The sequence below is a fragment of the Polypterus senegalus genome, chromosome 4, assembly GCF_016835505.1.
Source record: "Polypterus senegalus isolate Bchr_013 chromosome 4, ASM1683550v1, whole genome shotgun sequence".
NCBI lineage: Eukaryota > Metazoa > Chordata > Cladistia > Polypteriformes > Polypteridae > Polypterus > Polypterus senegalus.
This window is the reverse complement of record NC_053157.1, coordinates 71,935,152-72,007,240: the sequence shown is the minus strand read 5'-3', so window position 1 is coordinate 72,007,240 and position 72,089 is coordinate 71,935,152.

Below are 72,089 nucleotides of genomic sequence, written 5' to 3'. Positions count from 1 at the left end.
GTTATGAGTTTATGCTCAATGCGCTATACCTTTTTTGGAACAGCATCTCAGTATGTATGTGCTTTTAAGAATGATTTATGTACTAAACTACACCACTAATATTCAGGATGCTTGATGTTGCTTCATGATGTGTTTTTCTGAAGGTATATTTGTTCTTGCTTCTGCCTCAGGCTTGTCTTTTCTTTTCTAGTTGTCTCATGTTTTTGTTGTAAGCACATCCTTCTTAGGCTTTTCATGGATGAATTTATTTTTTCCTTATCTTATTTAAATTTATTGTAATTTAAATCATTTATCTTTGTTTGTTTTGGATATATAACATTTATGATAAATATCTCTATTATAAAAAAAATCTTGGTGGAAGGGAGACCAGGGAGACGAGACATGATCTTCTCAGAAGACACTTTAAAGACCCGTGAGATGAAAGAGATTGGCCACGGAGCGTCTCACGGGGACCTTAAACATGAGACTTGGTACCAAGAGATTGATCCCGCAAGAGACACTTTAACGTCACACAAGACAACATTTAATACATGTTCATGGACATCTAACCGAGCAGTTGTTGGAATGCTTTTGGCAGACAGACATCATGTGTTCCCAGCTCTTAAAACAACGACAAGCGACAAGCAGAACATGCAGCTTGCAAGCAGCAGCAGCAGGAAACCAGCAGATTATCCAACCACTTCTTCTTAGCGTGCGATCAGCCAAACAACCCCCCACCCCCATTCACAATGCGAGCGGCAGAGACACAAAGTGGCAAAAGGACAGCTGCTGTGCAGGCTTTGAAATGATCGACGCAAAGTGCAGAAAGCAGAAAACGCAGCTCGCCAGCTGCAGGAAGCCAGCAGATGATCCGACTGCAACTCATTAGAGTACTTCAGCCCCTCCACAATGCGAGCAGCGTTACACGTCCTGCGAGAAAGAGATTTAACCACACCTATGGCCGGAAATAAAGGACAAGTATTATTTTTACAAAAGTTTTAAAGTAAAAATGAAAATAATGCATATGTAACAATTACAATGAAAATAACAATCTCTTTAAATTGTACGTATATCCGGTAAACCAAACCCGGGGGTGGGCGAGCGAAGCGAGCATGGGGGATAAGCCCCCTAGTGTGTAAAAAAAAAGTTTATAACATTGTGCACTTAAATTTTAAAACAAAATATTTCAAAACTGATTTAATAAACTTGCAAAACTTTATATTGTCAAGATTCTCCATTACTTATGGTTGTAGCGAAAAAGTATTTTTTCTACTTTTGGCTAAAATCAATCTATAGCATACTGCAATTAAACTTTTTATATAATATAAGTGAGTGAACTTTACTAAGAAAATGCTTACAAAAGAAAAAGTACTCATTTAAATCACAGAAAATTTAAATGTATCTCCGTCAAATGGCAAGTGACAAACACGTTAGCAAGCAAATTAGGGGTAAAATAGGAAACAGATGGCAGTCTGTTCATGGAAAAGTCATGAAATAAACAACCTTAAACTACCAGAAAAATGTAACAGGGGGAAAGGGTTTGCTATACTGCAGTCAAATTTAGCTTTAATTACTGCAATATAGCCAAGGAAAACCTGATAGGTAGTGGCTGTACGGAAAGGTACGGTTCCATGAAAAAACACAAACAGTATATTACTAAGTACTGACTAGGTAAAAACCTTAGACTTTTTCAAATGACACATTTACATTTATTATTTTCAACTTTTTTTTTGTAAGTTCATGGCATAAATCATAATTATACATTAACATTTGTATTAAAAACACAATTGTTTTAGTTTGTTTGCTGTCCTAAGTTGTATTTACTATTTTTTTTACTTCAGAAGTCAAAAAATTGTGTAATTTGGCCAAGGGTGTCCAAACTTTTGCATAGCCCTGTATACAATTATCTTCTTCTGATTTTCATTTAATTTTATTCAAAATAGAATAACAGGTAGATGGAAAAACAACAGAGGAACAAACTTGGTTAATTTAAAAGAACATCTAATTAATTGCCAGACAACTTTATAAACAAATCTCCTCAGTGGACCAGAAAGAAAAAAATTGCTGAAAAAATGGCAGATCATTTAATTTCATCTGTGAAAGTGACAGTAACAGTCAGTAATTCAGCGATTACAATAAATGTTCACTCATTCACAAAATCTGACCTTGCCATCTCAGTATCACTTTCTAAAATCTGCTTTTGTGTTGCGCAGGCAGCAGCCAGTGCAAGCTAAACTGTGACTACAGAGCATGATGAGGTGGCAGGGAAGAAGAAATAATATATATTCATTTAAAGTGAAGAAAAACATGGAAAAAGGTAAAAAATATGGTGAAAGTATACAAAACATAAGGCAAGTACAGGTGACTACACAAAGAACCAGCATTATAAATCTATACAGTGTCAGAGTGTAAGACGCTTTTTTCCAATTTCTCTGAATTTTGCAAATTCCTTTGATGTTGTCATTGGATTTTGCGATGAAACATTAGTTACCTTGTACTGGGTGAGCATATCCTGCAATGGACCGGTAACCTTCTTAGTGTAGAATCCTACCTTTAATGTGTAGCTGACAGGACAAAGCAAGTTGCTTTTTCATTTCAGGGCAAATGATGGGTAAATGAATTAACATTTGGCGTAAGGCAGGAATCAGCCCTGGACAAGCCACAGGTCCATTCTAGGCTATAGGGTGTAAAGACATTTTAGAGTCGCTGATCACTATAATCTAAGAAGAAAAGAAGAAAAACCCATGGCCACCATCATAAGTGAAATAGGTATTTGTAATACTTTGTATTTCATATAATATATAGTTCAGCTATCGCACCCCCGCTATATCGCAGATTTTTCTGTGGAACATATCTAATTTTCTATCACGGAAATTCCTCTATATATCACAGAAATCTGCAGTTTTATAGTGATCATTTTTATGGGGTTTTGACAACTTTTTACGTTGAAATAAGCATTTTTCTATGCTAAACTATTAATAACAACAATGTGTTACTATAATTATAACATATTTATACCTGTACTGTATATAAATAAACATAGAGTAAAAATTCAATAAGTACATCCTACCTGCAGTGTACTTTGCAGCCAATTCATAACAAAGCATACGGTTTTCAGCAGTCATTATGTATTCTAGACAAAAGCTTGTTAGAACAATATTGTAATGTATAATAACTAATGTATACATAACATTTAAGCAATACACTAGTAAATAATAAAACATACTGCTACGTACAGGAATAGGTAGACAGAGTCTCAATGCATAACGAAATGTACATACGCTTTTCATTTGTCACTACGTGAGCTAAACAAGAGTTTGCTAGAACAATATGTATTATAATTTATAATAACTATAACATAACTGTAAATATTGACTAAAATGCAGCAAAAAGTCAATATGTATATAAAATAATGAACATTTAAGCAATAAAGTAAATCATTAAATATATGTACATTGTAAACTACAGTAGACAAAGAGTTTCATGTTACAGTACCCAAATGATTTCTTACAAGGCCAATTTTATAGATTATAGTTGTTCTATAATCCAGTCTATCAAGAACACAACTGAGGCTTAACAGCATCCATTCATTTTATAAAACTGCTTTGTTTAATTACTCTGTCCTAGGTGGTAAGCCATAATTCTAAGGTCTTTTAAGGTTAGAATACATATAATATTTTGTTTGAACTGCAATAATCTAAAAAAATATAGTGTTTGCTCAATATTGTATGATGGCACACTCGTTAGTAGGGTTGCCTTAGAACTCAAGGAGAGTGTGCTTAAGTCCTGGCCCAGTCACTGTCTTTGTGAAGCTGTCCTCCTGTCTGTGTGGAGTTTCATTCCAGGGACACACACACTGGGTTACCTGGATACTCTAATTTGGTCTTACATAAATTTGTGTATTAGTGAGGTCTACAACAGACTGATTCCATCAATGTATTAACGGGTTCAATAATGGATGGATTAATGAATGTTTTTGTGAATATGCCGTGTAATGAACCCTCCAAATTATCTGCACTCAGTGCTGCCATGGCTCCAGTTATACACCGTGAAGCAGTAAATAAAGGTTAAGTAAGCTTGGAAAATGCATGTATTACTATCTTATTTAGTCATATACAGTACAGTATTTAATTTTGATCATCAGATATATTTCTAGATGTCAGCTTATAACAACAGTGCTTTTCAAAAACCACGATGAAACTTTAGTGAGCTCAGTTAGGTGTTTTATATTTTTATATGTACTTCAAGTGCACAAAACATTTATTTTGAGACGGTTAAGACTATAACGGCACCAGAGTTTCGTTAAGTTTCAAGTCCTTTAATCTGCATGCTGATGTTAAGTCTTCCTCATATAATATTATGAAAGCAAACTGCTTCTGCTTTCAAAGTGTCTCTGTTTCAGCAAGAAAATAATGCAGGTGCTGAACTGTATTTTTTTTTATTAAAAATCACTTTCTTTCTTTCTTACAAATTCTGCTGCTATGATGTGTACTCCTGTATTTACCAAGACTGCAAACACTCTCTGTGTGAAGAGTTCTTTACAGGAAAGAAATCTTCTTCATTCATCTGTTCATCTTCCATACCCCACATCTTCACTGTCCCAAGGTTTGAATCACAGCCCTGGGGACTGCCCGCGGATGTCTGCACAAAATTTTACAGGAGGGACAAATTGTTTGTGAACCACAAAATTATGGAACATTTATAAGTAAATATATTTGTTTGTAATTGAATGGTAATATTAGAAAATGAACCCCAAATAAAATATAATTTATAGATTCAAAATGTATTTTTAAAATAACATATCAGTTATTGATATTGTCTAACAATAAACTGATCAAGTTAAAATTGTGAGGTTGAATAGAGAAGACGACTTATATGAGTCAAATTACTACTGCTTGAATAGCAGTAGTAGTCTGCACTCATTTAGTTCAAACTTATTTATAACTTCATTAGTACAGTACACTCAAAAATCTTTTTTCAGGTGAACATTCATCATGCATGCCTAGATACACATGAATTTAACATACTTGTCCTCAGCCAAGTTTCCATATTTCTCATTGTACTAAATGACTTTTCAGTTCTACAAACTGTTACTTGTAATGTTATATTAATAAAAATGGCTTTTCAGATATCAAGTAAAAAAACTTTGTACTTCAGCAAGTTCACAGTCTGTCTGTCATTTATATGTCAGAAAATTGTTAAAATGTCATTTGGGGAGGATTAACTTTGGGAAAGTTCAGTGGCCACAGAAATCATTTATTGACTGGGCTAATAAACTTACATGGACAAGAAAGAAGCTGCTGCCCTTTTGAAAGATAAGTTTGGTATTTTTAAAGTTAAAATTATTTTTTCACAATAATAGTATCAATGTTGAATTACTTTGCCACATAAAATAGTATTCTAAAGTGAAGTTTTATAAATTTACATAAAACACCTAGTCTGTTCTTGCATTTTACAATGGAAATGAAGAGCCCAGGGTCCAAACATTAAAACAAAAGCCTTAAAAATTACAAATATGTCCATTTTGAAGCAGACAAGTTTTCAGTTTATGAAATGCTGCCTTCCATGTTTCTGAGGCATGCTTGTGACAACAAAAGTAAACTGGAAGCAATAAATTTCATCACAGATTCTTGGTACTATTTTCTTGAGGTAAGAATAGGTTTCCTGCTTGCTTGTTGACTCACAGCCACCATCATCATGGAGTTTTAACATTTTGCATTGGTGCAACCAAGAGCGGCATTTGGGGGTGGAAAGTGGGGCAACTCGAGTGGATTTATCAAGTTATATTCTCCAGTATATATACTTAGCAAAAAAAGAAATGTCCTCTGACTTTCAACTGTTTTTACTTTCAGTAAACTTAATGTGTAAATATTTGTATGAACACTAAAAGAGTCAACACCATAAGACATAAACTAAAAATGTTTCACCCCTGAATGAAGGGAGGCTCAAAATCAAAAGTACCAGTCAGTATCTGGTGTGGCCACCAGCTGCTTGAAGTACTGCAGTGCATCTCCTCCTCATGGACTGGACCAGATTTGTCAGTTCTTGCTGTGAGATGTTACCCCACTCTTCCACCAAGGCACCTGCAAGTTCCTGGACATTTCTGGGGGGAATGGCCTTAGCCCTCACCCTGCGATCCAACAGGTCCCAGACATGCTCAATTGGATTGAGAACTGGGCTCTTCCACTGCGAGGATGATCAGCTGTCCTTCCTGTCTCCCTGTAGCGCTGTCTTAGGCGTCTCACAGTGCGGACATGGCAATTTGCATTAGCCACATCAGCAGTCCTCATGCCTCCCTGCAGCATGCCTGATGCACATTCACGCAGATGAGCAGGGACCCTGGGCATCTTTCTTTGGGTGTTTTTCACAGTCGGTAGACAAGTCTCTTTAGTGTCCTGCGTTTTTAGAACTGTGACCTTAAATGCCTACTTTCTGTAAGCTGTAAACGTCTTAACGACCATTCCACAGGTGCATGTTAATTAATTGATTATGGTTAATTGAACATGCATGGAAAACATTGTTTAAACCCTTTACAATGAAGATCTGTAAAGTTATTTGGATTTTTAAAACATTACTGTTGAAATACACAGTCCTGAAAAAGGGACGTTTCTTTTTTTGCTGATTATATATATTTCAGATGCTTCTAAGAAGAACCCTTTTAAAATTCCTCTTCAAGGTCAAATTCCATGTATGTCTTTGAAAACATTCCATAGTCCACCTTCATCGCTCGAAAAGGGTCGCCAGTATAATCCCTTCCTAAAATAGGTATAGCCCATTAGTTGCTGGGTTGGCTTCTGTTTTGACTTGGGAACAACTGATGGCTTGTTGCTTAATACTCATTCATGTCCAGAAAGCCTACCATCGTTTCTTAGTCGAGTCTTTGCTTCAGTTGCTACAGTAGGTCTAGTTGAAATAGTGCAGGAAGTGTTTGGCAGTGGAACGTGCAACATTTTATTATTTGGTTTAGCCATATCGCAGTTGACATCATAAGTGGAAGAGATCGTGGCACACTTTTTTAGTAGATTATATTGTTATATTTTGAAAAAGTTTGCATATTATCTTGCAAAAATGTAGCTGAATAGTGTAATGAGAAAATCCGGAGTATGTTAACATTATTTTTATTAAATTTTTGCAAGTTTATACAGTCCATAGATACCAGTAACAGTGATTGACACATGGGGTTGGTCCACACACCCCTAAGGCCACATCTGGGTGCAACCCCAATTCACCAAATTTCTGTAGCTTAAAGCTACATTTCAACATACTTTTGTCTCTGTAGTCCTGTTTCTTCATCTTTTATATACTGTCATATGTTGTAATAAACAATGCTCTGATCAAAGTGTGCCAATTGTCTGATATAGCGGCAGATCTGTCAGTATACCCTGAAATCATCTTATTTAAGTAGACATCTGCCGTGATTCAAAATATGCACCAGCACCAATGACACATATGCACTCAACTCATATTATTTTCTTATGCCATGTATGCTCAAATTCTAAAGATTTAATAGGCGATGCTGGCACACATACTGAATCATATGAAGACATAGTGCTTTAATGACAGATGCATGGTCAAATCATATGATGATTTTTTTTCTAAGTGGCTCCTAATTTTCATCCATTAAAATTCTGTATTGTTATGCATACAGAGCAATATTTGGTACCACTTGTCAAGCTTGGGTCACAGATTTGCACAGAAACACAGGAGATTGAAGAGACAGGAACTTTATTCCAACACTTCAAACAAACATATCTCTCTTTCAAAAGGGGTTCGCGTCAGGAGCGGGACTCCCAACAGGAGCAGTGGATGTCTGGAGGAGGAGAGAGAGGCAAGCAATCAGCCAAAAAGGACAGGTGCTGTTCAGGCTTTTAAGTATGCAAAGCACCGTGCGAGAAGCATATCACGCAACAGAGCAGCTGCACCAGTCCAGCAAGTAAGGGAACAAAGACGAGGAAGACTGTTTTTTAATCCCCATTGTATCAGCGTTTAAGAGGGGATTTTGGCGGAGCGTCCGTGTCTTCCAGGGGTGCTTTCAGCCACCCTGTTCACAATACTTATTGTGATGTGTGGGGGTACCCAAACAATGAAAAATACTGAGAAAATAAATAAGGCAATTTTAAAAGCACATGCTGAGTCCCTCTTACTGAAGATATGGAAATAAAAGACCTGAAGACAACATTTTTCAGTAATTTTAATTATTAAGTTTCACCGTTTCTTCCTGGTACATACACAGGCCCATAATATGATAAGGTAATATTGATTCATATCAATTTTAATTCAACTTTTAATTATTTTTATCACATATAGTGAAGGACTTTGAATAATCATGTCATTTTTGTCATTGATTATTCTCAAGTTATCTATAGAATAGAAATAAAAATTCACATGTGATCATCAACAATCAGTAATGTCAAAAACAGTATTTGAAAATGAATTTCTGTTGGGAAACTGCACCTCTAGGACTGAAAGATTGGCACGAAGGGAGATGATCAGCAAGGTAAAGTGCACAATCTGTTAACATGGAACAGAAATTTTTAGATAGAGAGATTACAAATATCAAAAGAATGGTGTATAGTTAAGTAGTAAAAGCCAGCAATGCAACTGGTGTATGAATATGCACAGTTTAAAATATCTGCAAAACAACAGATTTGAAAACACAACGTAATTAATAGTTTTGCATGAATAATTTCAGTGCAAATCAATTAATACTAATAGAGAGCAATGCTGAAAAAAAAACAAAAAAACCTTGCATTCCTTCTGATACACCCATGATTGTCTGTATGATGTTTGCTTTTTCCCATGTCCACATCTGGATTCTCCCAAACACATCCGTGTTAGATTTAAATTGACATGTTATGAGTGAGTGTCGGTAAGTGTAAATATGTGTCCGATAATGGATGGGAATCCAAACCAGGAATGGTTTATACCTTGTGCCACCTGATACTGCCAAAATAAGATCTAGTCCCCTGAAATATTGTACTGGAATAAACTGATTCAGAAAGTAAATAAATAGAATGACATCATTCACATTTAACAGTAATATCTTAAGAAATAGATACGGGGCAGGAGATCCTGAGAAGTGTTAAATGGACTATGACCACAAACAACCAAAGATATTTATGATGTTTATCATGTCTTTTATTATTCCTGGCAGCTGCTTAACAATTTCCTCATAGACTTGTAATGACAATAGTATTCTTATTTCTGAGTTAGTCAAATAGCAGGCATTTTTTTAAAAACAGCTCACCTTGCAAAAATACCAGACTTCCTGGAACATCTTTAAAAAACCTTAAGTAATTTGTAGACATATACACATCATTATCAAAGTGTCTTAATATTGATTTGCAAATATTAACATCAGCATGTTTTATATTAGACTGCTATAATGTAGGGATTGTAATATGATTACAGTTTCCACCTCACAGATTCACAGACTTGTATCTGGTCTTTGTCTGCACTATTATCTTAATATCCTGTGCTAAATCCTATCGGGGTGGAAATCTTGAGACAGGTTGTGACCTGTGGACTCAACAGTAGGTGGCCTGTCTTTGTTAAGCATTCTAGTGGTAATTATTGCTAGGTGCACTTGTTAAACAAGTTTAGTAAGCTAAGGAACATTATAAGGGCATGTCTGCTTGTCCACCAATAAAAAAGAAAGAAACATGATCATACACGCAAGGTCATGCTACATAGTTTGTTTAGTGCCTAGAAACGCTGCAACTGATAGCGCTCCACACCATGCTGCCTGGTATGGGCATTATATGCTGCCGGCATATATGTACATGATGGCTATATCTACTCACCAGCGGCCTCATGTATAAACAGTGCATACACACAAAGATGTTGTGTACTCCTGTTTCCACACTCAAATCACGATGTATAAAACCTAAACTTGGTGTAAAGCCACACACATTTTCACACCAGCTAAATGCTTGGTGTATGCAAGTTCTCCACTTAGTTTTGCAAACTGGCGGCACCCAGCATCAAAGCAGTGGTTTTGTTCCAGTGTGGTTTCCCTTTCTTTTTTACATCCACATTCCTGACGCGGCTTTATCAAATACACTGGAATTAACTGCATATTGTTTATTAGTTTAAGGCATCCGATTGTAATTAACCTGTAACAATATAGTGGTCCACGAAATGGCCAAACTATTCCAAATATCATAGCTGCTTTAGCATTGCTCCTCTCAATGCACCACTCAGAGTATTTATCCCACTGTATCTGAGTAAGGAATCACACCTCTACAGCAGCTGATTGGAAAGAGAATTATCGGTATACAGCATCAAGCACATGCTGCCTCAGCCATGCGCTATTTGAACTGCTCTGATACGACAAACACTTCAGAGCCTTTCCTGTATGGACCTCACGGTTCAGAAACAGTTTCATGCCAAGAACTATAACCGCACTTAATCAGTCCATCAAGCGCTCCTTGTAGAACTGTTTGTACTTATTAGTACAATTAGCTCACTGTAAACTTGCGATACAGTTATAATATTACACAACCCGAGCCACTTTATAAAACTCGTATATACATATGATGACGATATCATTTTTAAAATGAGATGCAACAAAAAATGTTTATTACATTATACAGATAAAATGTTAAAATCATTTAAATAATCTACATTGCTAATAATTAAACATGTGAGGAGACAGTGTTGCAGTGCTAGCTAGTTCAGGGATTGTTCCTGCCTCGCGCTGTATGCTTGCTGGGGATGGCGCGACACTGGAAGGCTAGATGGATAGAATAATTAAAAATGTACTATGAGGATATTTCAATGTTCTTTATAAGTTTTGAAGAATCGGTGTTCTAAGCTTACTGATAGCTTAACATCTATTACAGAGGTGATTGTGTGGCAATTGGTTACTAGGAGAAAGAAAAGGAAGGACAGGAATTGGAGGTTAGTACATTTAAAAGAGACATTACTGCTGCAATAAATTATTTCATCGAAGGTCGTGCACGGTGCAGCAAGCATCTTGCGGGAAGCAGGAACAATCTTTGGACAGGGTGTCAGTTCGTCACTATCACTGCACCATCGTGTTCCCATGTTTAATAACATGCTTTAATTCCTATCATCATGAAAATGATATTAAGTATACATCCCAGTATTTTAATTATTCAGAGAGCTATAATATCACAAATGTAATGGATTCTGTGTCGTGTCGGAGGAAGAGAAAGCCTATTTAAGAAGCACGTAGTGATTCACACACATAGAGCACATAGAAGAACACATACAAAGCAATGCATTTAACATGTTACTTTAGTTACGACGGTATTTGAGAAACTAGTAAATTAAACGATTTAAAGATGAAGTTTATGATTTTAATGACAGAATAAACTACGCAAGTAAAGTGGAAATTTTGAGATTAAATTTGACATTTCAAGCTTTTTTTCTCACTGTGTCCCTATTTTTTTTTCTTTTCTGTGTACCCAAATAAATTTTCATATGACACTCAGACGGTGGGCTATGACTCGCCTTTTCACAGCAACTTTGATATCTGACAACTTCTTTTTTATGTTGAGCACTGTGCGACTTTGTAAACTCGAGTTTCTCAGACACTCTGTGTCACTCAATCAACTTCCTTTTGTTATTTATACCAGTAATACTTTAGGGACTTTCAAAACTCGACTTGATGTTTTTTTGGAAGAAATAAGTGGATAGGACTGGCAAGCTTTGTTGGGCCGAATGGCCTGTTCTCATCTAGAGTGTTCTAATGTTCTAATGTTTAAACCAACAAATAGTACGTTTTTCCTTGCCTCCACTTGGTATTCGCTGAAATTCTTCTGTTTTCCCCCGTGCTTTTGCCATTGCCTTTTCACAGAACGCTGAGCTTAAGGGCTATTTATATTGATTTGCATATTCAAAGAGGTGTAATTCTGGGAGGAGTTGGGGTGGGGCAGCAGGCGCGTGCACGTGCGTTACTTTTCACGTTGACCGGGATTTATGGAGCGGAAGAACGTGGAAGATGGCATTCGTACAGATTTATGCATCTGGATTCTTTCGTGCATACGCACATTTCCACTTTTGTCTGTATGCCATGTTTTAGTGTGAATTCTACGCACGGCGTTATGCATGAGGCCCCAGGTCACTGTTAGACATGTACGCAACCATTATCTTCTAATCCTCTGGACAACACCTCCCATCCAGTTTGCTCCAGATAAGGCCTAAGGCCAGGTTTTTACTCCAGATGATGCCTAAGGCCAGGTTTATACTTCACGTGACGTGACACATGCTCAAGTGGACACTACTGCTACGCAAATGTTGTACTGTTTATACTTGCGCGCATACTGTGATTCCCTGCGAGACAGCAGCACTACCGCTCCGCCACCATGTCACCCCTATGTGTATAATTATTAAGAGTATTCATTATTTAAACGAACTTAAATGATTTGTAATGAAAATCTAACATATATACTTTAATGCATTTCATCATGACAGTGATCTTCTTCTTCTTTCGGCTGCTCCCATTAGGGGTTGCCACAGCAGATCATCTTTTTCCATATCTTCCTGTCTTCTGCATCTTGCTCTGTTACACCCACCACCTACATGTCCTCTCTCACCACATACATAAACCTTCTCTTAGGCTTTCCTCTTTTCCTCTTACCTGGCAGCTCTATCCTTAACATCCTTCTTCCAATATACTCAATATCTCTCCTCTGCACATGTCCAAACCAACGCAATCTTGTCTCTCTGACTTTGTCTCCAAACCGTCCAACCTGAGCTGACCCTCTAATGTACTCATTTTCTAATCCTATCCATCCTCGTCACGCCTAATGCTAATCTTATAAATCTAAGGATTCTGAATGTGCAGCGTTGGAATATCATACATTTAATGTGTTCTGTGTGGTGATCTATTGCTGCTTGTAGCTGCTGTCGGGCCGGAGTAAGCCCCAGAAGCTTGTAGTTTTTAATAACTGGGTTGGTTTCAATATGACGTTTGCAACGAGATGAGAAAGTAAACTACGACGTTCAAGTGGACATTTCGAGATTAAAGCCAACAAAATACACCTTTTCACCATGTCCTTAATTTTTTTTCTCTGTGGCTCAAATACAGCACTGTATGTTGCTGTTGTGAAGTTGAAAAAAAAAAAAGATGACGCAGAAGACGTTACGTGAGACTTTTAAAATGTATCATGTCATTACGATGGGGAATATGCGACGCTTGAATATAAAAGCACCACAAATGCATTTCTATGTTGGCATTTTGCTTCACCACATCGAACCATTCATCAAACATCAAAGCAGGCACATCAATGCTGTAGGATCCTCAAAGAAGCTTTCTGTCACATGTATATAGTAAACAACTTTTATCACACTGCACCCCCCGACTTTTTGCTGGTACTGCAACTCACGTATGTGTCGCATTAATTTCTGAGGACATGCTCAGATGAACACTGGGAACACGTGGCAGCCAAGATGCGTGCGCATATGCATTCTGAGTGTGAAGTATAAACTAGCCCTAGCCCTAACCAGTGTGGTATAAAGCTTAAGCACTCTACTCATTGTGCTATTTAACCTAAAATTGTGTTAGCCTCCTCAATGGTTTTTAAACACTGGAAGGTGAAAACGACAAATCCAGTACGATTCCTAAATCATCTACATAAGCAGGACTTTTGACTTTCAGACATCTATGTATTCATATCTAACAATTTTACTTTCTACATTTAATACTTTACATTTACTTACATTGAATTTCATCTGCCACAAATCTGCCCAAGCCTATAAGCTGTCCAAGTCCCTCTGTAATGATTCAACAGATTCTAGATTATCTGACAGTCCACCTAGTTTGGTATCTGCAAACTTAATTAGCTTGTATTTCATATTCCTGCCTAAATCATCTATACATATATATTAAAAATGGCATCGACCCTAGCACTGACCCCTGTAGCACACCACTCTTAACATCACCCAATTCTAATAGTGCTCCTTGCATCATTACCCTCTGCTTCCTGTGTCTGAGCCTGTCTACACACTACACCCTGAACTCCCACTTCTATTAGTTTGATGCCCAACCTCTCATGTGGTATCTTATAAAATGCTTGGTTACAGTAAGGATAAATAATATCATATGCTCCACTTTGATAATATCCTTTTGTTGCTTCCTCATAAAATTCCAGCATTTAGTAAAGCATGTCCTCCCTCTTCTGAACCCAAGCTGTTTAGTAAACCTGTTCTTGCTATGTGTTGCTAAATCTTTTCCTTAGTAATTCCTTCTGTTAATTTACCTGTGAGGCATATTAAGCTTACTGGCCTATAGTTGGTTGGATCTGCTCGATCACCCTTTTATGTAACAGGATAATACTTGCCATTTTCCAGTCCTTTAAAATTTTCCCAGTGCACAGGGAACTCCCAAAAGGCTTTCTATATGTACTCACTAACCTCCTTAACAAATTGAGGATAAATATTATATGTACCTGGTGATTTTTTTTGTTTTAGCCTATTTAATCAATGCAGTACTTTTCCCACAACAATTTCCAAATTACTCACTACTCATATCTAAGAAAATATTATAAGTTTGTAATGAGTATCAGAGATCAATGCTTCACATTTTGAATTTTAGCATCCAACCTGGCTGGGAGGCTATAGTGGATGGACAGGGGCAGATTGTCTATCTGGAATAAGTGGTCGCATGTGGCATAGTTGGCAGGATTCCTGGCTGTGTGCTTGAAAGAAATCTGCATTTCATTAGTTACTTGTGACCATTAGGGGGCATTGCAGCACCTCAAACCCCAGATACAACTGCACAGACACAAGTTCTGGGTTTAAATAATAAGTAATTTTGTAAACAAAAACATCTGCAGCAGGTTTTTCAACATTTGCACAAGCACAATATACTTTCTTCATTTCCTTTCCTTCACTCCTCCAGGCAAACGTTGTCCGTGGCTTTGATATAATTACTTCAAGAGTAAAGACATAAGGGAGAGTTCTGTGGGGACTTGTGAAATGGTAGCTAAACATATTATGATGGCAGGAAAAAAATAATGTGGAATTTGATGGCTAAGAATTAAATTCCATTTGCTTCGACTGCTGACTGAGCTCAAAGTCCAGAGCTGAAACTCAGAAGGAATGAAGGCAGTGTAGCTAGATTTCAAAGCAAGAAATTAGAGATTCTAGTTTAGTGTTAGGAATCGACAGGCATGAAAAAAATAAACTTGAGCTACTATAGCTTATTTACTTGTAATGACAGGGAAAGCTGAATAGTCTGTGGTTTAGGTTAAGAGCAGACTGAAAAAAATATATTTTAAAATGTTAGATCATGAAAAGAAAAGAGATGTCTCTATTTAGGGAAGACAAGTTTGTGATCTAAGCACAGGCAAAAGTTTGGTGACAAAATATCAATATACCCAGTAAACAAGGCCAGAGGGCTAAGATTAAATCATAATACTATAGACCAAGCTGGGATCAAATGGCAAACTAATAACCAAAATATATATGAGCTCATGCAAAAGTAGTGTGTTAAGATTATGTAAAAGCTAAAATAACACAATCTTAAAAAGTTGCCACATGATAATGTTGTGCATTGCAACCAGCATAACAACAAGTAAAAAACAAAGATGTGATTCTCAGAAAGTAATGGTGATGTGAGAACTCTCATAATGGAGGCAAGGTGAGATCATCATTATAACAATAAAAATTAGGTAAAGGATATGTTCAGTATTTTTCAAGTCAAAGTTATTTCTTCATGAACATAGTATCTGTGAAACTGTGCTCTAAAATTAAGTGTGTGAAAGAATAAGTCTCAACACACTGGAAAAGTTTGGGGCAGCCACCTTATTGTCCCTTGCTGCAAAACGGGTTTTAAGTAAGCACTGATGTGCATAGATTGAGCTCCAGGCTGACCTGGTGGTGGAGAAGATGGCTGTTTTCAAGGGTGGGACTGGAAATTATGTCATCTGAGGCCGTATATCAGAAGTGATGCATTTCTTGGCACCAGAGCCAGAAGTGACATCTTTCTTGGCGCTTGTCACCAGAAGTGACATTGTTGTTAAATCAGGCAGGTTTTCCCATATTTGGCCTGCAGAGATAACAGAACAAGGTTTAGCGCACCCCACCACACCCTGGCCTGGCAGGTAATTACCTCCACTTGGTCCATTCAGTTCCCTCCAAGTTGTATGTGTATGACAAGTATTTTTTATAAATTTAAAAAATAATTGGTGCTTTACAACTGAGGCTAATGGGGCAATCTGTGGAAAATAAAAGCTTAAAAACTTACTGTCTTGCAAGTTCACACACATTGTAAAATAATTTATATCATTTTTGAACAAAAAAACACCAATATTATGAGATTCAGCCATATTTAAAGAAGACCAGTCATGTGTGATAGCTTATCAGTTAGTCTTCTTCTGCAAAAATATTTCACTCCCTACAAAGTAGTTTCCTTTTACAAGACCAAATCGCAGTATATATTTCATGCCACGTGGCTGTTTTTATTTTGATTTACTTCCATATTCACTATGAGAAAAATAGTACTGGAATATGCAATAAAATATTTATTTCCAGATCCCATTTGTTGTCACAGTCATGTGTTGGAAACACAGAAGGCAGGTTTTCTTAAATCAAATCTTTTGCCTCTACATCTGTAACTTTTTAGTCTTTTATTTTCTGGTTGTGTACCATGCTCCATTAGCCTCCATTGTGGAGTGCCAGTGAGGGAAAGGTATTTTTAAAAATGTATAGAAAACGCTTAACATTAGAATACAATTTTGCATGGCAAATGCATAGATACCAAGTTCGTGAAGAAATAATTTTGTCTTGAAAGATGCTAACCTTATATTTTAATAATACAAAAATTAAATAAAAGCACAAACATGCTGTTTGGGATTTCCACAAGTGACAAAGGTAATACATGTAAATTGCATCATAAGCAGAAAAATAAAGGTTTACAACGATAAATTCTAATAAGCCCTGACTTAAAGCCTACCCAAAACAAAATTAACACACACCTTAGATACCTCGCAAGATTTTATTCCACCTCAGCAGCTTTACGAATTTAGCACTGCCCCTCATGCTAACTTGCTGCAAGAACCAGACAAAACACCAAGTGTAAAAAATCAAGACACAAAATAGAAGAAGTAAAGGAAAATTAAACATGCATTTTCTAGAAATGAGTTATTAATTCATCTATGGAGTTTGATTGTTGTTTTAACATAGTATTCATTTTTATTTTCTGTTTATATATTTTTATCTGTTTTCCTGGTGGCATCATTACTATGCTGTTTTTAATGTTTATTATCATGGGTACTGTTATTTTGTGTGTGTGTTTGCAGCAGTGCCACCATTTGGGGTTTGTGAATTTCATGGGCACAGCCATTTGTGTGTTTGGTCAATGTGATGCTCTGTGCTTGCTACACATGTGATGCACCTGCCAGTGACTCAGTATACTGACTAAAACAATCAAGTCAATAAAAATGTTACAAGGACAGAAATGCAGAAACAAGAATATAACGTTCTGTCATTAAAGCCACAAACACTAATCCAAAAGTTTAAGTTCTATTCTTAAGCAAAATTTCTTATGTGGGCAGTAGTGTTGATTAGCAAAATTCGCCAAAACCAGAATATGCCAGGAATATTTTCCTGAAAATTAGCTATGCAGCTGGCTTAGGCAAATTTTTTTTCTAAGTACAGTATGATACTTTGCAAGCCCAGAATGACATCACAGAGCTGGAACAGCCATATGCAGAACTTTCACATATGCTTACTGTAAGACTGGCTGCCCAATCTGCTTCAGACATGCACAATATCATAACCCTATCCAGCCAGATTTGCACCTACAGTGTTTAAAGAAAAACAGAAACTTACAGTATTTTAATAGTACAATGGTGTTTTTGTCCCTAAGGACTAGAGAAGCATCTGCTATCTAAGCTGGATTGGTTATTATGGATTATTCCACAGACAGAATGATAATGACACAAGATACAAAAAATGGTCACAAACTAGAAATAAGTAAAAACAAATATGTTGTTGCACTCATAATTTCAATTATATTTAGAGTTCCAAGATTATCTCATTTCATTAGTTGTTGCACCTGATGCAGCTCTGTGCAAGTGCTTTGCACTGTTTTCTTCTATGAAAAAGATCACCTTGTAAACATTAATATTTTTGTTATTATTATTTTGTTTCTTTCTTGGGGAGGACTACTTTAATAAGGCTTGTTTTGAATTGTAGCTCCAGCACATGGCTAGTTATGCATGGTTAAATATGCCTTGAAATCACAGAAATGTTCAGAAAGTCTGGTGAACTCCATGAAGTGCACTGAAGTAAATGAAGAAGAAAATGAACTACTGTAATTTTGAGTGGATTATAATGGTACATTGATTGCTTAAAAATGTGATCTGAGCTGTGCGGCTACAGTGCTAATAAATGCACCACTGTACCTCAAACAACAAAAGATGCAGAAAGAAGGATAACCACAAAAAATGCAACAAATCACTACAGACTAGCAATAAACTAAAGAAAATTATATATATATATATATATATATATATATATATATATATATATATATATATATATATATATATTTATATGTACACAGGGGAGGGCCAAAGTAGGTTTACAGTTGTGAGTTCGCTGGAATAATCATAACCTGCATGTTTTTTTCCATATGAACAACTGTAAACCTACTTTTCCCCAACTCGCAGAGGTAATCTGAACTCAGAGGAAGAGGGTCATGTAGCCAGGACAGGTGGGCAAAAGTAGGTTTACATCTGCCTCACATCCTACATGACCTTCTGCCTCTGAGCGTGCATGACCCTCTGCTCCTAAAAGGACTTAGAAAATTTTCCAGCCCCTGTTACAAACTACATGACCCTCTGCTTGCCTCAGCTACCTGACCCTCTGCCTCCCAGTTGGCATGACCATTTGCCCACCCCAGTTACATAACTTCTGTTACTCCATCGAGCCCCATACCACTCCTGTCTTTTTTAAGTTACATGACCCCCTGCCTTTTTGACTATTAAGCCCAAACATTACCTTTAAATCAGAGTTCAGTTTCTTCACAGCCCTGGGCCAGAGGCAAATGGACATCTTGTCATGTACCCTGTAGGCCAGTCGCGTGTACAAAGTCCCCGGGCTGTCTTCTGGGCATGTAGGTAGTGTGGGGGGAAGGGGCAAGGAACAAAAGCTTGGCTCAGGGGCTGACTTTCAATAGATTTCAGTGAGGAAGCTGCTCTTCTAAGCATGACTCCCAAACCAAGAATCAGGTCATCTACAAATGATTTAGAACCGGGTTCCCCATGAACATGCAGTGTAGAAGAGGAAGAGGGAGCGGCCCCGTCTTGTACGGCCCTCTGCGCCATTCCACCCCCGCGGCATGAAGCGACCTTCTGCTATCCCTGGCCAATCAAGGCTCTGCTGTGCTAGGGTATCGTCACATTAGGAGGCATTCAGTCATAATCCCGCAGATGGTAGCTTTGCACCATTAACTCCTCAGCCAAGCACACACATCGAAGATCTGATTGATATTGCTCTCATAGAGAAATAGGGACGCCCCCTGGCACAGGCCCCACTCTTTGGCTGGGCTGGAGGATGGAAACCCAGAGGCCCACATGACTTCATCAGAAGGGAGGGAGAAACCGTGGGGCCTGAAGCACCGACCTGAGCCGGTCATCCCGAGGTTCTCTCTCGTCGAACTCTATGCGCAGATCGATCTTCTCGGTGGGTTGGTCATAGTCTCACTGCCACCGTCTCCTGCAAAAATTCCCTTCTAGCCTGCACCCAGAAGATCCCTGCCTGCCCAACAACTTTGTCCCCACCCAGGAAGAGTCGGGCAGTAGGAGGAGAGGTCCAGGAAATGAGAAAATCAAAAAAAGATGATAAGTCCCCCCATGCTGAAACTTGGCGAGAAGCTTAGACCTTCCTCTAGCCATCCCCCAGTCTCAGTACATGGGGGACGCCGGTGTACGCAGGGAGACATGCCCGAGGGTGACCTGGGATCTTCCATCTATGGGATTTCCCATTCATTTGGGACTTAGTAATTTTTTGAGGTCTTAAAAAGCTTGTCACTGAAAATCTCCATGAGGGTATCAGGTTGGACCTTAACCCCGGGAGCGGTGGTCCCTCTCCGGAAGGTTGGCTATTGCGAAGGGCAATGGTGGAATCTCCCTGCCCACAGGGGTCAGTCTCATACCCTTGGCAGCCTCTGGGATGGGCTCAAGGGGGAGAGGGTCATCCTATGAGTCACTTGGGAAGGGCACCAGGCCCAAGGGGGGTGCTCATGTCCCTCTGTGCCTCCACAGAGTTGCCCTTTGGACAGGGGGTCAGTGTTTTCGGGATTGTCCAAGAAGTTTTCTAAGTCCTGACCCCATAGGAGACTTTGGGAGGGCTGCCGGGGTGATCCCAGTTCGCCCCAGGCTGCTTGGTTCTCCCCCGGTCATGGCCAGCCTGACCTCGGCCCCTTCAGAGCCCCGAAAGTCCTGAACACAAAAAATTGCCTTCTGGAGGGGTGCATGGCTCGTCACAGCCTTGGCCCATATGGAGCTCCAGCAGCTGTCTGAAGGAAGGATAGAAAATTTTTCTAAGGACCGAAAAAGCCTTTGGGATGGGTACCAGCCCGAGCACGATTTTGCCCAGGGTTCCTGGTTGTCCACCCGGCATGGCTGGGCTGTCCGCATTCCCTTAAGACTTCTGCTCCGCATGACAGGACGCCTGATGGCAGCCAAACTAATAATATACAGAAACACATCAGCTGTGATCAGATTTACGAGAAGGGTACTGAGGTAACCAATCAGTGAAGCCTTATTCTGTGTGAGCGAGATGTGTGGACTGTGCTATGCAAAATTTGTGGTTTAACCAATCAGTGAAGCCTTATTCTGTGTGAGCAAGGTGCCTTGAATGCAAATCCGTTATGAAAGACCACTGTATAAATAAGGGTGAGTGAGTATGCTTTCTGCTAATCCAGTAGCTGTGGGAATCTCAATTTTTACAAACAGAAATAAAAAGAGATGACAAGCTTCCTAATGCCTTGTACTTTGAGGTGAGTATTTCTTCTTTTTCTTCTTTTTTTTGTTATTATTTTGTATCCTTACTTATGATTTTTCTTTTAGGTGATGATGGCTGGTGATTTAACCAATGACCAATTAAAATGGGTATTTAAACAAAACTGGAAGACTGAATGCCAAATAGGTTCAACGGAAATGGGCAGAACAATTTGATACACCTCCACCAAGCAGACAAACAATTTAAAGAATACACGGTAAATTCGGTAAAACTGGGTCCATCTGTAATGCTCAAAAAAATTTGTGGCCGACCGGTGAGTATTAACAACCAGGAAAATGACTTGTTAGTGATTCTGGCATTTGCAGAATGTCCAGAAATTAAAAAAAAGAGCTTTGTTTGAGTTGGGCATTTCCTGTATATCTTTGAGTCGTCTAATGTGACATTTATGTTTGAAAATGTATTGGCCAAGATTGATTCATGGGTTATTAGAAAATGATCTGGATTGTTGTTTACAGTTCTGCAAAGTGGTTATAAATGAAGAAAGACAAGGCAATGGCATCATTGATAAAATTACATGGTTCAACAAAGTTCAATTTAAACTTTCAGGTGCTGTAAATCACCTGAACTGTGTCTACTATTGCACAGAAAATTTCCCATGTAATGAGAGAACAACAGTTGAATCATCCGGGGGGTTACAGTGTGGGCGGGTCTTTCATGTAAAGGGGTACTTGGACCTGTTATTTTCCATACAACTCTTGCACATGACCTGTATCTTAACATGCTGAGGGACACTGTTTTACTACAGTTACAGAGAAAGCATGATAATGAAGACTTCTTTCAACAAGACAAGATCCTCCACACTATGCCATGAAAGTGTGTGAGTTTCTTGATGAACAATTATCCAACAGGTAGATAGGCTGATTACACCTCACTCCTATGGACTTCTTCTTTGGAGTGTCAAAGATAACATCTTTTCACTACAACCATGTTCTGTGGATGAAATTATCTGCTACATAAGAGAAGCATGTCAAGAAATTGATGACAAAAAGAACTCAGTGTGCTTGAGTGTAGCAAATAAACTACAAGAATGAATAAACAATGAAGGCCAACAATTTGAGCACCAAGATTTAATCTAAGAGCACTGTGCCATTGTGACATTGTTTTGTATTAAAAAAATCAATAAATCTATTGTGTCAATAAAGCTATTGTAATAGTCATAACCTGCTTGTCTTTTTCATTATGAACAACTGTAAACCTACTTTTGCCCACCCCAGCAAAATGAATAAAGCTATGGTTTTAGTAAAGCTATTGGAATAATCATAACCTGAATAACTATTAACCAACTTTTGCCCACCCTATATATATATATATATATATATATATATATATATATATATATATATATATATATATATATATATATATATATATATATATATATATATATATATACAGTCATATGGAAAAGCAATCAGCCTGCATAATAATTTACTCTACTTTATAAAAGATAACAGTTGTATGTTTTTCATTTCCTAGGAACATCTGAGTACTGGGGTGTTTTCAGAACAAAGATGTTTAGTGAAGCAGTATTTAGTTGTATGAAATTAAATCAAATGTGAAAAATTGGCTGTGCAAAAATTTTGGAACAAAGTGCTTTGGACTGATGAGACAAAAATTGAGTTATTTGGTCCTAACAAAAAGGGCTTTGCATGGAGGAAGAAGAACACTGCATTCCAAGAAAAACACCTGCTACCTGCTGTCAAATTTGGTGGTGGTTCCATAATGCTGTAGGGCTGTGTGGCAAGTTCAGGGACTGGGGCCCTTGTTAAAGTCAAGAGTCAGATGAATTCAACCCAATATCAACAAATTCTTCAGGATAATGTTCAAGCATCAGTCACAAAGTTGGAGTTACACAGGGGCTGGATATTCCAACAAGAAAATGACCCAAAACACAGTTTGAAATCTACAAAGGCATTCATGCAGAGGAAGAAGTACATTGTTCTGGAATGGCTGCCACAGTCCCCTGACTTGAATATTATTGAAAATCTATTGGATGATTTGAAGCAGGCTGTCCATGCTTGTCATCTGTCCATCTGTCAAATTTAACTGAACTGGAGAGATTTTGTATGGAAGAATGGTCAAAAATACCTCCATCCAGAATCCAGACACTCATCAAAAGCTAAAGGTGGTGTCTAAAGGCTGTTATATTTGCAAAAGGAGGCTCAACTAAGTATTGATATAATATCTCTGTTGGGGTGCCCAAATTTATGTACCTCTCTAATTTTGTTATGATGCATATTGCATATTTTCTGTTAATCTAATAAACTTAATGTCACTGCTGAAATACTACTGTTTCCCTGAGGCATGTCATATATTAAAAGGAAGTTTCTACTTTGAAAGCAAAGCCAATGATAAACAAAAATCCAAAGAATTAAGAGGGGTTCCCAAACTTTTTCATATGACTATTGTAGCCGCTGATGCATAAGGTGAAGTTAGGCATGAGTAAAACGCGTGTCAAAGAAATCTCACAGTCCAAAAGTTTGTTTTAAAATATTTAGTGTAAATTAAAGGCAAATAATCCACACAAGAATAAAAGGAAAAATAGTTACACACGTAGAATAAAGGCAAAAAAATGTATCTTCTACAGGTATAAACTTAGCTTTTCTTGAGAAACTTTAGTTATTTTTATACTTAAACGTTCTTTAGTTCTTTCTATACTTAAAGGTTCTTAATTTCTTCTTCTGTATGCCTTAAGCATACGGTTCAGCACTTAAATAAAAATGCTATTTTGCGAGTTACTTCACACTCAAAAGGCCCGTAGGCCAGTTGGCACATAGGCATGTGCCCAGGCACGGTCACATGCGCAAGCACAATCACGAGCACGAACACGGTTAAAAACTGTATGCCTCTATACTTTACGCAAGGCAAGGCTAGACACTAACTGGAGAACATTGTTCACTCATAGCTGTTAGAAAATGACAGGAAAATACCAATACAATTCTATTCATGGGGTTTATTATTATTATGCATGGTCACCTAGTAAAATATTTATGAATCTTATAGAACTAGGAAAATGGCTATATATATATATACAGTATATTGTCACAGATGACCGGGGACACTGCCCGGCGGGGATGCCTGAATAGTCCCCAAGTTGGGCAATACTTCTCCTCGGCTACGAGAGGGCAGCCACCTGGGTATATTTGGGGGCCACGAGGATAGAGCTGGAATACATATTTGGAGAGAACGTGGCCACCGCCAGAGGGCGCTCGGACAATTAGAGAAGCCGGGATGGCAGCACTTCCGCCACACAAGGAAGTGCTGCCAGAAGTAATTCCAAGGTCACCTGGAGTGCTTCCAGGTGCTTTCCTGACACTTCCGCCACACCAGGAAATGACGTCAAGGGGAGCACCTGGGGCGCATCCAGGTCATAATAAAAGGGGAAACCTCCCTCCAGTAGACGAGCCAGAGTTGGGAGGAAGGAGACGAAGCTTGTGAGGAGGACAGGAGGTCAAGGAAAGAGAAAGAGAAAGAGGAAGAAGAAGAAGAAGAAGAGAAAGGAAGAGGGTTGGTGATTGAAGGCATTGTGGTGAGGAAAATATAAATAAAGAAGTGTGTTTTGGACATTCTGGTGTCGGTCTGTCTGTGTCTGGGGGTACGCTTTCCAAAATATATATATCTATATTAATAAAAGGCAAAGCCCTCACTGACTCACTCACTCACTCACTCACTCACTCACTCACTGACTGACTCATCACTAATTCTCCAACTTCAGGTAGAAGGCTGAAATTTGGCAGGCTCATTCCTTACAGCTTCCTTACAAAAGTTGGGCTGGTTTCATTTCGAAATTCTACCTGTAATGGTCATAACTGGAAGCTATTTTTCTCCATATACTGTAATGGAGTTGAGCTCGAAAGCCGTGGGGGGCGGAGATTCGTGTGACATCATCACGCCTCCCACGTAATCACGTGAACTGACTGTCAACGCAGTGCGTAGAAAACCAGGAAGACCTCCAAAAAGCGCTGAAGAAAACATGCATTATATAATTGAGAAGGCAGCGAAACAATAAGAAGCGAGCGAGTGACATATACAACCATATTCATGAGTGCTGCTACTTCGGAAACAAAGCACGGTGTAAACCTAAAGTTTAAATTAAGGTCATAGACAGGCTGCCGCTGGCGTTTGTCATGCCCACGGGTAATGCGGGATACAAGTTTAATGAGAGGACGCAGGATATAAACGAGAGTTTTGATCACTTTGAACTAAGTTAAAATTGCAGGTGAGGGGCTGTGCTTATGCAAATTCCAAGAAACTGTGTTTCTGGGGGATTGACAGTTGAGGCGGGTGGGGGAGTCACGTCATCATCTCCCCTCCCATTCACCTCATTTCGCTCTGAGCTGAGCTCCGCAGCTAACGCAGTGTTACAGAAGCGACTTTGTGACGCTGCCACCAAATACTCACAGAAAAATCCACAAGTTAATACACACGCTGTCTCTACAGTTTCTCCACACTGAATCCTCCAGGCACTACTTACAAAAGGTTACATTGACAATCGTGTTACGTTATTTTAAAAATGTTTTCTTTTCTTAGCACAAGCACAGCTGAGAAGCTCCAATGCATGTGCTCCATAACGCGTTAAAAAATCACGCATTTAATCACACTTTGCATTACAAGCAAAGGGGAACTTCTGTCAATGCATGATTTCCTGGTACACCGATTACATTGATCAGCGCTTCCCGATTCATTTTACCCTTGCACCCCCTTGGTTTGAGAAGTATGAAAAAATATGAGGTTAACACAGAAAAACAGATCACCATTTCAAGCTTTATGAATAATCGATTCACCATCAATAATTGTTTTGGTAAAGCCATACTCAGTGTAATCCTCCTTCCATTTTATAATTTTTCCGCCACTAGCCATGATTAAATGAACGGTAAACAAGTAAGGGCGAAGCGAGTGTGATCTTATTCAGGCAGGCAGGCGACAGCTCAGTAGCTCGAATTTGGATATAAGTAGGTTCTATTTAGTCGCCAGAAATATCTTTGGTAGGAATGGAAGTTGAATTTAGTCTTTAAATTTCTATGGTAAAGAAAAAGTTATGCAATGATGACTAAATTTAACTATATAAAGTCAAAACTTGTATATATAAAGTCATTCCCGAATATATAAAGTCAAAACTTGAATATATAAAGTCAGCGCTGGAATATATAAAGTCAAAACTTAAATATATACAGTCATTCCCAAATATATAAAGTCAAAACCTGAGTATATAAAGACGGCGTTGGAATATTTTGGAATATATAAAGTCAGCGCTGGAATATATAAAGTCAAATCTTGAATATATACGCTGACTTTATATATTCAGGTTTTGACTTTATACAGTATATTCCAGCGCTGACTTTATATATACCGACGCTGACTTTATATATTCAAGTTTTGACTTTATATATTCAGAAAAAAGTTTTGACTTTATGTATACTGATGCTGACTTTATATATTCAAGTTTTGACTTTATATATTCGGGAATGACTTTATATATTCAAGTTTTGACTTTATATATTCGGGAATGACTTTATATATTCAAGTTTTGACTTTATATATTCTGACCTTACGACTTTATATATTCACAAAATCAATGTATTTGCCTGTTTGGCACCCCATAGTATATGTGTGTGTGTATATATGTACACATGTATATATATATATATATATATATATATATATATATATATATATATGTATATATATATATATATATATATATATATGCCAGCAACACTCATGACATTGACAAAACAATTACATTGTCAATCATGTTACGTTATTTTTAAAATGTTTCCTTTTCTTTTTCATAACTTCTTTAACACACTACTTCTCCGCTGCGAAGTGCGGGTATTCTGCTAGTATATATATATTGTAAACCTTGACCCGGACACAGACAGACAGACATCGTTTGTTGCACCCAACACACGTTTATTTACACTATATTTACAAGTTCAGTTATTGCACAACCCAGTGCCTCCAGCACCGATCCCCCAAAGCCCAGGCCTCACAGTCCCAATGCCTTTCTTCTGGCCGCCTCCACTCCTCTCTCCAGCTCAGTCCTTTATCCACCCGACTTCCTCTACTGAATGAAGGGAGGCGGCCCCTTATATAGGAACCCGGATGGGCTCCAGCTGCTTCCCGGCATTCCTCCCCATACACGCCCCAGTGTGGCGGAAGTGCCGGTTGCGCACCCGGAAGCCCTCCGGGTGTCCCCTGTCTTCTTCCCCCCAGCACTTCCTGGTGTGGCGGAAGTGCTGGGCTCCAGGTTTCTTCAGGCACTGGGGTGCCGCCTGCCCCCCAATACAACCAGGGTGGTCGCCCCCTCGCAGTCTGGAGGAGGTACAAGCCCTCCTTCGGTCCTCCTGAGCGTCCTGGCTGGGCTCCACCCCCAGCCGCCTGCGACAATATACAGTGTGGCACAGAGAAATGAGAAATTTTGGAACTAGGTGTTGGTGAACCTGGGGCATCGGCAGTGGTTTGGGACCAATGCAACCTTGTTCAGATCCCCCTGCCATTATTTATAATGTAGTTTAGTGGTGTGCAACAAGTGTTCACTGTGAAAATTCTTTATAAGAAGGGTGATAGTGTGACTGCTGCGCAGAGAGAATTTCGGTGCCATTAGTAGTTAGGATGTCATGATTATGTCCCGTCTGCTCATGCAATTACAAAATGGGTGCGTAATTTCAAAGAAACAGGTTCAGCCGTATACAAAGATGTCCCCACTTCGCATACTGCCCGAATGGCAGCTATTTGACGATTGTTTGGAAGGCGCATCATTTCACGCAATGGCGACATTCCATGGCCTCCAAGATCCCCAGATCTCAGTGTTTGTGATTTTTTTTCTGTGGGGACCTTAAAAGCCAAGTGTATTGCACACATCCTACAACCATTGCTGAACTATAAAGGAGGATTGAAGAGGAAAGCGCTGGCATTCCTCTTGACATGTTATGTTAAACAATGCAGAGTTTCCACAACAGGCTTTCAGAATGTGTACAGAGAAATGGACAACACCTTTATGATGTTTTCTTCAAAACATAAATATTTAATGAATATTGATTACCATCATTATTTGCATATCTTGTACAATACATTTCATAATTAAATGTATTTTGTATATATATACAGAGAGAGAGATATCATTGCACTCACAGATTTCCACATTGGCCGTTGCATCTGTAACATCTTTTTTGTTTCTGATTTATTTGTGCAGACATTTTGCCCTTTTTTCTTCCATAAAGATGATAGAAATTCCTTGTAAATAGTAATACATCTTTCATGATTGTTATCATTTCAAAGGGACTCATTTTGACTTGAGAAGAGAGAGTGGAGTACTTTTTAAGACTTGTCTTGACTAAGGGTATCACATGGCTAATTATGCATGCATGAATAATTATGTGGTGCTGTGCAAGGGACTGCGTTAGTGCATAGGGATCAGTGTTATATTTCTAGTGGAAGCTCTCCCAATATTCTCATTATTGTCAACTAATGTACTCCCCAAATGAAAATAATGCATTTTTTCTTTTATTTTTTTTTTAAACAAATGCAGGTGTGATAGCCCTGGTTGGCTCCATATTCTCTTGTTACTTCAGGGAGCCTCTTGAACATGGAACCATTGATATCATAAACTGAGGATGAGCCAGGCAAATGAGGAAACACAGTCAGCAAGGGGTTGGTATAAAGTGTTCAGTGCTTTTAATAAGAACCAAACCAAAGACAAAGTGTCCAAAAAATATGGTGTATCTATATATAATATATAAAATCCAGAGTAATTTGGAGAATAAAAAACAGTTTTAAAATTTAAATGAAACAGTCGCTCAATTCCAATTAATACTATTATTTTTCCTCTCATTGTTTCCCCTCTCTCTGCTGCGTAGGCTCCCTATAACCCCAATTGGGTGCTGGAGCTAACTTCCACCTGCTCCAAGGTGTGAATGAAGCACCTGACTGACCCACTTGCATTTTCATGTAAATGCACAATCATTCAAGCACCCCAATCAACCTCAGAGCAGTGTATACATATTCACACGTGCACCTGCATGCTCCAGGACTCTTGATTACTGTATTTATTAAAACTTGCACTTCACCATGGAGCTCTTATCTCAACAGGATGAAGGCTAAAGCACTGATTGGATCATACCCAGCATGCCTGAAGCAAACAGCTCTTGCAGGACACATGCATGAAATTTCTGTGCAAGGTTGGCACAGTTCTGTGATGTCACACTGGCCCCATAAAGCATTAGAGGGTTCTATTCTTGGGAGAAAATGTGAATATAAACTCTCCAAAAGACAAATTTATGGGAAAATATTTGGCAAATGAGGTCGCTGGCAAATACAGCATATTTACTGCAAAAAATGCTTTGGCGAATTTTGTCAGTCAGCAGCAGCTACAGTACGATATATAATATAAGATGACCGCCTACATTAAAAAGCATCCAAAATTTGAGTTATTAAAGGGAAGACCTTGTGAGAAATTATCACCTGAGCCAATAAACTATTAGTCAAATAATTTCGGAAAAGGCTTCTGGTTTTGAGTTTAGTTTTGTTCTGATAACATCTTTGGCTTTACATTAACTTTGTTGAATTATCTTATGCCTTTTGCTAAAAATAATGACTTCTTTTCTTTTATCTTTAAAATATGTTCATTTCACTATATATCTGTCTGATAGGATTCTTCTTACATTCTATTTAACATAAGAAAAGTTCCAAACATTTAATATGAGTGATCAAGAGATCAATGTCTCTTTTCACATCAAAGCAGACAGTGTGCATAGATTTCCGAGCATTCTACTATTATACAACAGTTGGTGGTTGAGGTTGTTGCCTTGCAGAAGAAGTGACTGCAAATTTACATGTAGCTTACATTAAAGAGCCACAGATACCACATCTCAGACGTTATTTAGGAGGCTTGTCTGCTTTTAGTGCAATTTAGTTTTTGAATTACAACCAAGTAGTTATGTCATTGGAAAAGCAAACATAGCTTTTAAATTATCCATCGAGACTGGCAAGCCTCTTGAGTAGACATCTACTTTATCCAAAAGATCCACCCACCAACCATGTCTTAAAGATGTGGAAAGTTTTCTATGAGAATTTTGTTAACTTTTTGAAGCTCTAGAAAAAAGAACTGTAACCACCAGCAGAACATTAAATTCTAAAACAAGGCAAAAGAACAATGGAAGACTATGCAGTAAATTTTAAAACATTAGCTGCTGATTCAGGCTGGAATCATACAGCCATTGAATCATTCTTCAGGAATGGACTTCGTAATAAGAAAAATATGGAAAGCCATGATACAATACAATTACAATACAGTACAATTTATTTTTGTATAGCCCAAAATCACACAAGGAGTGCCACAATGGGCTTTAACAGGCCCTGTCATTTGACAGTCCCCCAGCCTGGACTCTCTAAGAAGACAAGGAAAAACTCCCAAAAAAACCCCTTGTAGGGAAAAAATGGAACAAACCTTGGGAAAGGCAGTTCAAAGCGAGACCCCTTTCCAGGTAGGCTGTGCAAACAGTGGGTTTCAAAAAAGGGGGTACATACAATGCAATGCACAGAACAGAACACAAGTAATCCTCAATAAAATATAATAGTGCAATAGAAATATTACAAATACAGAGCAGAATTTAACAGCAGATAATATTACATAATATGATTTGGATTTGTTCAGAGTCCTGGAGACCTTGACCATCAATCTGCTTCCCCTATTGGCCATTCCACAGCTGAGTCAGCACTGGGCCAGCCAATCCGATGAAAGGACCCCTTTACCCAATGATTCCTACGATCCTCCATCAGAGATGGCTTTACCTTAGGCAGGCAGAACAACTTGGCAGGTGGGCAGTTTCTGAGAAGAGAAACAGAATAGGTAAGGGTTAGTAACAAATTATAACTATTATTATTACTTATGTTTTAGAGCTAATGACTAACAACAGAAATGCAGTTTTGTAAAGTTAATCAGCAGCTCTAGTCAGGATATGCTAAACTTAAGTAGTGAGTCTTCACCCGGGATTTGAAAACTGAGACCGAAGGGGTATCTCTTATAGTAGCAGACAGACCATTCCACAGTTTAGGGGCCCTGTAACTAAAAGCATGACCTCCCACTGTTATTTTATCAATCCTTGGAATCATAAGCAGACTGGCAACCTGAGATCTTAATGTGCTTTCTGGTTTATAAGTCAAAATATATTTAGACAAGTAAGCTGGACCTTGGTCATTTAAGGCTTTATATGTTAAAAGGAAGATTTTGAAATCTGCACTAAACTTAACCGTGAGCCAGTTTAAGGATTTAAGAACTGGAGTTATGTGTTCATATTTTCTTGTTCTTGTAATAATTCTTGCAGCTGCATTTTGGATTAACTGGAAGCTGTATAAAGAACAATTTGCAGTAGTCAATCCTGCTAGAAATAAATGCATGAATTAATTTCTCAGTATTCTGCTTATTTAGAAAACACCTTAAATTACCAACATTTTTAAGATGGAAGAAACATGATTTAGACAGCTTTGTAATGCATGCCTTAAATGACATGCTAGAGTCAAAGATAACTCCTAGATTGCAGGCTGATTCAGTAAAATTAATGGTGATTCCAACTGAGTTAAATGATGACAAAATATTGTTGGGATCAGCATCATTCCCTCCAATAATTAATATCTCTAGTTCTCATCCATCCTCTCCTTTAATTCACTAACACAACTAATTAAAGACAACATTGGAGAAACTTCATTTGATCTATATGAAAGGTATAACTGGGTGTCATCTGTGTACAAATGAAAATGAACATTATGTTTTCTAATGATAGATCCCAGTGGAAGCATGTGAAGTGAAAACAGTAAAGGTCCCACTACTGAGCCCTGCAAGACACCATATCTCACTTCTGTGAATACTGATGGAGTAATGTCAGCACATTTCTGTACGCACTGGAATCGATTTGATAAATAATGGCTAAACCAGGCGAAAACAGTGCCTGTAAGCCCAACATCATTTTCTAGCCTGTGCAGTAAAATAGAATGGTCAATGGTGTCATACTCTGCACTTAACAACATAATTACAGTGAATTTTCCTTCGTCAGAGGATATCAGAATGTCATTTACGACACACGTTAGTGCTGTTTCTGTACTGTGACTGGTGCGGAAGCCAGACTGGAATTTCTCAATTAAACTGTAATGCGTAAGGTGTGACTGAAGCTTATTAGTGACTACTTTTTCAAGTATTTTAGAGAAAAATGGTAAATTTGAAATGGGTCTACAGTTATTAAGTATGTGTGGGTCAAGGACTGACTTTTTAAGTAATAGTTTGATGACTGACACCTTTAGTGCATCAGGTACTGTGCCATGCAATAATGAACTATTAATAATGTTAGGAATAGGCACTGCAAGAACATCCATTGAAGTCTTTACTAGATTTGTTGGCACTGGCTTTAGGGAACAAGCAGTGGATTTCATTTTAGAAATTAAAATTAAGACTTCCTGGTTTGTTACAGGATTAAAAAATTCTGAAATGTCGAATGCAATGTGAGACAGGGTCTGCCAAGCTAGTATATGATTTGCACTGTGATGCTGAGATCTGGGATCTTATATTTTTAATTTTCTCATTAAAGAAGTCTGTACTAATAGTGTCTGTTGTTATCTTGCACTGTAGATCTGAATTCCTATTTGTTAAATTAGCCATTGTTTTAAACAGTACCCAAGGATTTTTATTATTGCTATCTATTATTTTAAAATAGTAGTCTGAGCAAGCTTTAAAGAGATATTGTTGATACCTTAAGAAATATATATACTGTATATTATTAGTTAAGCATTCAAATTAGGGACCTTTTTGTCTGAGAGTAAAATGGAGAACAGGGCAATAAAATCATTGTGCTGGACAAAAGGACGTTATGCCACAATACAAACCATGTGATAGTAGGTTTAGAACTGTACATAGTGGATCATACTACAGTATATTATAAAAATAAAAATGCATAGTTATGTACATTATAACCAAACATTTACATGTAAAAGTAAAACAAGTAACACATTAAAAATAGCTTGCCCTAATGCTAGAATCATCAAAAATAAAACAAATGAGTTGGAGTTGTATGTATCAGAGGATAATTATCATACTGTAACAATAACAGAAACCTGGCTAACTATGAAAGATGAGAATGAGTATAACATAGAGGGATACTCATTTTTTAGGAAGGATAGACAGAGCAGAATAGGTTACTCTTTATGTTGAACAAAATTTTAACGCAAGTCATCTTCAGTTATACAATGAGCCCCACCTTAGTGAGGACATGTGGCTTTGGCTGCAAAGCATTAGAGAAAGAAATCTTATTTTAGGTGTGTATTATAGACCACCCAATGTAGACAGTAATTCCAATGCATCTTTTTTGTAATATTAAAAAGGCATGTTTACAGGGAGATATTATAGTCATGGGGGACTTTAACTATCAGAATATTAACTGGGATATAGTAGAGCACAAGAGCAGCAGTTTTTAGAAGTAATCAGAGACTGTTTTTTTAACACAGTATTTTAAAGCACCAATGTGGGGTGAAGCCTGTCAAAATGAAGTATTTTGTAATAATCAGGATCGAATTGAGAATGTAGAGGTGATTGAACCACTAGGGTCAAGTTACCATAATATAGTTTTCAGAGTTTTGAAAGAGTGCAGATGCAAAGACTAAAACTGTTAAGTTTAACTTTGGTAGGGCAAATTTTGAGCAGATGCAGTGAAGTCTAAGGAGGATAGACTGGGATAAGCTTTTAAATGTGAAGACAGTTGAGGAGCAGTGGAACAGGTTTAAAAATGTATTATATGTAATGCAGGACAAGTACATAGTTACATTTGGAGTTAGCAGGAAATTAAAACATATCATAAATAAAGAGTTGAAAAAGAAGATGCAAAGGGAAAAAAACAGCTGTATAAGGCATATAAAACTAAAAACTCCAATGTGTATTGTAGGGCATATGAAAACATGAGAGCAATCATTATGAAGGATATTAGGGAGGCTAAAAGACAGAGAGGAATATAACAGATAAGGTAAAATACGACCCAAAGAGATTCTTTCGGTATTTTAGTATTAAAAGATCAGTCAAGGGGGAAGTGAAGTATATCAGGAATAGTAAATGGGAATTAAAAAATACAAACAGTGACCTGATGCTCTAAACTCGTATTTTTCTAAGGTCTTCACAAGTGAGGAAGCAGATAACCTCCCAGGTTTAAAAGAGTCTACTAAGGAAGCACTGAGCAATTTTAAAATTGGAGCGGGATAGGTGCTGCTCAGATTAAATTAGTTGAAATCAAACAAATCTCCAGGACCAGACAATATTTACCCTTGAGTTCTTAAGGAGGTTAGTGAGTACATATATAAACCCTTGACATATATTTTTAGGAAGTCACTGCACACTGGGGAAATTCTGAAGGACTGAAAATTGGCCAAATATGAGGGTGACTGGGCAGATCTAGGCAACTACAGGCCAGTAAGCTTAACGTCCAATGCAGGTAAATTAATGGAAGGGTTTATTAACTCTTTTAGGGCGGATGTCGACTTTTGTCGACAGGAGGGGTTGAGGGCGCATGTCGACTAAAGTCAACATCCAGGGATAGAGGGCGATAATTAGCTGTTAATGGTGACAAATCTCACTGTCACGTCACAGGCATTCCCTCTGTGCTTGGAGGAATGCTAGACTCGTTGACTCGGCAACTAATCCGTGAGTTGTGAAATGTAAACAATGGCAAGATGGCATTCTCATTTTTCAAAGTGTAAACCCACAACAAAAGACGAGATGAAGCGTGCTGTGGTATTACAAATAGAGATGGGACAGAACTGGTGATATAACTTCAGGGAGCATTGGTCCAAACGTGCTTTGTCTCCTGGTGGCTTTGGACAGGTTATGCATCATGGTGATAGGTACGTGCTGCTGCAAAGTTTTATTCACTTCTATAATAAACAGAAGCAAATCTCATGGGGTGAGCCAGGCTATAATGCCATGCATAAAGTTCATAAAGTTTCAGAAGATGAAAAGAGGTGACAATACGGTTTTCATGCGGGCAGAAAACATGGTGGCAGTGGAATGGCACGATGGCAAAAGGGTGACTTGTCTCTCTACAGTACATATTAACAATATATGTGAGAAAGTGCAGAAACAGACAATTGAAAAGTAGGCACCAAAGCAACACGTATTGTAAGCAGTGCAATGTGGCAATGACTGAAATTGGCTGCTTTGAGCGAGATCAGACTTTGCAGGACTTTGCTGTGTAAAATGTATGTGATATGTATGTGAAATCATAGAGTATGCAGGCTCATACAACATGCAAGACAGTAACATTTGTCAAAAGTAAATATTTTTGTTGATTTGATATGTTAAACAATTGCTTTGTGTTCTTTTTTAAAAAATGTTAGTTTTTGGAAAAATATTCAGCCCTGGGAGATAAGAAACAAAAAAAAATTAGCCCTAAAAGAGTTAAGGGAAAGATGGAGCAACACATGACAAGAACAGGAGTTTTACTGAACAGTACCAACATGCTGGAATTCTATGAGGAAGCAACAACAGGGTATGATCACGTGGAGCATATAATATTATTTATCTTCTTGACTTTCAGAAAGCATTTGATAAGGTGCCATATGAAAGGTTCGGCAGCAAACTAAAACAATTTGATGTTTGTAGATGGCTGCAAAATTGGCTCAGACAAGGAAGCAGAGGGTTATGATGTGGGAAACCTTATCAGAATTGTCTGATATTAAGAGTGGTGTTTCAAGGAGTCAGTGCTAGGGCTGCTGCGATTTTTAATATATATACTGTGAATGATTTGGAAGAGAATATAAGTAACAAGCTGTTTAAGGTTGCAGATGATACCAAGCTAACTGGACAATCTGGAATCCGTTGAGTGACCTTGACAGCAAACAGCTTGGGCAGAATTGTGGTAGATGAAATTTAGTGGCAGTAAATGTAAAGTATTACACATAGGAAGTAAAAATATTAGGTTTGAATACACAATAGGAGGTCTGAAAATCAAAAGGATAACTTATGAGAAGGATTTAGGAGTCATAGTGGACTCGAGCTACCAACTGCCAGATAGTGTTCAGACACCATTAAGAAGGCTAACAGAATGTTAGGTTATATAGCATGATGTGTGGAGTACAAGTCCAAGGCAGTTATGCTCAAGCATTATAACAAACTGGTGAGGCCTCATCTGGAGTGATGTGTGCAGTTTTGATCTACAATAGCAGTGCTAGAAAATGTCCAGAGAATTAGACTAGGTTAATTCCAGGGTGACAGGGGGTGAATTATGAAGAACGATTAAAAGAGTTGAGCCTTTTCAGTTTAAACAAAAGACAAATAAGAGGAGGCGACTGAAGTGTTTAAATTTATGAAGAAATGAGTACAGTGGATTGATACTGTTATTTTAAAATGAGCTTATCAAGAACATGAGGACACAGAAATTTGTTAAGGGTAAATTTCACAGAAACATTAGGATATTTTTTGTTACACAGAGAACCGTAGACACTTGGAATACACTGCCAAGTAGTGTGGTAGACAGTAGGACTTTAGGGACTTTTAAAACTAGACTTGATTTTATTTTAGAGGAATTATGTGGATAGCACTGGCAAACATTGTTGGGGTGAATGGCCTGTTCTCATCTATATTGTTCTAATGTTCTAATGAATCACTACCTGTAGGCCAAGAAACCAGAGTTGGAGATGGTCGCAATCTGGTATAAGGTTAAAAAAAGAAAGTAGATAGTTCTCCTGGCCACAGAAAGCAGCTGTGCTTTGTTCCTTTAATCAGACAGCTACAGGACATGCCTCTTGAATTGTCAGAGATGACTCTCGACCCCTGCCAGTTGATTTGCCATCACTCTGGAAGTGTCCTCAGATCACCCTTTAAAAAACCTCTGGTACAAAAGCAAAGAAAACTTAGAGCCTTGAAAGGGGCAGTAGAAAGATCATTCCCTGGCAGTATCACAGAGGAGCTGGACAGAAGGTAAAAAGGTGAGATGAGAAGATGCACTGGGCTCCAGGGTGTTTTGAGGGAAAGTTTTCAGAACTGATAGTTTATAGAAGTCTGTGTTTAGTAAAACCCAAGAAGACTCAGGTTGTTTAGCTGTTTTAGTATACAGATAGTGTCCCTGCTTGTTTCCACATTTCCATCCTTCATATTCATCCTTGGACATGTTATTTTGTTAATAAACTATTTTTGTTGAACCTCTGGCCTTGTAATGGTTGCTGCCCTGGACCTGAGATCGCTTAACAGCAATCCCAGCAGGCTGACAGATCTGTTGTCTTTTGATTACAGAAACCTGAATATTTATAGATTTTTTTTTATTATTGTGCCTGCAACTCCAGAGCCTTTTTGCTTTAGTGTTTTGGGAGGAATAGAACCTTTGAGCCTGAGATACACAGGGAGGAAAGCAGAGGTGAAACACAATAAAAGACTGATTGTAACCAAGGCTCTTGTATGTGGTTTATCATTTGCTGGAAAGAACTCTGTCAACAAAAATATCATTTCCTGTATGGCCTATTCAGCAGTCCTGAAAAAAGTTGTGACAGAAAGAGTAATGAAGCTACCTGAAATCAAACTCGGGAACCAAGAGCGAAGACAACAAGAGCCAAATCAGAGGAGCCCTAGCATAGTGGAGGGCCATAGCAAAGACGTTCTTGTGGCAGGTGACAGGGAATTCATTGTCCACTTTGTCCACTCCTGTCTGTTAAAAGGCAGAAACACAAATAACCTATCTAACGACCCACAAGCAAACAGAATGACCTACTCATTGAGAAGTTTAAAACACCTGTAACTGGTGAGGACTTGCTCAGGGTAACACTCCCAGTCTTTTTCCAGTTTCCCTAGCTAATCAAGAGTTTCTCATTTTATTGCTAAGCTAAATAGGACTTTCTTTAACCTTTCTTGTTAATACGGATCTCTTAGCAGTCTGACAAACAATGAGAATGCTGGACAATCATACCACAGAAGAGAAGAAAAGATACATGCCACTTTAAGTAATAAATTCATTAGCCCACTGCCTGTTATGGTGTTCTGCGCTAACTCCATGAGTGGCGGAGTCACCAGTTGCGTTCTCCAGTCTTTATAAACAGTGGAGGACCGTATAATGTTGGTGAAGGGTAAACAGCTTGAGCGTGATGGAATACTGAGATATGGTAAAAGTGGTTTGGCAAGTGGGCAAGAAGGTAAGTGAGCCATCTGTCTGGGTTTTCATTCACCTGATGAATTAAATTAAGAAGATATTGAATTTGCAATGTAAATGATGTGTCTTTGTCTCTGCCCTGTAGAGAAAAAGCTGAACCAAGAAGACCCTGAAAACAGAATGACATGTTCCAGAATGCTTTGGCACATCCCTGCATCAGTGTGCTCACTTTAGAGTCTAAAATAGTTCAGTATAACTCAGCCAATCCACAATTTCCCGACTACTTAGTGGTATAATGGAAACACTGAGGAAGATGATGTAAGAAAGACTTTCATGAATGGCCTTCTTGTCCACAAGAATAAATGTTTTGCCCTTTAAGAAGACAATTGCATGTCTCCAAAGGGGTCAGAGAAGACCCTGAACCTCTTGCCAGTCAGTTGGGCATCACCCCAGAAGTGCACTCTGATTGGCCTTTAAAAGGACCTCTGGTCCCTCAGCGAAACAAGCTTGAAGTTGGAGGAAATGTAGAGGCAAGTGTTTTTTCTGGCACATATAATGACTTTCTATGGGATATGCCATCTAGATGTGGCACAATAACAGCCAACAGATTGGGACACAAAAGAAACTTGATTCCAGGTTTGTGTTTCATCTGGTTATGTTCTGTAAAATAATTTTTTTTAAAAGAAACCCTTAAAGTACCACTTTTTTGTGTTGTATTTTGATGATATTGGCACAATTATTTTTATTCATAGAAATACTTTCTTTTAAAAATTTGGAGTGTAGTATTTGCTACTGTGAAAGACTCCCGGAACACAGACAGAGAAGTACTCAGAATGTCCAAAAGCACACACTTTTAATTTTCTTTTGCCTTTTATACAGCACACAATTCACCCACAATGCTTAGTCCTTTTACTTTATTTTTCCTTTCCTTTGCCGCCTAACAATCCTCTCCCGCAAGCTCTGTCCTCTGCCACCTGACTGTAGCTCCCTGAGTGGAGTGAGGCGGCCCCTTTTATAATGCACCCAGATGTGCTCCAGGGGCTCCCTGGGTGGGAATTGCCCCTCTCCCGGTCCCCTGCTTCTCCAGGTCTCCTGGTGGGGCAAGGTCCCCAACCATCTATCATACTACTCTTCAGCCATTTGCAGCTCCTTCATGACAATAAATGATTAATAGCTTTTTATGGGTATGTAATTTAGGCGTAGTAATGCTGAAACCCCTTAGTGCATAAGGGGTTAATTATTATCACTTACTGTTGCTAATTTTTCCCATTGTTTAATTCTTTTGCTTGTTAGTGCTTTCATTCTACTACACCAGTCATTTCCAAAACTGATTTTCTTTTTTCTGAGTTCATCTTCCAAATGTTTTATGGACCACAGTAGATCAATGTTCCTCATATCATCACTTTTCTTTTTAGTTTTTTTATTGAGAAAGATAATGAATGAGGGCTAAGAGATACAAATGGGATCTAAATTGTCCTGCTCACGTTTTGCATAACTTTGAATCTCATTATTGTTTGGCTGATATCTAAAGAAAGAAATTAATTAACATGCAAGTCAACTAAAATCAAGGCGATATGGTATTGGTTACTAATGAAGAGAGGAGCTGGAATGAAAACCTGCAGCCATGACAGTCGCCCAGGAACTGAGTTTGGCACCTCTGTTGTAGTGTATGCTTTCTTTTGACAGACATTTTTGTGTTGTTAATGGTACCATTATAATACCTGATTTAGGGCTGATGAAGTTCACCTTGGCCATAATCTTGGTGCTGAGTGAAGTACTGATGTTCATGTTTACAACAAACAATATCTGGAAGAGGGTTTTAGTCATAAAAACATCAATTTTTAGAGAAGGCCATTTTTTATCCTAGTGCTTAGCATTTTTGAGTTACTAAGCTTTACAGAAATGTAGGGCAACTTTATGCTGCTATTACAAACAAGGAAACTCTTTTGACCTTGAGGCATAAAATACCCTGATAAAATGACAAATTCCTTCTTGGAGGTGTTCATGGTTGTAGAAGAGATCTGGTGAATTGTTTATACTTTCAACTTTACCTGTGGCTATGTGAGAGTTTGTCATTGACTCTGCATTAGGATTTAAAGAGACAATACTCACTTTGCTCAAGAAAAATATAATTTCTAAAGCAGTGTGGACTATGGCTGGCCATTCATCCCGGCCAATACCCCCAGGCCGCCAGAAGGAGCCCTCCCTGCGACATGAAGATGCCCCGAATTCCAGCAGGGCATCATGGACTATGTAGTTTTAGTACACAGCCCTGCTGGATAACGTCGGGGCTGCCAGGGGCAGCTGCAGGGAGGCTCAGAGATGTTTACTTTCCATATAGCCCGGAAGTACTTTCATGTCACGAGGGCGGAAGAAATAAAGTGCTTCCGGGCTAACAAAGAAGAGAAGTTTCTATCTGACCCAGAAGTGCTAGGAAGTCACCTGGACTGCAGGTTCAGAAGCACTTCCGGGTCAAGGACTATAAAAGGACAATGAAAAATCCCAGTCGTTGAGTTGAGCTGGGTGGAAGTGTGGCAACGCATCTGGGAGTGGTGGATTGCTGTTTAGGGAGGGTGCTTTGTGCACTGTGCAGTTCAAATAAAATAATAATTTGGACTTTTATCTGGTGTCTGACGTATTGTCCGAGTATCAAGAGGACGATAGCACCCTATATCTGTCACAGCAGATTAATAAATCCAAGACAAAGAATTTATTGCTGTTCCTTCATATGTTGTACTTCTGGTATGATTTTTATGTGCTTTAGACATCAAAGAGAAAGATCATTTTTTAGCTCTAATATATATTTCCTTCTTAAATAATAAATCTAGCTTTCTATTGGGTTTAATATCAGATGTTTTTGTTAATAATTTTAAACTACTAGTTTTCAAAGGTTTGAGTCTAGCGGGATTGACAGAGATAGATCAAAAAGACTAGAAAAAGACATGGGAGATGCAGTCTCAGTCACATTGGGTCAGGAAACCTCTGGAAGGTCATGTCTTAACTTAGATGTCCAACACTGTTCTGAATCTATTACATACTCGGATGACTGCAACTGCCCTTTGCAATGGGATGAAAATGTGTGTCATCAACATCTGAACAGGGTTCAAATAGGGCTGTGTAATTATGCTGACAGTTGGCATAATTTACCTTATTATTCAGCTTTCTGATAAGATGCTAAGATTTACATTGGGTCTGATAAGGATGGACAGGATTAGAAATGAATGCATTAGAGCTTCAGCTCAGGTTTGACGGTTGGGAGACAAAGTCAAAGAGGTAAAATTGCATTGATTTGGACATGTGCAGAGGAGAGATGCTGAGTATATTGGGAAAAGGATGTTAAAGATAGAGCTGCCAGGCAAGAGGAAAAGAGGAAGGCCTAAGAGAAGGTTTATAGATATGATGAATGAGGACTTGCAGGTGATCGGTGTCACAGAGCAAAATGCAGAGCACAGAAAGATATGGAAGAAGATGATCCAATGTGGCAACCCCTAACGGGAGCAGCTGAAAGAAGAAGAAGGTGTTTTCTGATTTCCGACTTATTTCCATGGCGTCAAAATTTACATTTACTTATTTGGCAGATCCCTTTATCCAAGGCAACTTCGACATTTATAATACAGTTGGTTACATTTCTTTTGGTTTTCCAATTGGAACACAGGCAGGTCAAGTGACTTGCTCATTGTCAGTAGCAGGATTTGAACCCACAAACTCAGGATTTGAGGTCCAAAGCCTTAACCACTACACTACAATTGAATGCTGGCTTAACATTAAGCTATTTGATGTATAACACCATAACATTAAGACAAGACTGACTATATAATAATGACTTCCAGAATGTAGCTGTGTCTTTTTTGTCCACTCAACACAAGAACTCCAAATTACTCTGAACTTCCTTGGTGAGGCCTACAAGTGCCTAAAGCGGTCCCTCAGCAGTGCAGAAACAATATCCTGTATGAAGATATTCCTGCCCAGACAACTAGGCTTCAGCACCATTATCTCTGGAGAAATTATGGGAGCTGCTAAACACTTTCTGTACCTATTCCTTAAAAGTCAACCAGTGAGAAGTCATCTGAATAATGCATCAGCTTTTAGGAACAATTTCTTATGGGGTGTTTGAGCACTATGACCACAAGAAAGAAACCGAGTTATAAGTCTATAAAATAATTTGTGTCACTATGCTTCTGTACAGTATTTCAAGAATTACCATCAACCACCCTAGTAACACGTCAACCTCCACTTAACAAAAATATGTCACCAAATGTTCACCAAATATGGCAGATAAAAACAGAACGAGGCATATATGAACATGTCAGTCTAGTGAGACAAGTAAGGGGATGTTAATTGTTAGTTTGTTGTAGTGGTTTTATTGATGGTGGCACAGCCTGTTTTAGTGTATGTTGGTGCATGGAGGACATGAGCCAGGGTGTGCTAGTGCTAAATAATGATTGCTAGCTAACAGAAGCACCAGCTGACCACAAAATTGAATAAGATGGAGTGAGGTTAGCGCAGAGAAAAAAAATAAGAAAAATGAAATAAAATGAATAAGTGATTGCTGAGTTTGGAGAGACAATCAAGTATGACGACTTAGGCAGCATCCGTCTTACTATGACTATGAAACAAACGTCATATTTCCAACACACAAAGTGAGGTAAGTGTTATTGGTATCAAAATTAATAATGTGCCACACATCTTTCACTGTTAACCAAATCTGAATGCTTCAGAAGAATTATATAGAGTATGTTCTTCTCTGCCAAAAGAACTGAATCCATTATGGTATGCATATCACTCCAGTCGATCCACAGAGAATTAAATCCCCTTGGTGCTTTATACAGCATTGGCCCACCAGAACAACAACAGAGGGAACTATGTGTGAATGCTATTTATAGATTATGGTTCTGCATTTGACACAATAATTTCCTCTAAGCTTATCCGCAAGCTTAGGGACCTGCAGCTGAGGTCCTTATTGTGCAGCTGGATTTTTAACTTCCTGACAGATAGACCCCAGGAGGTTCAAGTGGGTGGCCACATCTTCTCATCCCTCACTCTCAGCACAGGTGCTCCACAGGGTTGTGTTCTGAGTCCACTGCTGTACTCCCTTTACACTTAAGACTTCACAGCTGCACACGACTCTAACATCATTATCACATTTTGCTGATGACACAGCTGTGATAGGCCTGATATCTAACAATAATGAGCAAGCTTATCTAATGAAGTGGAGAGTCTGTCACATTGGTGTCAGGACAACAGCCTACTCCTAAATGTGAGCAAGACAAAGTAGTTGGTGTTGGACTTTGAGGGAAAACAGAAGAGGCACTACTTGCCCTTCAGTATTAACAACACTCAGGTTTAGAGTAAGAACCAGTTTAGATATCTTAATGTCCCCATCACAGAGGATGTCAAATGACCCAAACAAATCAACACCTTGGTAAAGAAGGCATGAAAACATCTTTATCAACTGAAATGCCTCAAGGGCTTCATACCTCCCTGCAAATTACTAAAGAATTTCTACATATCTATCCATCCATTATCCAACCCGCTATATCCTAAGTACAGTGTCATGGGGGTCTGCTGGAGAAATTTCCAAGCCAACACAAGGCAGGCAACAAACCCCAGGCACGGCGCAAGCCCACCACAGTTCTACATATCCACCATTGAAAATATTCTGACAGGAAACATTACTGCATTATTGCCAGGTTAGGAATAAACATACAGCAGGGCCGCATGGCCCAACAGAGAGTTGTGCAATCAGCTGATCACCTGGATTGTACTCTCCAACTTCCAGGACATCTATACCAAGTGGTCAAGGGCAAAGAAAATTATCAATGATAACAGCCATTCCAGCAATGGCCTCTTTTCTGTACTGCAGTCAGGTAAATGCTACCAGAGCCTAAAGAGAGAGAAGAATCTTCTGTTCATAGTCCATCTGTATCTTAAATGAATAAAGTGTCTACATGTATTTGATGCTCTATTGTTAACTCTCTTACATTAAGCTATTTAGGTTAATTAAGTTATTTATTTAGTTACTGTATTATTTATTGCATACTTAACATTCTATTCATATTTTTTATCTTTATTAAGTCATGTCTTATTGTTTTTGTACTTTTATTCTTCTTTTTAAAGGCACAGTCTTTGGAGTAGAGCAACTAAGCATTTCACATGTGGTATTGTTTGTGTAATTTGCATGTCATAAACAAAATTGGCTTTGATTTGATTTTGATTTGATAAGAAGACAATTACCTATTCCATATTTTTTGATTAAAGTTGTTCATACTTTAGAATATTGTTTCAGTATGTACTTGACTTAAAATATCTGCCACGCCATTACTAAGAAAACAAAACAAAGTAATTAAATGTTTAGTCTAAGTTATTTTTTGGCCATATTTCTCAAATAAAAGAATGGTATGGTAGCATAGAGTTTAATACTACAACTTCACAAATTCAGTATCCTGAATTTGATTCCAATGCCTGGTCAATATCAGCATGGGTCTTCCTGTGGTTAAACGGCTTTTTCTCCGATGTTCCCAAACACGCGTGTGTTAGTTTAGTCATTCATTCTAAATTCACTCTGTATGGGTGTGTGTGTATGAGTTGGGACCCTGCAATGGACTGGTGCCCTGACCATGGCAGTTTTTCTTTTACTTGAATCCAGTGCCTGTCTTCCTGCAATTAGTGGATAAATAAGAAACAATGAAAGCTCTTTTGTCTAAAACCCTTTGCAACCCTTCAAAAGTGCATTTGAGCTCCAGTGGGTAGCTTAGGTTCAGACAGTATATCAATCCAAATAACAGAGCACAAGCAATCGCGATGCTCCTCAAACCAGTGAGAACCTCCACACCTTCAATCAGGACACCAATGTTCTCTGGGTCATGTCCAGGCTCTGCACCCTCCTGCTGTATGACACACACTCCCATCACAGTTTGTTCCATGGCTTCAGTGTTGGCCTCAGTGTTCTGTGAAGTAAAATATGATAATAAATAATTATATATTATTATATAAAAAATTAGTTTGAGACTAGATATGGGTTCAAAAAAAAATGCTGATATAAAAACATTTACAATTTTATGACAAAAAAAATGTACTCAGTTCAATTAGATATGTACAAGAATAACACAGATGCACTAAATAGTAAAAAGTGAAATCTAAGCTTGGACATCCCAGTGCGCAATGAGAGAATTAACTATAGAAATAAAGAAGGAAGTAACAGAGACCAATGATCGCTATAAACATCATCACCACATCAAGACAATTGCATATAAGTGGCCTAGCATTGCCTACACAACATTCAAAGCCCATCTGCAATTTCCTAGAGGAACTAGCTGGGGCATTTTATCCATATGCATGAATTATTTACAACACTTGCCCAGCTCTGTACAAAATATATTAAAATAATATTGTTTTAGAAACTGATATGTTTACCAAATTCTAAATTCTATGTCTCTAATTTCCAACCTCAGAAATTTGACATAAAACAAAAACAAGGACAAATTATATTATGTTTTAGTCGTACAGGGTGTCACATTTTGATGTCACATTTCAAATTTACTACCCATAACTCCTGCAGTTAATAACATAACACACAAGTAAATGTGTGAATGAAATTTGCTGTAAGTCTACATCTTTTCACACGTTATGAATGTAACTCACTGTGTATTCTTTCACAAGTTTCTCGTGGTCTTTGTTCAAGTAGACACACAAGGACTTGAGGATGCATGCTTGTCTTGTATGTATTGTGTCATCCCGGGGTAAAAAGGGAATCCATTATGACAATATTTAGCTTTTAGGCAGCAGTCTGAAAAAAGAACTGTGGTAGACAATACTTAGGTCAGAGGAGACCAAAAGGCAAGTACTCATCTATCTCAACCACATAAGACACAAAATAAGGCAACCACACACACTAATGTTTTAAAATTAACCATATGATTTTATCAATTACTTATTAATCTCAGACTGACGCTTATGTAATTGGTATAACAATATGATTAAGTGTTTGATTAGGTAAAAACATCTTAGGACTTTTGCCTACCATATGTATAGATATTTTTGCTCATGAAATTTTCGTGATATGGACCTAAAGAGTACTTCATAAGCACAGGTCTAACTATTTTAACACAAACCTTGGAAACGGCCATCATGATGTGTCTCATTTTTCTTCCAGCCACCCCACCTTTGCATCGAAAGATCTCCATCATGCATGGAGTGTACCTGTCTATCTCAGAAAAGAATGTAGATAGCAGTAGTACAGTCGATATGCGCAGGAATTCCTTGTCGATCTGAAAAACATGAACAATGCACTTATGACTTGCACTGTTAGAACACAACATGCAACAGAGAAAGGACAAACCAGGAATTATTAGCTGTTTGATCACAATATTATATCAATATTAGTGAAAAAAAACCTACAACTGCTCCTCCTTGAACCGTCACCTTATCGTGGTGGAGGGGTTTGCGTGTCTCAATGATCCTAGGAGCTATGTTGTCCGGGGCTTTATGCCCCTGGTAGGGCCACCCAAGGCAAACTGGTCCTAGGTGAGGGATGAGACAAAGAGCGGTTCAATAAACCTCTGATGAAGAATAAAAACCTTGGTCGGACGAGGGTCACCGGAGGCCCCCCTCTGGAGCCCCATGGGGCTCGGCCGGGCACAGCCCGAAGAGGTAACGTGGGTCCTCCTCCCCATGGGCTCACCACCTATGGGAGGGGCCAAGGAGGTTGGGTGCAGTGTGAGTTGGGTGGTGGCCGCAGGTGGAGACCTTGGCGGTCTGATCCTCGGCTACAGAAACTGGCTCTTGGGACAGTGGAATGTCACCTCTCTGAAGGGAAGGAGCCTGAGCTAGTGCTTGAGGTCGAGAGGTTCGGCTAGATATAGTCGGACTCACCTCGACGCACAGCTTGGACTCTGGAACCAATCTCCTTGAGAGGGGCTGGACTCTCTACCACTCTGGAGTTGCCCCCGGTGAGAGGCCGAGCAGGTGTGGGCATACTTATTGCCCCGACTGGAGCCTGTGCATTGGGGTTTACCCGTGGACAGAGGGTGGCCTCCTCCGCCTTCGGGTGGGGAGAGGGTCCTGACTGTTGTTTGTGCGTATGCGCGAACAGCAGTTTGGAGTATCCACCCTTTTTGGAGTCTCTGGAGGGGTTGCTAGAGGGCATACCTTCTGGGGATTCCCTCGTTTTGCTGGGAGACTTCAATGCTCACGTGGGCAATGACAGTGAGACCTGGAAGGGCGTGATTGGGAGGAATGGCCCCCCCGATCTGAACCCGAGCGGTGTGTTGTTATTGGACTTCTGTGCTCGTCATGGATTGTCCATAACGAACACCATGTTCAAGCATAAGGGTGTTCATATGTGCACTTGGCACCAGGACACCCTAGGCCTCAGGTCGATGATCGACTTTGTGGTGTGTGTCGTCGGACTTGCGGCCATATGTCTTGGACACTCGGGTGAAGAGAGAGGCGGAGCTGTCAACTGATCACCACCTGGTGGTGAGTTGGCCGATGGTGGGGAAGATGCGGTCAGACCTGGTAGGCCCAACGTGTTGTGAGGGTCTGCTGGGAACGGCTGGCAGAGTCCCCTGTCAGAAGTAGCTTCAACTCCCACCTCCGGCAGAACTTCAACCACGTCCCGAGGGAGGTGGGGACATTGAGTCCGAATGGGCCATGTTCCGTGCCTCTATTGTTGAGGCGGCTGACGGAGCTGTGGCCGCAAGGTGGTCGGTGCCTGTCGTGGCGGCAATCCCGAACCGTTGGTGGACACCGGCGTGAGGGATGCCGTCAAGCTGAAGAAGGAGTCCTATAGGACTTTTTGTCCTGTGGGTCTCTGGAGGCAGCTGATAGGTACCGGCAGGCCAAGCGGAGCAGCTTCGGTTGTTGCTGAGGCAAAACTCGGGCATGGGAGGAGTTTGGAGAGGCCATGGAGAGCGACTTTGGACGGCTTCGAGGAGATTCTGGTCCACCGTCCGGCGTCTCAGGAGGGAAGCAGTGCAGTGTCAACACCGTATATGGTGGGGATGGTGCGCTGCTGACCTCGACTTCGGGCGTTATGGGTCGGTGGGAGGAGTACTTCAAGACCTCCTCAATCCCACTAACATGCCTTCCAATGAGGAAGCAGAGCCTGGGGACTCTGAGGTGGGCTCTCCCATCTCTGGGACTGAAGTCACCGAGGTGGTCAAAAAACTCCTTGGTGGCAGGGCCCGGGGGTGGATGAGATACGGCCGGAGTTCCTTAAGGCTCTGGATGTTGTAGGACTGTCTTGGTTGACACGTCTCTGCAACATCGCATGGACATCGGGGACAGTGCCTCTGGATTGGCAGACCGGGGTGGTGGTCCCCCTCTTTAAAAGGGGGACCGGAGGGTGTGTTCCAACTATAGAGGGATCAAACACCTCAGCCTCCCTGGAAAAGTCTATTCGGGGGTTCTGGAGAGGAGGGTCCGTCGGATAGTCGAACTTTGGATTCAGGAGGAACAGTGTGGTTTTCGTCCTGGTCGCGGAACAGTGGACCAGCTCTTCACCCTTAGCAGAGTCCTGGAGGGTGCATGGGAGTTTGCCCGACCAGTCTACATGTGTTTTGTGGACTTGGAAAAGGCATTCGACCGTGTCCCTCGGGGAATCCTGTGGGGGTGCTCCGGGAGTATGGGGTACGGACCCCTGATAAGAGCTGTTCGGTCTCTGTACAACCGGTGTCAGAGCTTGGTCCGCATTGCCGGCAGTAAGTCAAGCCCGTTTCCAGTGAGAGTTGGACTCCGCCAGGGCTGCCCTTTGTCACTGATTCTGTTCAGAACTTTTATGGACAGAATTTCTAGGCGCAGCCAGGGTGTTGAAGGGGTCCGGTTTGGTGGACTCAGGATTGGGTCACTGCTTTGTGCATTTTATAGACATGAGTGTTCAGCCCACTCCACGTCTTGAATGTGCACGGACAATTTACATATATGCACAGATAATGTTGGCCTATTCCATAATGATGATTTAGTTTATAATGCTGAAGTAATTTGTACCTACTTCTCTCTCTGGTGACACAATGTTTGCACTGCCACATACACGTCACTGATAGAAAAAGAAATATGCATTAGAAAACGATAATATACCAAACACAGGCCGGGTTTGGGTCAGGGGGATTAAACTTCTGCATAATGCCAACTAAATAACAGATACAAAATAATAGGACAAACATATGAACTTACCATGTATTGTTGAGGAGGTGCAAAAGAATCTCAGAGCATGGGGATGTGGCTTTATTTTGTGATGTATTTCTGGTGGGAAAAAAATATATAGAGAGATTAAAGTAGTTATTACTCTGATGAATTTGTGTTAATATCTACATACACTGAAATGTGAAGACTGTTAGCTTTAATGCAGAGCACCAGAGAGCACAGAAACAATGACCCGAACAATATTCCACCTAAATAATTCTGAATTCAAACACTAAGTGCAAATATTACAGAAAATGCACATGAAATTAACGCTGTTGTCCCCCACTATACTGCACTCCTCAAAGGCACCAAACTCCACTGACAAAAACAGCATCAGAAAAAAGAGCACCATAAAACACTTCAAAATCACCAAAACCGTTTAGAAAAAATTACGGCTCTACACGGCTTTCCCGCCGACATCCCGTTCCTCAAAGTCAGCACACGCCATAAGCAAACCCCAGAGATAAAACAGACCTAACCACGCAGATAACCATGAAACACATCTCATTCAAAGTCCACAGAAATGAAAAAAAAACTTACCAAAATCGCCTCGTTAGTCTTTGCACTGTTGCAAAAATTAGCGAAATTCTAATTCACCGAATTACATGTGAAAACATTCTGGCTCACTCTCCGCTATATCGTGACACTCAAAGTCACCAAACTCCACTGGTAAACCATTTTTTCAAACCACGCAGATAACGAAGAAACACACCTCGTTCAAAGTCGACAGCAACAAAATAAAACTCACTAAAATAACTCAGATATTTCTAAAAACTACTATTTATCTCTCACACTACTAACCTAAATAAATTCATCAATAGATATGTGAATTACTTACTTCACTGTCAAGTATGCCAAAGGATTCACTCCACGCGCGCTCGTTAACGTCTAAACGGACTTTCCGCATCCGGTGGGTGTGGAGCATGTGCAATAGCTGACGATATCAGAGTCATTGGTTTGATAGACCTCATTCTCATTGGATTGCCATGAATGAATTTAACTCATCAGAATTTTCTTTGAGTCATGTTCAACAAAAATGAATGAACTATTTAATGAACATAAAAATGATTTATTCATGTAATGTAAACATATTACTACTTTGCTAATCAAACATATGCCCTAGTTGATTTTTTTGAGTGTAGTCATCTGAAAAGAGGAGTGACATGTGCCATCTCAGCTGATTAAGTAGAAGACATGCCACTTCATTTTGAAACATCTACAGCATTCTGGTAGCACATGCTGTTACTCCTGGCAGGAGAGAGTTGCAGCAGTCCAGGCCTGACAAGGCCGATACCTGGACTAGGAGTTGTACTGCATACTCCATCAGAACAGCCTGATCTTGCGGGTGTTATACAGAATGTATATTCATGAATAATAGATAAATGCAATGTAACCAGTGAATCGATCACCACACCAAGGTTGTGACCAAATGAATCAGTACTCTGAACTAAGGACCTCCAGCTGTTGCAGTGTAATTTATCAGCAAGAATCAAGAAGGTGGTCCTTGGCAACCAGGCAAGAGTCCTTAGCAACTCATTGTATGTTTGTCTCAGCATTCAGAACTGCAATGTGACACAAATACAATTTAAATAAAAAAATAGAAACAAAATTTAAACTGATACATAACTTTTCAAAATATAAAATCCTCATAAACTAACAAAAATGTTAAAAAATGGTTTAGGCAGTCAAAAAGGCTTCCCAATTCTGAACACATGCACACACTGTGACGGTTGGTGGCCGGCATCTTTACCCAGCCGGGATGATTCCTTAAGGGAAGGACAGGGGAAGATAGCTTTTGAAGGGTGCTATCTCCCCCAAACTGCTATTTGGCAGGGGTGTAATGGCCCCTCTGAGTCCCACAGGGTTATATGGGACTTGGTATTGTTTGGCTCAGCCCTGTTGGATTCCAGGGGGAGCTGCAGAAGCTGCAGAGCCGTACATTGGGCTTCCACCACACCTGGGAGTAATTCCAGACCTCCTGAACGAGCCACCTGGCATTCTCTTGGGTGCAGCTTAAAAAGGAGCTAGCTACCTCACAGAACGAGCCAGTCGGGTGGGAGAAGATGAAGCTTGTCAGTGGAGGCGGAAAGACAGAAGAGGAAGAAAGGACTGTCTGTTTCTACTATTTGGTGCTGTGCTGTGGGGAGCTCCCCAGCTGAAAATAAATATGTCTTATGCTGGACTTGTACCTCTGTGTCTGGTGTGTCGGGTGTTTGGGGAGTTGTACGCCCCCTGGTTTCCACAACACCTACATTGACTCACACAGGGCTAGTTTACGCACAACTTTGGCATTTGAGAAGAACCTGAAGTATCTATCGAAAACTTACATAGACATTGAGACCAAATTCTTGAGCTGTGGTTTACCAATGCCAACAAATATAACACCCATGTTATAATTCAGTTCTAAAAGTTATTCTTGTTAGCCTCGTGCACAGTTACTAATCACTTCCACATCACCCAGCATTTCAAATTCATACTTTTGATCTTCATACTTTATAATTCAAAGATCATACTTTTGATTTTCAACACACCACATCTGTAAACATGCTTTATTCATTTATTTGTTGAAAGCCTTTTTTTTTTGGACAGGATGTTGCCTTATCACAATATGCCCACTCATTTGTAGTTCAGCATGTCATGTTTTTCTGTTTCTATAATTATGTGCACTAAACAGGAACTGGTTTATTTATAAAACAGAAAGTTTGAATCAGTGGGTGGAGGTTGCAGCTTCACCCTATGCCACACTGAAATACGCAGGAACGTGAAACTACATTGGAAACAATGAATCATGACAACAACATCAAAACACCAACTTGGAAAATTTTATGTCCTATATTGTCAATAATAACAAGCTTCTAGCTGAAATTATATTTTTAGATGTGAAAATGCTTATTTTACTCTTAGTAGAAGGTATGTTTGCTAAAGTTGTTTTTAATTTACACCCCTAAACTGGTTTGATTAAGAATTTGATGCATCCTTTCATTTTCTTAGCCTAATACAGGCTCCCTATCCCTGCATCTTTGGGCATATGTCAGGAAATCTTACCCTTAGACACACCATCGCAGAGAATACTCACACACATGCCCACAATGGCACAGGGCTGTCTTAACAGCATCATAGGCCCCTGGGCAAATTAGATGGCATCAAAAACCTCGGGTCCCCAGCCAGTGACCATTGTGCTAAATATGTTAAAATGGCCCTGAGCCTACTATGATAATTTCTAGATAACAATAAAGCTAAAATGTGGGAGTATAGTAGAAATGTAAACCTGTGTAAAATGCCAGAAATCCACACGAATTGTAGCCAACCTGGAATGTGAACCTTGTGTCCCTCGCATTGTGAGACAGCAGTAATAACAACTTTACCATCCTATTCTGCAATTTAATGAAATGGATGTAAAGATTATTCCAAGTATCAAGGCATTAGCATGTATAATGACTGAAATGTGCATTTTTAATAATTGGATGCATGATGTCAAAGCTCATCCAAAACTTCTATGACGTGTGTTCTACTCATGCCTGTGCTGTTCAAGTGTAACGAACATGTCACAAATTTCAAATCTGACTTGTTGTGACTGTTAATCTGGTGAGATTAGACCCTGACTAAATTTGACATTGTACAGCTGCAATACTTCTTGTGATACCAGGCCACAATCCTCCTGATGTCACATCATGTGAATTAATGCTTTGACTTATACTGTAATTCTTGGCTAATATCACACTGTTCTTCTTTTTACATTTAATTTTTTGGTGTCTAGTTCTTGTTTTTCTTTTTTCAACTAAAATTTTAGATTTTCTTTTTTCTGTGTCTCTATAGCAATACAAGTTAAATTTAAATGTGTTCTTCCTTTCTAGTTATCAGCCTTTCTTATTTGCTTCATTTCAGTCTCCAGCTTGACCTATAATGTATATAAAAGTAGAAGCCATCCCACTGTAGTGGTCCGGTGCCACTTATTTTCACACCGTCGAAGAGATGGTGATTTATTTTATTTTTGGTGGAGATTACAGGGAGGCACACAGCTGTGGCCTGACCTGCACACAACTCACAAGAAGAGACATAAAACCAACGAATATAAAAAAAAAGTAGTATATTAAATAAAAACCCAATACACAACAACAACAATCAGACAAACCTCCCCTTTCCCTTATGGCAATACAGTTGCATTACATCCTTATACAGTCCAATACAGCAAAAGCAGGTGAAATGGTATGGTGTGAAGATGAGATTCCTGAGAACAGCTTCTGTAAAAAATGAGTGAAACAGTCCTGAGCGGCGAGGTGTGAAATTTCCAGGAGTGCTCCTTTTGAAGATACACAACGATTAATCCACCACTATACACACGACAGGCAGGCACGAGACAGTTTATTCATCCTAACGGGAAATGATCCAGGGCACAATTGACTTTTTAGACAACACGTTGGACAGGATACACAAAAACAACGATCTCTCCCTTTTCAATTTTCGTCCCCAGCAGCCCCTACTTCCATTCCAGTAATCCTATGCGGTGTCACAGATGGCTGGGATTCTTACCCACCTGGGACTCCTAGAAGGACCAGAAGGTGACCTTTATGTCTTCCAGGTCGTGAGGGGGCAACCGCCCTGGATTAGGAGAGGACCACGGGAGAGTAGTAAAGAGATTTTAACCCATTGGGACCCATGGCCACCGCCAGGGGGCGCCTTAAGCCTCAGGGGACCCGGAAATAGTTACTTCTGCCACACTTGGCAAGATGGTGGAAGATCCTGCCAGGGACGCCCAGAGTGCTTCCTGGGCAAAGGGCAGCACTTCCGCCACACCAGAAAATGCTGCCAGAAGGACGTCACCTGGAGCACATCCGGGTGGGAATAAAAGGGGTCGCCTTCCTACAATCGGGGAGCTAGAGTCGGGAATGGGAGCAGGACAAAGCTCCCATAAGGAGAGAAAAGGCGGCCACGAAAATTGATAAAGCCCGGAGAAGAGGTGATTGGTGCTGAATGCACTGTGTTTTGTGCTTGGGACTATAATCTTGTATCTAATTCTGTTTAATAAACATGTGCATTTTTATAAAGATGTGGTTTCCAACTGGTGGTGTCCGGGCAAGTCTCACAGCGGGTAACCCCTTTTGGCTGCTGGGAAGGGGAGTTCTTCCCACGGTAGCACTGCTACAACGTGGCATTAATAGCTTCTCTAAGTCCACGGTGATAATTAATGGTGGAAAGCTTATCCTTATATAATGTATTCACATGATAGATGGAAGCAAAGCCATGGGGTGATTGGCCTTACTGGAATTCAACAGAATCTCTTTTTAAAAGGACATAGGGCTATGCTATTTGAGGCTGGAAAAGGACTGCAGGAATTGTGAACAGGTGCAATTATAACATAAAATAACATTGTCAAACCTGCTTATTTCAATTCAGGGTTGCATCTTGGTGTTCTGACACCACACAGCTGTGTAGATGATTAATAGAAGAACTGGGAAATAAAACAGTCAAAACAAAGTACAGGTCAAAACAGATCTTATCAAAAAGGGAAATTCAAAATTCAATGTCAAAGAACAAAACTGAAAGTTGTTAGTATACTGATAAAAAATTTGACGAGACAGTCATTTAGTGAGTGGATTGGGAGAGACTTTGTCATAAGACACACAAAAGTTTAACCTAAAAATCAACTGTACTTTACAAAATCCCAAAACAAAAGTCTACATTTTTAGTAAGAAGGAAGTTCAAAAAGGTTGAATGCCAGTGAATAAAATGTTTAAAATGCTTTAGGTTTATCTGTCAAATTCAGATACTGTGAAAGTAAAATGGCTGACCACGATATTGTCATGTCCATGATGTCACACACAGTGTGTTTGGAGACAATGCTATTGTTATCTTGACAAAATGTGGCGGCAACTGTAACAAAAAGCATTTTGTTGTAGGAAGATTTAAAACAAACAACTACTAGAAAAACATATATATGCAATGATTATTTGGAATTTTTTAGTTGCAAAACCCCAAATAAGATCAAAAAAGGTTTCCAAAAAATGTACCTGAAGGCTATAAAATGTGACAGATAGGGGGCGCTGTCGCTCCTTTGAACCCCTGTCCAAGACTACAGACACCAGATAAAAGTCCAACAGTTGACTTTATTTATATGCAACAGTGCACAAAGCACCCTACTCTGCACAATACTCATACAATAAACCAATAATTGCTACAATAAATTCTCCACTACTCCCAGACACGTTGCCACCCTTCCGCCCAGCTCAGCTCGCTGTCTGGGAGCTCCCACAATCCTTTTATAGTCCCTGACCCGGAAGTGTTCCAATCCCCAGTCCATGTGTTCTTCTATCACTTCTGGGTCAGATCAAAAGTCCTTTTCTTCACCCCAGAAGTACGTCACTTCTGCAGTCACTCTGCCTATGATGCACTTCCAGGTTATAGGGCACATATGACTCTTTTCTCCTCCCTGCAGCTCCTTCTTGTGGCCCATGTCGTATCCAGCAGGGCTGTGGATGAAAACTCCATTGTCAATGATTCCCTGCTGGTCTTCCGGGGCACCTCCATACTGCAGGGAGGGCTCCCTCTGTCGGCCTGGGGGTATTGGCCAGGATGACAAGCCGGCCATAGACCACAAAAATAATTTACAAACAATCTGGACTATAACCAGGGGGGTATTGCACAAAACCAAGATAAGGAATTAAGCTGGGATTTTCTGGTTATCCGGGCTGAATTTAGCCCTGACTCGGTTGCATGAAGGGAGGCTAAATTAATCTACATTAAGTTACTATGGAGATTTACACTTTGCAGCTAGCCTGCTCCAGAGCAGGCTAACAACCAGGCTAAGATTAATCTTAGTGATTTATCGGCTAGTTCCTCCCTAAATCCTACTAGATATTAATGTGTTTTAGTCATTTCATGGTCCTGCATTAAAAAACTAGATATACTGTCATTCATCTATTTATGCGTACTGTTATTTTAGTTATTATTGAAAACTGCTGTTCATTTCACTGTCAGAGGTTTGATGAATATATATATTATTCGAGATTTAAAGAGATTTAAAACACCCAGTGAGGAAAGCACATTTTCCTGAGCAATTATTACTTTGCTGTCCACAATGAATGCCAACACAGTGCAAAAGAACTATACTATACAATATGAGAAATAGAATATAGACTATGTATATCTATATATGCAAGTATACAGTAGAAATGTATTGTTGAATGATAAAAAATATCAATATATTATATTTTATTGCAGTTGATGAGATAATAAGAAATGGCTCCTCAATTTGCAAATGTGGTTTCAATTAAGTCCGTAACGAGGTCAATACGTAGTATATATAGACTAAAGATTTGTGTGTTTCCTATCCACAATGGCTTGCCCTTTGTTGAATGATGTAGTTGATGAGGAAGTTTTAATACTCAGACGAGCATTCAGGCATGAAAGAGTCTTCGAGATAGGGCAGACCCATTGGCCTTTTCAGACGAATATCTGACTGAGAGGTACAGATTCTCAAGTGATGGCATCAGATATTTGTGTAGGCTGCTGGGTCCAAACATACAGCACAGGACCGCGGAGCCATGCTCTCACTGTCCCACAGATGGTCTGCATAGCACTGCGATTCTTTGCAAGTGGCATGTTTCTGTATTCTGTCGGTGATGCAGAAAACCTCAATAAAGCCACTATTTGCCGCACAATAAGAAAAGTAAGTCTGGCATTGAAATCTCTTGTGCACATATTTATCACCTTCCTGGCCACAGAAGATTCATCCACATCAAGGAGGAGTTCTACAAGATTGCAGGTAACATGAATAATAACAGATTACTACAAAATGTTACATTAGCACAGTCACAGTATGACAGTCATTGTTTTGTGTTATAGCTTTTCCTAATGTAATTGGTACAGTGGATTGCACCCATATTCGTATCCAACGCCCTCAGGGGCACATGAGGGAGATTATGTGAACAGGAAATCCTTCCACAGTGTCAATGTTCAGGTAAGAATAAGTAATGGTTACTGTCAGCTACATAATTATTCTGTGCATTAAATTACCTTAATAGGCTATATATTGTTACAGATGATCTGTGATGCTGACTGCCTTATCACAAATTTAGAGGCAAAGTGGCCTGGCTCAGTCCACGACTCCAGAATCTTTCGGCCAGTAGAATTTACCAGAGACTCTCTCTAGGTAAACCACCCCATTTTTTAAGCACCTTGAACAGCAAGAGTACAGTACTTGTAAGAATTATGTTTTGTATTCACAGGTGAGTTCTCTGGTGTGCTGCTGGGGACAAAGGTTATGCCTGTGAGACATTTCTGATGACTCCCTTACAGACCCCCAAACCCCAGCACAGCAAGCTTACAACCATGCCCATGCCAAAACCAGGGCTCGAATTGAAATGACCTTCGGCCTCCTGAAATCCCGATTTCAGTGCCTGCACCACCTGAGGGTCTTCCCAGACAGAGCATGCGACGTGACTGTTGCCTGCACAGTGCTGCACAATATTGCCAGCCTAAGAAAAGAAAGGGCTCCCAGAGTTGCTTTGGATGTTGATTGGGACAATGCTGCCATATTCCCAGATAACAGAAATGGTAGACTTGTTAGAGAACAATACATTGCAAATTATTTCAGTTAATTTAGTTTTGATTTAGCCCATCCCTTAATAAAGGATAATGTAGGCTATATAACTTTTCATGTGTACATGCATTTTATTTGGCATCAGTAGCACACACTGTGGTTATCTTCCCAAATTCTAGTTCCACTTCACTGGATCGATCACTATAAAGTGTACCTGACAGTCATAAAAATTGTAGAAGACCACAATGGTTTTGGAATATTTTTCTTTTATTATTTTGCTGTTATCACTTGTCAGCTTGGAGCTGTGGACAGAACAAATTATGATGATTAATACATTGGGTTACAGTCATGGTTACAGTATGAACTGAAGTCACTTACTTCTGTTTGTAGTTTCTGGATTTCCAGTTCTAGTTTCCTCAGTGTCTTGCGTTTAATTTGCATGTCAAGGTCCATGTCCTGCAGCTTTCTTTTGTTCACATCAATCTTGACTTCTGAAAGCTCGATCTGTCTCTTAAGATGTGTTGTGTAGAGATGTCTGACAGTTTGTGAATTCTGTGAACACCTTTTTGTTAGCATAGCACAATTTTTGCATAATGTAAATTTACTTTAGGCAATACTCACTATGTTACCAGGCTGCTTATCAGACTGCCCAATGTCAGGATCCTTTAACAAATGATATTTTCTATTAGTACCACTTCCTGACTTCTTATCTATTATAAACTTAAAAATGTGTCCATTTCCACAAAATTGACATGATACCTCGAGCCTTCTAGAGTCCAACGACACGGTCTCATCATCGGCAGAAGTGCACTCCACTGCTGTAGATGTGGCTTCCCTCTGCCATATTCATTACTGGTATTGATATTTTTGACAGAACACGCAAAGCCAATGATTTAATAAAGAATACTCACCGGCAAATCATAGTCTGGGGATCCAAAAGTGTAAGAGTGTTACCAGCCACTGCAAGGTAAAGCAAAGTCACACAGTCCACATAACAAAATATAAATGGATTTTAATATTTTCCATGCGCAGTAGTATGGCAATAATGTACATTGTATGAAGAGGCCAGTATCCCTTGCTGGGCCAGAGTCAGTGGCTGTCCCTCCCTGGATCCCTTCAATCACTGGCTTCCCTTTATTTGAGTCCAGGGCCAGCTCCTCTGCTGGGGTGAAGTCTTGGGTTGGAGGGCCACCCCGTACCAGTAATATGACTTTTCTTTTTTATGGCTAAAATCAGCACAGATAATAAAATGTCAGCAAACATGTCACCTATGTTCTCAGCAAACAAGTCACTTACCAGCCTGCAAAATATTCTTGTATTTAATCTTGACTTGCTGCCAAGTCCTTTTTTGGCCAGACATGTTTGTTCTTTAAGAGGAATAGAAAGATACAAATGATAAAATAGATTAGATGGATAAAAATAGAGCAAATTATCTGATTATAGATTACATCAAATTAATTAGAAACAAAACCTACATACAAATAGATAAGAGTAAAAGGATTAAACACATTAGAGACATAAAATAAACTAAATATATCAAATAGATGCATATAGTGGGTAAGTGTTTGCAATTATTCTTCATGTTAAATGCATGTCCACTGGACACATTTAAGGCAAAGTATACAATTATTTTTGAAAATGACAAGTAACTCCTTGAATTGTAATTATGAGGGTTTCAGTGGAGCACTGGTTATTTGGACTACTTACGCATTCAATCGGTCCGCTATTGTTTGCCAGGCATTCTCTCTTTGCTTTATTACAGCAGCTGTATTGCCTTTTTTACATATTATATGTTTCACTTCTTCATACGTTTCCATAAGAAGCTGTTGCTCATTAGGCGAAAAGTATGCCGCACGGGTTTTGTCCATTTTTGCATCGGTAATTCTGTGATCGATTTCGTGATCTTTTTAAGAATACCATGAACGCGCATTTATCCAAACTATATACACCTGGCTTAACATATCCGCGTTCTCATCCTGGCTCAGCAAACGTGCAACGGATTAAGCCAGGATGCACTGATTAAACTAGGTCAAGCCGCGACTGTTCTGTTATCCTGGCTTTCTTAATTCTACTTTTGTGCAATACCCCACAGGAAAAAACAAAAGATTTGGTCCTAAAGAAGATCCACAATATCAAAGTTTAATGAACCAGGAAGTGTGTGATGCTGACCTTTATACCTATGACTCTGTGATGTCATGCATTGCATACTTCTGGTTGACCTTACCTAGCAGCTGCCTGGTAACCAAGTGAAAAAATAGCACAAAATGACGGCACCCATAACAAAAACAAAATGACACAATTAGAGGAATGATTAGTTTTAAATTGATCGTAATTGCTTATACCACTCTATTAGCACGTAAACCTATCTTGCTCAACTGGAAGAATCCCAGCCCAACTGTTATAAGTCAGTGGATAACTGATATTCTATACTACAGTATCCCTCCTCGATAGGTGAAAATCCGCGAAGTAGAAACCATATGTTTGTATGGTTATTTTTATATATTTTAAGCCCTTAGAAACTCTCCCACACTGTTTATAAATATTCTCCGCACAGTTATACAGTAAACCCTCATTTATAGCGGTTAATCCGCTCCAGACAGATAAATGAATTTCCACGAAGTAGGATTCTTAATTTATAAATCTGATATTTTCACAGTTCGAGCATAGAAAACCTGTTTACGACCTTCTAAATACGTTTTTTAACATTATTAGAGCCCTCTAAACAAGAAATAACACTCTTTAGTCAAAAATTTAAACTGTGCTCCATGACAAGACAGAGATGACAGTTCTTTCTCACAATTAAAAGAATGCATATCTTCCTATTCAAAGGAGTGCGCGCATCAGGAGCAGAGAATGTCAGAGAGAGAGACAGAGAGAGAGAAATGTAAACAATCAAAAATCAATAGGGTTGTTGGGTTTAAGTATATGAAGCACCCGCGATAAAGCCGCCGTAATGAAGGGATCAATGTGAAGGTAGTTTTTCAGCAGTTTTTACAGGAGCGTCCGTATCTTCTAAGCAAACAGCCTCTGTGCAAACAGCCTCTCTGCTCACACCCCCTCCGTCAGGAGCAGAGAATGTCAGAGAGAGTGAGAGAGACAGAGAAAAGCAAACAATCAAAAATCAATACGTGCTGTTAGAGCTTTGAAGTGTGTGAAGCACCGCGAGGGAATCATATCTTATATCATTGAGGAGTTTTATTTAATACGTAATACATGCTCTGATTGGGTAGCTTCTCAGCCATCTGTCAATAGCGTCCCTTGTATGAAATCAACTGGGCAAACAAACTGAGGAAGCATGTACCATAAATTAAAAGACCCATTGTCTGCAGAAATCCGCAAACCAGCGAAAAATCTGTGATATATATTTAGATATGCTTACATTTAAAATCCGTGATGGAGTGAAGCCGCGAAAGTCGAAGCGTGATATAGCGAGGGATAACTGTATTTCAATTTGGAAAAAAATTTATTCTTACTTAGTGGATCAGTTGAAAACTTTTTAAAAACATGGTAAAGATCTAATTAATGACATCCTAGAATAAGAATTTATATCAGGGAAAAGGACATTCTCCCTTCTTTGTTGTTTTAAAAAATTCGGTCATGTTGTAGCCTCTTCTCTCTTTCTCTCAGGCAGGGGTTGAATTATGGTTTGTTAAGTCTGACATGATTGTATGTAATATTTTCTTCAAATAATATTAATAAAATTTAAAAAAAAAAGTGATTAGTTTTTAACATAGTGAAAAACACTTCAAATTCAAAAATAAATGTATGATATGCCTTGACCTACAAAAGATAAGTTAACACTAAAGGAAACATACAAAAAAAAAATTAAAACCATATTAAAATCATAACACCTGGATTATTGTAGTAAAGGGCATGAAGCAAAAACTACAGGACAAGATAACATTCAGCCACAGGACCCACTCATGCACACATTGACGCTCACACAGGGCCAATTTAGACTCTCCAGTTACCTTAAAAATCATATCTTTAGAGGTTTGAAAGGAGGACAAGTACACTGAGATCAGGCCAACTCCACTTGGAAAATAACTGGGCACAGAAATCAAAATCAGAATGCTGGGTTCTCTTGTAGCCAATAGCAGTGATAAAATCTTGTGGCAGAATAGACCACAAGAACAGAGGCCATCCTAGAATAGCAATACTTGCAATTTATACACTAGTCTGAAGCTTCAAGGATGTAAACTTCTCAGTTTATTTTTTGCATCCAAGCCAGGCAGATTTCCCCAGGAAAATCAAAAAGGAACTTGAGGTTATTAAAGCAAAGTTACTGATAGCGATAAATCATTTTTCCTCTTTGGTTTTCCCCCTGAAAATTTTAGCAGCAGTACATGACTAAATTTATATACTGTAAATTTACTCTGGCTTGTTATACAAATAAATAGTGATTTGTTCCAGTTTTCAGCTTGAAATGAAACATCCATACATTTTCTAGCTAACTTATTTCAATTCAAGGTTACAGGCATCTTGAGCAAAGCAGGAACCCAAACCATGACAAGATACACACACACACCCGCAGACAGGCAATTTTTATCCATGCGTTATCAATCCCACAAAGCAGAATTATTGTCACCAGTAACTTGAGTACCTGAAAATCATACCAAAATCACACAGGCTGTTTAGGGGACAAAAAACGAACCCTGGACCATAAAGACTGCAACACTAGAAATAGTGACACTCTGTCAAACCAGGTGTCACGCATGCATGTCGGAGGATCACTTTCTAAGTTTACCAGAAGTACGTAATACCTCTCCATGGTGAGAGTGGGTGCAGTTAATAACATCTTTGTCTCTTCTGTCATCCTCAGCAGCGAGAATTGCCCACTGATGGCAATTGACCTCATCCCTAATGGCCGACAAGCTATAAAAGGACAGATGCCCCAGGTCGTCTCAGATCGGACTACAGTTACGATCAACATGCAGCTCTTGATGACAACCTGGTTGACTTGTGTGATGCGAAGACTAAAGTCTTGGTTTAAGTTCATGACAATTTCTGACTGTTTTAATACTATCAAGTGTTTTTTTTCTTGTTTAACGTTATTGTGTTCAATTGAAAAGGGTGACCCAGGTGGCACCCCTACACTTTCTGGATGTGTCCTTCCAAATCATCCACACATCATTCCAAATCATTTTGGTGCCCTCGTAAAGTACTAAACTCTGTCAGTCTCTGCAGACTGGTTCACCGTGACTGTGTTAATATATTACACAAATTTCAAAGCTGGGATTCAATACTGCTGATAAAAGGGAGTTGTAGAAAAAGATTACTTTGGGTTTTTTTTTATAACTCTTACAGTGTTAATGTCTTCCAACAAATGTTAATGCCCAGGAGATTATACAAATTATTAAGAAGCTGTCAGAACACTAAACACTGAAGTCTTAAATAAATAGAAGATAATAGATACAACATGATAGGTGGCCACAGCCTATCTCATTTTGACTGGGACCAAAGCTGAAAACAGTCATAGGTGAAATGCTAGACCATCAAAGGGCATGTGTCAAACTACACTGACGCCCATTTAAAGATGTTGATTACATATTTAGGGATGGTGCAGGAAAATTAGAGTACCCCAAAAAAAAACCCACATAGGCACATAGACGATATGGAAACTACACAGACAACAACCTGGCACCACGAGACAGCAGTGCTAACCTCGACATTATCACAATTAAATATATCTACACTATCACAATAAAATAAAAATGTTTTGATGATGAAATTTTGCTTCTCAGTTTTGTCTGCTTGTTCTTCATGGTCATCACCATTGTGTGTTTCTGAATTTCGTGGTTGACAAAGTTTATACTTCTGGCTGCTATGATGCTGCATGTTTGATATTAATATGATGCAAACATGTAACCATGAATGGATTAAGACCCCCATGGGCCATTCACCTCATTTCCCCCAACAGGCACACACATATACTCTCACATTATGTGAATAATGAATCGGCCAAGGCACTGAAGTAAAAAAAACACAAAAAGACCTGCAACTCGTTACATTGTGTCATCTTCACCTTCCGTTTTTGTTCATTTGTTCATTACAATTAACGTAGGAAACTAATTAATAAATGCAACAGCACTTCTTAAGGGAAATCAAATTCCTTCTGATAGTTCAATTAAAGAACATCAAATAAACTTTTTTAAAGGCTTACACAACTCTCTGGCAATGCAGTGATATGTAAATGAGCACATATTTCAGGTCAGGTCAGGTCAGGTTGGGGAGCATGCACTGGTACAGCTCATTGCTGCCCCCACCACACAACGAAACAGCTCAGGATCCTGGTTGGCAACCCCCCAGGCAAACATGCGGTCCAGTCCTATCTTCTAGAAATGACCCTTTATCTGCCACAGCCAGGTGCTACATGGGCATCTCGTTGGCCTTGTCCAGCCACTTGGGTCCTCAACAATGAGCATCTTATGAGTCGAATCACCCTCAGGGAATCGCGACCCATGGCCATAGTTCTGTAAATGACACTCCCTCACAATGCAGGTAATGTGCCACATTAGGGACTCTTTTAGCAACTACTCATTCGATGCAAAGTCAAGCCAGCAGTACCCAGGGATTCTCCGAAGAGACACAATACGAAAGGAGTCCAGTCTGTCTCAGGCCACAGGATATAACAAGACAGGAAGCACAAGATTTGGATCTTCATTCTTTTGTACAGATATCTGGAGTGCCACACATTCCTTTTCCCAGCGACCTCATGACCCCCCATGTTCACCCAATCTGTCTACTGACTTCATAGGAAGAGTCACCAGAGACATGAATTCCAGTGCAGGTAAGTAAACCTCTCAACAAGGTCGACACTCTCTCCGCAGACAGACACGCAGCTGATGGCTGTGCCTAAGAGGTCATTAAAGGCCTGGATCACTCTCAAGCCCAGGCAATCGGACTACACACTCAGTCTCTCGAGAGCCCCAATCAGAGCCTCCATTGACTCTGTGAAGATCACAGCATCGTCAGTAAAGTCAAGATCAGTGAATCTTTCTTCATCAATAGATGCCCCACAGCTGCTTGACCCCACGACTTTGCCCAACACCCAGTGATTGCAAGCATTGAACAGAATAGGAGCAAGAACACACCCCTGATGAACCCCATAATCAGCTGGGAAAAACGCAGAGGTTCTACCTCCACTCTGCACAGCACTCATAGTACCAGTGTACAGGCCAGCCATGAGATCCGGCAACCTTGAGGGGATCCTGCAAAGTCTCAGGATGTCCCACAGGGCAGCTCAATCAACTGTGTCAAACACTTTATTAAAATCAACAAAGGCCACAAAGCAGTTTACCTAAGAAGTCTACGATCAACTACATCCTGGCACTAAGGGTTCTCATGAAGCGCAAACACAAATATCGGAACATATTTGCACTTAAAAAAAAAAGATCACATAGAGGCATTCCTTTTTTTAGATTTGCCATTGTTTGGTGTGTCTTAACTCCTGCAGTGGTCTCGTTGTCTTCCATATTGTTATTCTTGTCTATTGGATTTCAGATCACTGCCAAAGCTACTAGAATCAGTGTTACTAACTTTTCTGGTCGATATAAGGATTACAGGTCCACAAATTGAAATGTTGGGGCGCCAACCTGGTCGTCCCTGTTTAATCAAATGAAACTTATAAACAGAATATGTGTTTGATGGCACCAAAATGGGTTTCCTTCACTTAAGGAATCTCTCTTGATTTACAAATCCTGATTTAGTCACTGCGGCTAAGAGCTCAGACTTGTAGTGCATCTTTTATCAAGTGATGCTTCTTGCTGGGAACTGAAGGGTGTATAGCTAGTGGGACAAGAAGAGGAAAAGTCAAATGCCCTCACTGGGTGTCGTCTCAGCACTGTGGAGGGAACAGAAGAGGATAAGCCCCCTCTCGACTCGGGGTGGTAGTATATAAACCTCAGAAGATGATCCACTGATGTGTTTACTGAATATCTGCAAGGTCAGGCTTATTAGTTGCAACTGCAATGTTGTTCAAATCATCATTTATGGTTTTTTTTTCAAGTTGCAAATGTCAGGTTTAGTTTTCAGTAAAACAGCACCGTTTTCTTCTCTCTCTAATGTCTCCTTTCGCTGAACTACTGAGCTCTTGCTTTTCATTTTGCCTTTTTCTTGGTAAAACGATCTCATAAAGGTGAGTTATTAGACACTTGCTCTGATCATGTCCTATCCACATGTGGGTTTATAATCATCAGGACTGAGTTGGGTAGATAGGAATGCTGGACAGACAGTTGCTGTGAATGTCTGTGGTGAAAATGTCCTTTACTTGGAATTTTTTTCTGACATATGCTAAGGCTCCTTAGCAAGCAGACCCAGGGGTGTGCAGCATGTCATCCTAATGTGACATCTTGGAAGGCATGTTATATCAATAAGCCTCTCACCCAAATTTTGTTAGAAAAAGAAGAAAGGATCTCATAAGAGAAGTCACTCAATTTTCTGTTTTAAATTTGGTTCTGTCTTTGGTTTGTTTAATGTTTATGAATTTGGTAATCTTTTGTGAATTTAGGTAGTCTGTCTCCAGTGCATCTGACCTTGGCCTTGACTGACTATCCCTTTGCAATGGCCCAAAAATCTATGCCGGTCAATAAAATAATGACCCTATAAATGGGTACAGGTCTGTTAAAATATGATATAAATGCGGACTGTAAACTTGACTGGTCCAGAGATGCAAATGCTCATTTCAAAAATAGCAGAGTTATGTGAGAAATCTGAAAGCTTCAGAATTAACAAAACCCTGTACAACAAATAGTGGTTGAATTTGGTGCCTTGCAGCAGAATGTGGAAGTTGTTCCTGCTACACCCACATCTGTTAGTATAGTAAAGCAGCCTTGGATTCCTCTACTTCCTCTACTTAATATTTTGGGCAATGCTAGTAGTTTCTGTTTTTTTATTTCGGAATCATTGTATGTTAATTGCTGCACTGCGGTGCAGTGATAGCGCTACTGCCTTGCAGTTTGGAGATCTGGGTTCACTTGCTGGGTCCTCCCTGTGTGGAGTTTGCATGTTCTCCCTGTGTCTGCGTGGGTTTTCTCCCACAGTCCAAAGACATGCAGGTTAGGTGCATTGGTGATCCTAAATTGTCCCTAGTGTGTGCTTGGTGTATGTGTGTGCCCTAAGGTGGGCTGGTGCCTTGCCTGGGGTTTGTTCCTGGGATTGGCTCCAGCAGACCCCCCCATGACCCTGTGTTAGGAGATAGTGGGTTGGACACTGACTGACTGTATTTTCATTTTAAATTACAAACAATTCACTGGCATCAGAAAAATGCAAAACCCTTGGAATGCTGACCTCCATTACCAACAGTAACAATCTTTGCTGTGAAAATATATAATCCATCTGGAGAGTTTTTTGTTCAGGTTTTTATACTCATAAAATGAAAGCAGTAGAAACCAGCAGACTACTGAATTTGAAGCAGAAGAACAGATCCGTGACTGTACAATATATTTCAAAACCATTTCTTCTGACTCAGCATGGAATCAGAAAGTGTTAATTCCAATTTTTAGAAATTGTATTTCTGAGAAATTGAAAGATGATATGGCATGTTATGATGTGTGGATATGTTTGGATGAAGTTATTAATCTTGCCCTTCAGTTAAGTAATAGATTATCAGAACAAATGTGCTAACAAAAAATAATTATTAAAACAACACCTTTTAAATAGAGAACATGAAACTTCAGTGAAATGTAGTTAAAGTAAAAGAAAGTATAGGAATTGGAAATAATTTTGTCTTGTCATTTGTGTGGTGGGAATATGACTGGTCATTTTAAAAATTTGTGCCCAAAGCTTCAGAGTAAACAGATGAGTCAGTTTATGATAAGGTTCGTTAGGTGACTAGTTGTTTCCAGTACTGGTTGTCTGATCTTCTCCCCATATGTCTTCTTCTTCTTTTGGCTGCTTCCATTGCCACAGCGGATCATCTTCTTCCATATCTTCCTGTCCTCTACATCTTGTTCTGTTACACCCATCACCTGCATGTCCTCTCTCACCACATTCATAAACCTTCTCTTAGGCCTTCCTCTTTTTCTCTTCCCTGGCAGCTCTATCCTTAGCATCCTTCTCCCAATATACTCAGCATCTCTCCTCTGCACGTCCAAACCAACGCAATCTCGCCTCTCTGACTTTGTCTCCCAACTTGGACTGAACTGACAATCAAATGTACTCATTTCTAATCCTATCCATCCTCATCACACCCAGTGCAAATCTTAGCATCTTTAACTCTGCTACCTCCAGCTCTGTCTCCTGCTTTCTGGTCAGTTCCACCGTCTCCAACCCATATAACATAGCTGGTCTCACTACCATCCTGTAGACCTTCCCTTTCACCCGTCTGTCACAAATTACTCCTGACACTCTTCTCCACCCATTCCACCCTGCCTGCACTCTCTTTTCACCATATGTAATGAAACCAAAATACTGTATAAATATAAATGCTAGATGATTCCAGCATGACAGAAAATTTGATCAGTTTCGATTTAGTACAGAGGTTCTCAGCCTTTTTGGCCTTCTGACCTGGCTTTGTCTGTTTTTCTTCAGTGATAGCCCTTTATTAACAGTAATGTTAAAGTAAACTAGCCAAACTTACCCTAAATGGCACACATTAGCAAATAACAGTAAATATACATTGAATGCATAATAGCTGAAGTACTCATGGTACTTATCCAAAAATCTCGACATATGGGTGTTTAATACTGAATCACAACTGGTGTCCATTTGTCTTTTTAAAGGGCTTGTCGGAGTTTCACACATTTGTTGAAATAAGGGGTAAGTGAGGAGAGTGTAGACAAGAATAGGTTTTAGTTTTCAGGCGGCATAAGGAAAGATGAGCTGTTCTGCCATAGTATGAGCTTTCAAATTGTTAGTAATTCGATGTATAATGGAATGTTGCTGCAAGTGCCTACTGGCGTGTTTTACAAACCTGTGAAGCCTCAAGATTTTAATTTACAGTAAAAGTCTTGCATTTTGTTTTCTAAATATCTTTATAGCTGAAGGCTTAATGTTTCTCTTAATAGTTATACACTGCAGATAATACACTGCTTGCCACGCTTCATGGTAAATGTAAATCTATAACTCAGAAAATCTGAGTGGTATTTTCTTTTAACATTCCTGTATGGTTAAGGTTTTTGGGATGAAGCTTGTGAGGCTAATATGAAATTGGAAGAGTTCAGACGGTGTAATGCAATGGAGCATTTGAAGAACTTGTCCATGTTTGTTGACTTTCCTAATGAAGCATGCATTGCAGGACAGGTTGTCATTTGCTCATAAGTGAACTTAAGAAGAAAGAAGAACTAAAATCCGCAATCAGTAGCCCTCTAAAATTAAAAAAAATGGCTGATTTAATTTTATTTATTTTAACTTAAGCTGACTTAACTCATCTAGGGTGTCCAGCGACCCACATTTGGTTCAAGAATCACAGGTACTGCTTTAGTGGATCAATAGAATAGAATAGAAACACTCTTCCCACAAAACATAAAATAAATATTCAGACTGTTGACGTGTGCCCTATTATTTCAGAATTAAAAAAAATATATACAGGTTGAGTCAAAATTATGTTAACACTAATGGATTAATTTTATCTCAACCACACCTTTCCATGTCGATGGATAGGCGGTGGTGGACCATTGCCATGGCCTCCTATGGTGAAGGAGTGCGTGTATAGCAGGAAGGTTTATGATATCGATGACCTGAAGGACAGAATACAGACTGTGGTATCATCTATTCCCCTGGAAATGTGTGTCCGGGCTTTAAATGGTACTGTTGCTCATTGATTTTTGGGTGTTGAACATGATGGCGAACAGGTTGACACATTCCTGTAAATTATCTTGCACATATGAAGTTTTCTGAATAAATTGTTTGAGCAATTCAAATGTTAACATAATTTTGACTCACCCTGTATATAGTATTTCCCTGGTTAAAATGACATAATCAATAAATGAATTAGGAATCAAATAAACGTAAAGTAGAGTCTTAAAGTAGCAAAATAAGAAAAGAAAAATCCTGCAACTGTAGTGATCCAGCTATTTAAAGATCACATAGAGGGTTGCTGTCCTTAATAAACAATAACCCAGACCAGCGTTCCACCCAGGTCTGGCTTTGAAGAATAGGCCTCACCACCAATGACAGCCTAGCCCCAAACTCAGATGGCTGACTACAGTTTTTCACAGGCTCAAAACTTTAAATATCTATAAATGGAAAAGAGGAAACAGTTAAAAACCCCTAGTCCAGGAAAAAACAAGGTTTCTTCATAACTAAAGATTTATTTACACAGAATCAAAAACAGAATGTTAAAAAGAAGACATGACAAAATGGAACAAACATCAGTTTTGCCTAAAAACAGTCAGTTTCTATTTTGCCATTACAACTAAAAAATAAAACAAAGATGACGTAACAGTTTTCATTTCTTGAATACTCAATTATGTGCCTTAATTCTGGTCCTTGGTTATGTTTAAAAATGATTAACAGTTTCCATTAATTTATGTTCCTCATCTATGGCTTTAGTGTATGTGATCTTGGCTTCACCTCAATAAAAATCCATGATAAACACAATACACATAAATGTTAATTCCTGACTAAAAGCAGCTTCTCATGTGTAAAGACCTCCAGAATTTCTCCACGAAAGTCCTAGTGGACAACTTTTCTTACATTTGCTATATACTGTATCTGGGGTTTTTGAAAGTAAGGAACTTAGTTTTGTCCATTTTTAGATTATTCAGTTCATTTTTTGTATTGTTAAAATACTTGCTTGTTATGACAGTGTTGTCATTTCCATACCATTCTTGAATATTTGCTTTTTCTAGGTGCTGTCAAGCTTTGCCAATTTTTCATAGTCCTGGCCACATTGTTAACTGGAGCTGTGACAATTAAGGTCATCATGACCTATGGGTCTGGCATCCTAACTTTGGATTTCATAACATAATCAATTGGCACAGATAGGAAGTCTGTTGTAGGCAAGGATAAAATATGAGATATCAAGAACTATCATCAGGTTCAAGAGAGTTTGCTATTTTTGCAGTCAATAAAATCAAAAACTAAAGTTGATACTGGAAGCATTCAAAACATTGAATTCATTTACATTTAATAACTCACATCCATCATTTATAGCATGACCATCATGACGTCACTCAGTACATAGACTGTTCATTACAAGCCTGGAAACATGCAATATCATAGTCCCAAACTGACCGTGTACGTATAAAATAAATGCAGAAAAGAGCGGTGCTCGTCAGAAAACAAACACAAAATAGAGATATCCATGAAAGGTAAACACACAAAATGGCAATGGTATGACATTATTAAAATAACAGTATAACAAATTAACTCTAAAATAAAAGCAAATAATTAAACAAACAGCATTATTTGCTTAAACCTGACATTATGGTATCATGTCCCCCTTTCTGTTATGGTAATAAAGAGAAGGCAACTTTGAAGTGTTTGTGGACCAAAACCATTACATTGAGAAGCCATAGTCTAATAGGCACGAAAGCTGGCATAGGAAATCAGAGGATCCAGGAGTGCAAATGACTAATATACTCATAGCCACCAAACGAAGGCCATGCACCTTTTATTTTGTTTAAGAAAAATGATTTTTAGCAGTTGTACCAATTAGTTTCAAATAGTTTCTGCCATAAAAAAGTATTTCACTTGATTAATCCAATTCAGGGACACAGAGGTCAGAAACTTACCTTGACAAGGAGCTGCTCCTCTGTATGATACATTCACACTGTAATGGCAGGACTGGCGTTTCGTGCAGGACTGATTCTCTTCCATCATCTGGCTGGGATGCAACATCATGAGACAAGTAGAAAAGTGGGACAATAGGTTAGACATCCCAGCAACAATGGATGCATCAAGGATGCCAACTTACAGGATGGACAAAATGGATGGAGCATCCCGACTGGGATAAATATGTTGGCAGGCCATACATATAGAATAATGGGAGACTGCCTTCCATGTGCAGGTTGTTCCTTCATGCGTTGGGGGGCAACATACCTTATGGAGAGCCTTGGTATGCTTGATGACTGGGCAGTTTGGGAGTTGTGATCCAATAGAGTTACCCTGTTGGGTTCCTTGGGGGCCGCTGAGGGAGTTAGAAGCCTGTTTCTGATGATGAGGTTTTGACACCAGAAGTCCTGAAAAGGAGGCTCTTGACTTCACACAGGGAGTCATGAGTAGAGTAGGGCAAGACTCATCTGGGAGGAGAGGAGGTGAAAGAGAAGAAAAGGGGATCATTTTCTGTGGTTTGCTGTGTTGTATAAGAGGAACAGATCCTATTAAAGGCGTTTTGTTGA